Source organism: Pinus tabuliformis, chromosome 4_2 (genome assembly GCF_031772625.1).
Source record: "Pinus tabuliformis cultivar Carrire ecotype Pingquan chromosome 4_2, CPIR1, whole genome shotgun sequence".
NCBI lineage: Eukaryota > Viridiplantae > Streptophyta > Pinopsida > Pinales > Pinaceae > Pinus > Pinus tabuliformis.
In genome coordinates this window covers 818,997,520-819,069,608 of record NC_142304.1, presented here as the reverse complement: position 1 = coordinate 819,069,608, position 72,089 = coordinate 818,997,520, and positions in this window count along the sequence as shown.

Genomic DNA, 72,089 nt, shown 5'->3' with positions numbered 1-72,089 from the left:
ACGTTATTTGGTAATTTGATATGTTCTGTTAGTTTACATCACACACTCTATTATGTTTGATTTATTGAAGTTTTTAAAGACAGAACCATTGTATTAACTTTACAATGTATTACTATTCTTTTAAGTGTTGATATAATATCGCCGGTCTTTACAGAATACTGTCGCTGTTCAATTACAGAGTATCTGTGTGTACACTTATTTCATTGGTATTACTGAACTCATCTTAGGGATTATGTTCTTTGCGATTGTTGAATCTATAGACATTGCTGTTCCATTCTGAAATACAGTCATATTCTTTATAACTGAGATTGATAACCAGATTACCAAGATTAGATTACTATTAAGGTGTGCCGTGTGCATGTGTGAATGGTTTTCAAGCACTGTTCTATAATCCATCATTAATCAGTGCTGTTCCATTTTTGCATGTTGTTCAATTCGTCTTTAAAAAGTGAAGGATTGACATTTGATTCCTGTAGGTCACGATTATTTCATTTGATCTTGTAGACTAAGGTGTTACTGCTTGTTAGACTTAATTGCTATTATAGTTTCCTGTTTGCTGTTCCATTTCAAGTTTACTATTCTATGAACTAGAACTGAAATATGAAAGAGGATCAGCAAGTAAAAAGTATGAGGAGAAAATCTGGATGTAAACTCTACCATCAATGAATCCATGACCTAATGGAATGACTCAGTAGTATGTGACTCTTACCATGAGATGCAAAAGAGAAAATTTTGATCACTAATGGAAGTGTGAAGACACTGACACTAACATTGGCTCCAATGGGGATGTTAGCTCCTTGGAGGTGCTAAGAACACCATAGACCTAGTAGCCTTATCCATTGGGCATGGAGTCAAAAAATAAATCTAAAATACATGACTGAATATTGATGACTTGACGACTCAAACTGACTTTTACTCAACTAAAAACTGACTCTATACTAAAATGAAACTGAAAAACTGGAAAAGATGCTCAAAGTGGAGCTTATTCAATAAAACCTACTCTAACTATTCCATTCATCACCTGATTAAGTGAAATGAAACAACCAATGCAACCACATAAGCATTCTGGTTGTTGTTTTAATTCTCCTCAAGTGCTTGTTTATGAGCAGGAACAGAGAACTACTAAAATGCAACTCCCGTGAAAACTTGTAAACGGATCCATTGAATAATATGGATTCACTATCCGACTCCAAAAATACTGCATAAGTATTTTTAAATTCATGCGCACTGGGGCTTATCTCATCCAATGGATTACTTTGCTTCTTCTCATACCATGAATGCAAACTTTCATCTAATCTTTGTGACGAGACTCCTGCTGAAAATGATAAAGAAACCGGTTGTCGGATCAAGTTTGTATCAATACTTTTTTCAAGCTCACTGCTAGCTAATGGAGAAGGACTTTGACTGTAGACATAATCCAACACATCAGCTATTGGATCATGAAAAACTTGAAAATACTATTGCAACCCATTTTCTATTGGTTCCAATGAGATTGCATGATTTTCAACAGGCTGCTCATTTGAAGATATACTATGCAAATTTCCCTTCAAAAACTGAAATGGTACAAAATAGAATGGTACAAAATCATCTTACATCATTTGATCATATGTTCTAGCTTCCAAGTCTTCATCTGTAGCTTGACATTCAATGGCATTCGGTGGTTGCAAATCTAGATTTGGTGGCTGCAAATATAGATATGAGAAGTCTTGAACAAGGATTTCACTGACCTCTAGATGGTCAAGATCAAAACTTATCGATAGTTGATTTCTGATTACACGAAAGTTGTCTCCGATGAACTGAAACGAAGTAAAACAAAAAGGCAAAGATCCTTCACTTACTTCAAAATTTGATACACTTTCCTCCTCACTTCCATAGCTGATATGCATCGGTTGATCACTGTATTCTAGCCGCTGAAAGTGAACTTCCTCCTTCCACAAACCAGCTGTTGATTTGTCTGCAAGACTAACTTTTGTTTGGAGAACATAATCATCATCATACTAATCAAACTGAGGCAAATCATCAGTATAAAACACATCATCAAGCATACATGTCATATCAATAGATCTCTCTTCTCCAAAATGATATATAAAACAATTATTATCAGGTCTATGACAACTGGGATAAGAAAACAAATGTTTTGGATTAGCAACTTGTTCTTCTTCAATCAGCAAGACATGGTCTTGAACATCATACTCATTCCTTGTGGTGATTGTTTGCATCATATCTTCCACCACACTTACCAAAATGTCGAGCTTTACCTCTAAAGATGTCGATTTCTCTGGATCTATGTTCTTCATCTCTTCTTCCTTCAACTTTGCCCTTCTAATCAAAAAATTAGCCTCTACATCTACTACATTGTTCTGCATCTCTTCAAATGTTGTAAGGTTCCTTTCTCTCAGCTGAAACTCCATTTCCAGATCAAAGGCATCCAGGTAGTGCAAGAGAGCGAATCCAGGAGGAGGTCTTATAGTAATAAGCATCGAACAATAGACTTGGTTAAATCTGGCAGAAAACTGTTGTACTGTCTCCCCTGACAGTCTTTTCAGCTGGTTATATTCTTCTAGAAGCAAGAAAGGGTTTTGTCTTACCACCCACTTGTGGAGGAAAAATTTGACGAACTGTTGGAAATCTGAGATACTTGCATCAGGCAGGGTTTTGAACAACCTCTTGACTTTTCCTTGTAAAAAAAGAGCAAAAAGCCTAATACTGAAATCCTCCTCATCAACTTCAAAAAGGTAGAGAAAAGACTTAAAATTCAATACATGTCTCTCAGCAGTGATGTTGTCACAGTCACCATCAAATCTTGGTAGATATAGGTAATGATTTTTAAGGAAAGCATGGGATGTAGGAGGTAAAATCAGAGGCTTGTATCTATCTGGAATTTTACAAGGTATAGGAATATGTACAAAAGGTGTAGAATCAGTCTTTGTCTCTTGAGGATCATCATTTTGAAGATGGTTATCATAAGATTCAGAAGAAGGGTCTTGATCAAGATCAAAGGCATGCAAACATTTTGTATTCACAACCTTCAAAGGGAAAGAATCAAATGCAGGTAGCATGTTTTCTCGAATACTGTATACTTTGTCAAGCCTTCTTGACATTCTGGGGAAAAGAGAAGAAATAATTTATAACAAAGAACATAATGTCCTGGATGAAATTCCAACTTGAATACCTGATGTTTCCATATTGTCCTTTCATGTTTCTGCTGGTCGGGTTCATCCTCTAGTGGAGTCTTTGGATCTAATCTCGAAATTGATTTGGAGTCTCTAGGTGAATGATTTCAGCCTTCCGGTGTCTAATCATTGTCCACCATCAACAGTCAGATCTAAACTTGATACATTTTTCTGAGGAACATAACACTATGTTCCCCAGTATGGTTACCACTCTGTTAGAGCCTAGATTGACCTCAGGCTGAAGAAAGGCAATCCTAGGATAACCACAAACCAAGCTTAACCTGGTAGCTAGCCCTACCAGGTTAGGAGAGGGCTTTCTCCATTATAGATCTCAGTCAAAGTGAATGGATCAGATGGTATTTTAGGCTAGGTATAGTAACTCAGGGGATTTTGATTGAATTTGTTGGTTTTTGTGTTGGATCAGATGGAGCTAGGCAATTTGGGTCTGGGAAATTAGGTCAGAGTACAAGGTGTTCTATGGGGCAAGGTAGGTATAGGATTTTACACTTGAAACTGAGTTAGGTGAGAGGTATGAGACTAGTGGGGAGCTGAGGAGGGCATGTAAAGATCATGTATCCTTCTCAAACAGTAGAAAACATAGGATACTGAATGGCTTCCCAAGGTATAGCACTGTAAACAATGAATTCTACCTATATATCTTGATATCATTTAGCTAGAAGCAATGAATTAGATTGTGGCATACATAAAACATATGAAAAAATGATAACAAAAGAAGAAACTATGCAAAAGCACCATACCACAAATATCCCATAAAAATAGCTGCAACTCCATTAATTTCCTTGCCAAACTGCTTACAAATGATGTACAATATTGTTCAAAGCATCGAAGTGAATCCAACCCTTGCTAATGAGAAAGAAAATACATCACATAGACAAAAAAACCACTCCTTCTGACCATCAGGGGTCGAATCGATGAGAAGAGGAGCAGTTTCAACCATTTCCCAACTAAGAACTGGAATATAGGCAATCAAACAACTTGCCTCTATAAGTAGGGAATCTAATTCATTAGCCTCAAAACCACCTATAACTAATGAATCTACCCTATAGTATTATTTTACCATCACATTTAAATGCCATGTCATTAATTACATGAGTAAAATCATCCATGAGGAGAGAGAAAGTGAATTTACAGTAAAAACATGCAAAATTTTGATTTTTTGGGCAAACTAGTCAAAATCGCAACACCGCTTTCCACCTTCTTTTGGAGACCTTCCCCTTAACCCAATTGAGCCCAAGATAGCTCATTGGAAAGGTATTCAAGTTTGGTTTCTATAACAACTTGAATTTGTGAAGTTGGAGGTCATTTGCCCCCTCCAACTTGAATCTCCCAAGACAGCTTCTGTGTGTCCGAAAAGAGGGAGAGAGGTCATTGTTTGGTAGTTTTTGGACCTTTTGGTGACCCAAATTTGCTCCAAAACTTCTGAAACTTTCCAGGGTGTATGTTATCATCATGCTAAATCCAAAAATACAAACTTTTTCTCCATATGATGCTCCAGGAAAAAGCGCAGCGCCACTTTTGGGCCAGTTTTCTGGGTTGAAATTTTCAAAATTTGAAAAATGCAAAAAATCTTCAAAAGTTTCCCAAATTTGGCATGGGACACCACCATCAGCTACTTTGGTGGGCTAGTGAGGCTTCAGCCAATATCTTCAACCTATATTGCTCTTTCTTGCCCTCTAAATCTCTCCTTAAACTAGCTTTCGTCCTCTTCATTCTCATGTTGCAAATTTTGTTCTGTGTCCTGTAGTGATAGGCCATGTGCCTCATCATTTGGTTATCTCTATTGGCCCTCCGAAATAACAACTGGTGATATTGTGAAGGTCACTCCGGAAAATTTCACCTCATTGTTATATAATTGAGTCACAAAAAGTCTGGCCAACTCATGGTGAAACTGAATTCTTTCCACCAATTCACAAAATTCAAAACATGCTTGATGCTTGAAACAAGAAACTGCAAGTGGGCAGACCTGTAATTCCCTCAAGCTAGTGGGCTCCTCTCTGATGATTTTTCCTCCTCTATGGGGCTTCCTCTGTTGTCTATGTCTCTCCATGGAGCTGTCATTAAGTGTCTCTTCTTCATACTCATAATCACTGTCTTTTTCCATTGTTTTCCTTTGGCTTTGAACAATATGGTTATATATGGAATCATAATCACTGTCTTTTTCCTTTGTTTTCCTTTGGATTTGAATAATATGGTTATATATGGATATAATTATGGACAATGGTGTGGAGGAATGGAGTGGGAAAAATGTATGTGTTAGGGGGTTTTGGGAGAAATAAGAATTTGATAGGGTAGGAAAGCAATAGTAAATATGAGGGTTTTAGTTCATGAGATAAATTGTAGGAAAACTAGGGTTTGTCATAGAAACTGGGGTTTTGATTTTAGAGGTGAAAAACCACAAAAAACTTGAGAGAAAACCCTAAACAACAAGAGATATTAGGATACTTACTTGCAAAAGAGGGAAACTTGAAGAAATTTGGTGGAATTTGGTGATTTGAGGTGATTTGGGGCTTTGCTGGGAAAATCACAGCACCACCTACAGGAGTGCAGTGCTAGCCTCAAAGCGCAGCGCTTGTGTATTTTTACACTGCAAAAATTCTCCAAAAGCGTAGCGCCAGCTTCAAAGCGCATCGCCACCCCTCAGAAGCATAGCTCCATTTCATCACTTTTGACTGCCTTCCTGATGTCCAAATTGGGCATGTGATAGCTGATAGGAAAGCCTATCGAGTCTACTTTCTAGAAAATCTTTAATTTTTCAATTTGGAGTTCATTGTCCCTATCAAACGTCCAATCTCCCAAGACTGGTCAAAATGTGCAAAATGAGGCTGCTAAAATGCAGAGTGCTATTGCAGTCAACTTTTGAAGGTCTTCCTAAACTCAAAATTGAGCTCATGATAGCTCATTGGAAATATATTTTTGTCTAATGATCATTTGACTCATCAAGAAATTAATTTTGTCATTCCATATAGAAGAAAAATTGATTTTACCAAGGTCACTCCAGAGGTGCATTAACCCTCCTAAGGCAAATGATGTTTTCGACATTTCTCCCAAACCATGAAACCTGTGTAAAAAATGAACGAGGTTTTTCTTCTTGGGTCAATTATGGACAAAAATCTCTCTCAGTCTTGTCAAATTCATCTTTTCTTACTCAAAAACACAGTTTGAAGATAAATCATCCCTCATGTGTAGTGAATGGCTTGTTCCTTGGAATGACTTCTCGACAAATGATGGAGACCTGACGTTTGATGATACGAAATGGCCTCATACCTTCTGATATCTCTCATGCATCCTATGCTTAGATATCTCTGCTCCCATAGCCAACCCTAGATTAGTGGGAGAGGAAATTAGGGTTTAGTGCTTGTTTCTCTTTTGCTTTTGTAGGTGAATTGGTGCTCATGATGACTTGATATTTGCGGTGGCATGGCAACATCATTAGATGATTGGGAGTAGTAGTCATTATTGGCCACCTCATATCCTTGCTTATCATTATTGGCATGTAATCGTCAAATTTTGACCATGGTGGGACCTTAAAACCTAATGAGACCAAACTTTAAGACCTAATAAGATAAACTACAGAGTAAATCATGAACTAGGACTAAAATATGAAAGAGGATCAGCAAGTACAAAGTATGAGGAGAAAATCTGGATGTAAACTCTTCCATCAGTGAATCCATGACCTAATGGAATGACTCAGCAGTATGGGACTCTTACCATGAGATGCAAAAGAGAAAATTTTGATCACTGATGGTAGTGTGAAGACACTGACACTAACAAACTCCTCATCTTCAAATTTCTAGGAGTCGATAAGATAAATTGTTCAGAATAGTGTGTCATTTAACGGACTGTCTTAACTCGAGTCATTAACTGAAGAAGTTATTGATTCCTCATAATCCATTATGAATCATGAAATCATAACTGTTGGGACCTTATTACCTTCTTACTTTTCTTGCTCATCTTGTACTTGTTCATCCTGTACCTATTTTCCTTTCCAAATCTTCTTATTATTGTCGTCAAGATTTTTATTCATGGTTGATTCCATATTGTACATTTAGTTACGATCTATGTGTCCATATTTATGACATTTGTAACATTCCATGTTATTCATAGAATATTTCGTTTCGTATTTATCTCATGATCCTACAAATTTGCTTCTAGGGTTTTGCCGATAATAGTTATGCATGTCTGGAACTTCACAATCCCTAGCCATATGTCCAAAATTTTTACATTTGTAACATTCGACATCATCTTTCAAATGATCAAATTTGTTGATATTATGCCGAGTTCTGAAATATCCATTTCTAAAGGATCTCCTGGAATTATATTCATTCCAAACATACATGTGACATTCTGTAGCTCTATGTCCAAACCTTACCTATGAATAAAAATAACCATAAAAGATAGGTTGGTACCTGGGAGGAAATCTTCTTCGGAAAATTATTTTCCAAGGTTCTTCCTGCGAGTCTTGATCTCTTGATTTAGCTAGGGGATCTACCCTTTTTTCATATCCATATTATTTAGTTGTCATAGAAGGACTTGACTCCTTTTCGAATTTTTCTTTGTAACCAAGACTAGTCTTGTCGCAGCATGATCATTGGTTTCTAATGAGTTCATGCAAAGACTTTGAGCTGTTGGCATAGTTTTGAAATGTTTTTCCATTTTTTACTTCCTTTCATAAAGAAATGATTTTAGCTTCCAATGCTTCTCTTTCCTTATTGCTTTCCTTTAATTCTTTCTTGAGCGATTCTTCAATTCGTTTGTATTCTTCAACATTGATTTTAAGATTTAGGACATTTTCCCTTTCTGTCTTTAATTCATCTTCAAGAGTATTGACGTGCTTCTTCTCGGCCTTAAGCTCTTTGATAACCCTGATCACTTCATTTTGAAATTCAACCTCAGTAATTTCTTCTTCTTCGTCTCCTTCTTCATCAGGTGCCTCTTGCTTATTGTGCTTGGCCATAAACAATACTCTTCCATTGAATTCTTATTTTTTATCATGGTCTTCTTCAGATGAGGAGCTATCTTATTTGGAGAAGAAACTTTTCTTAAACCATTTCTTCTTTCCTTGCTTGTTGAACTTCTTGGGACTTTTATTTCCTTTCGTAATAGCCTCATTTTTGTGAGGACATTTGGCTGCAAAATGCCCAACCTCACCACAATCAAAACATATTAATAGAAGTTTACCTTTAAATTTTCCCGTACCTGTTCTCATTTTCCGTGAGAAATAGGAAAACTCTTTATCTAAGAATTCTTCTTCATCTTCTTCCTTTTTCCCATCCTTACAATTGCAAGTTTTTTCTTTCAGAGTCTACTTGACCTTACTATTCTTCTTGGATGCGGAAAATGTTTTTTCTAAGTCAGATGTGCCATCATCTTCTTCAATCCTCATTTCATATGCCATAAGAATTCAATACAATTCATCTATGCTGAGATTGGTCAGATTCGATCTATCTTCCAAGACAGATACCTTAGGGTTAACTATTTCTGGAAAGGTTCCGAGGATATTTCAAACAACAATTTTCGTTTCAATAGGTTCTCCCAAACCTTCCAATGTGTTATCACTCTAAAATTTCCCTAGGGTTGTCGTGAAAGAAATAATAGAGGTAACCACAAACCTACTTTTGAGATCAGGATCTAGCCTTCATAATGTTGAGAGAGGGCTCTCTCTTAATGATTTAACTTTGTTGAGTTAATTGATTTTGGGCTAGTTATTTAAGCTTGATTGGGTTTTGATTTGATTTGGTGGTGGAATCGCTGATTCAGATGGATAGCTAAGTGTCTTTTAACCATTGGGCCATGGATTCCAAATGTCAATAAAATAGGACTGAATCAATTTCTAAAGATAGTGTTCACAGGGCAAGGTAGTTGAGTAAATTTAGATCTTTTAAGCTGGATGGTGAAGTGTTTTTTCAATTAGGGTCAAGGAGAAGTTAAGGATTCCTCAAACCAGCTAATGAAGGAAATGAAAGAGGTCAATAGAAACTAGGGAGAAATGAAGAATTCCCTACTCTGGATATCAGAAGAAAACATTAAAATGAATAAATGTTCAAGATAGAGTGTACTTCAACAAATTCTGAAGTAAATTTCTAGTTATTTCATTCAAATTGGAAACACATGTATGTTTGTGAAATACTTAAGAATATAACAATTTGACAAATGAAAAATACTTCACTGAAGTGGCTCAACACATGAATCCTGTAATGCAATGTCTTTATTACTTAGTCCAGTCAGCTGACTTGAAAATTTTTACAATAAACCCTCATGTTTTCAGATCAATGTAACTATAGAAATGTTCAGCAATCCACACACTATACTTCAAATTATGAAGTATTTATACAAAAGATAGTTACAAAATATCCTAAACTATTTTAGGAATTATTAAAGGAAAATAAATATCTTCATGCAAGAAGATAGAGACACCTATGAAACTAAAAGGCTAGTTGTCCCTCCTTTTACTGATTTTTTTGTTTTATGCTTTGATATTTTGTTGCTTTCTCTCTTTTGTTGTTGATATACTCTCTCTGTCCTTTTACTTTGCCTTTGGACTGATACTCTTTCATCTGATACTCTTTGACGTAGCTGATTTGTTGTTTTACTTTGACTGCTTTGTATTCACTGTTTACCTTGCATTTTTATAGTAAGTCATTCAACTTTTCCCAAGCCTTTGTATCTGGTAATTTAATATTTACCATTCTCCTATAGACTTCATCAGCTTTTGTGTATTTTGCAAAGGTGGGCTTGTTTACAAAAAGATGTTTTACCTCACGCTGGAGGTAAAAAAGGTTCTCAAAAGCCTGGTAAAGGAATTTTCCTGTAGGCGTCCCTTTCATGGAGGAAATTTTGGCTTGTTCCTTTACAACTTCTATGATTCTCTTATCATAGTCTTCATGTGGCATTAATATGTCATTAATTACCAATTAATTAGGTATACCTTTCTGCCATAAAGCATCAAATTTCACCATGAACCTTCCTATTGCCAGCTCCATTGTTTGGCACTTGTCCTCAAGTTGTGTCATCAGGTTTCTCTTGGTGATTACCTTTTTAACCTCTAGTATGGTTCCAGTTCTGTCAGCTATTCCAAGTTCCTATAATTCATATTTATTATTTGAGTTAAGGGACTAGATTATTCTTGAGGTTTCTTCTGGCATATTTCCAAGTTCGGCTCTAACTCTTTGAATTGCCTCACCATACTCTTTGACCAAGTCATTTTTCTCAAATATCACCTATATAGATGGCCAAATATCATTGACTGAGTCAATGATATTGGCCCATAAAAGTTGTTTTTCTTGGGCTAGTGGCTCTTTCAGTGTTAATTCTTTCTCCAACTTCCCTATCTTTTCATTCAACCTGTTTGTCTTCCAAAATTCATTCTTATGCATAATTTGAGCCAGTTTCTTCTCATCCTCTAGAATTTTCATTTGTTCCTTAAGTCTATTTATTTCAGTGGTTTGGATGGACATATCCTCCATGGCCTTGACCAGTTTAGCTACTTCATCACTAGGATGAGCTGCTGTTGTTGTCGAACCTGTCACTGATGTAGTTGTTGTTGCAGTCGGAAGTGTTGTAGCTAGTGGATTTTTTGGGGCCAACGAAGCTGCCAAAGTAGAAGGAACTATTGTAGTAACTGTAGGAATAGAAGCAGCAGTAGATTTCTCAACGCTGGCCTGTTTCAGCTGTATTAAATTGTCCAATTCATTCTCCATTTATTTCAATTGAGAATTCAATTGAAAGATGAGGTCCATTATTTCATCTTTTTGGCTTTGGCTTTCTATAACCTCCTTGGTCTGTGGATGTTCAGAAGGAGGAAACTTCAGTTGCTTCTTCAGTGCATCAATGTCCTCATTTTTCTTCTTTATGAGCTCTTCTGTAGCCTTGATGTCATTTGGATTATATCCAATCTCAATAACTAAGTCTTCTAGTTACTTGATTATGTTATCTTTTTCCCGTGAAGGTGCTTTATCTAGCTTAAATTGTGTTGTGATGTTGTCTAGAGAATTTTGAAGTTTTTGAACACTCATGGCCTTGTTGATCATCGTTGAGTAGATAATTTCTCTTGCTTTCTTATGAAATTCAATATGATCAATATGGTGAACATCCCTAGCCAAAACTTCAAATTCTATTTTCCTGTAGCCTGCTAATGACTTAGGCTGCTGGACTGTTGGCTGCAGAAAGGTCATTTGCACCTTACCAGTTTTAATGTCAAAAGCTGACAGTAACCTATTCTGATTGCTAGGAGTTTGTTAAAATACTGGGAAAATGTTTAAGTTTTTAATGCCTCATTTCTTAATTTGATCTCTTTATACTTCTCCTTTATGTCTTTTTCATTATCCACTAGTTTTCTTGATGATGAGACCTCAATGCTAAGTTGTTTGTGAATGCTCATAGTATTAGAGGTGGAAGGTTGATGAGTTTCCTCTAAAATTAATGGAGTTGTATTTTCTCTGACCATTGTTTCTCTATCAATGATTTGAAGTGTCTCAACTATCCCAACTGTCTCTATTTGCTCTTCTTTCTCATTGACAGGATTTAGCTTGGGCTTCTTCCTGTACATGATTTCAAATCTATCATGTGTCGTATCTATGCTTGAGCAAGAACCTTCTTGCTTGGTACTTTTTGTATTTTTGTCCTACAGGGCTAGAGTATGCATAATGGAACTAGTATCCATCTGTTTCTCCATATCTATCAAGGTATTTTCCAACCACTCTGACTGGTTGGCATATTTTTCAATGTCTACCCCGGACTCATGCATAAAAGGACTCAATTTGAATTTGAGCCTTAGTTTTTTTGTGACTCCTAAAGGGTCATACTTCCATTTAAATCTGCTACTGAACTTGATTTCCTGTAAACACTTCTCTTCTTCTTCTCCATCCTCCCTATTATTATAGATAAAAGGACCAAGCTGATTTTTTATCTTGAGCTTTTCTTTCTTCCTAGCGGATAGGAAATTCACATCATTTGAGTTTATAATTTGCTTGATATAATCTAATTCAAATATCCTCATGGGAAGATATTTGGGCAGCTTATAGGGAGTGAGTTGGCATCCATATATTCTAATTTCAGTATGATCCTAGTATAGATACCAGTCTCCTATTCTAATGTTCTTTGACAACTGCAAAAATATCTTTATCTCATCGCTGATCTTGGGTTGACTGCTACTTCTTAGCATATTTACAGTTGGATGAACAAAGGAATCAATGAACTCTTTGTAACTGAAAATAGTGGAATACTTTTGGATTAAGGGTGTCCAAAAGATGACTGATTTGGGATGGCCCTTAGTGTCCAACTTCTGGATATTGAATGGAAACTTATCTGATTGGAAATATAAGAACATGCGGAACAACACTGAAGAGTATTTAAATACTCTTTCATTTGGAAATCTGATCAATTGATCATGGATTCTGTCTGCCAAGTACTGGGCAAAATTGAAAATTGTAGTTGGAGGCTTGCCTGGGCAAAAAATAGAGAGGAAAGCAAGTATTGTCTCATCTACATGCTCATCAGTGGTATATCCTAGGATACAGCATATCACGGTTACAATTTGTCTGGCCCTCTCAGAGAAAATGGTAGCAGAGTATGGGGGACTGTCTATAGGAGTATGATATTCTTCTAGGATGAAAGTGTCAAAGCTTTGAGTCCTCTTGGGAAGGTCCAGCTTCAAGTAGAGTTCAAGTAGGTTTTCAATGGAAAATGGAGTTTCATTTGGGTTTGGCTGGATCTGCAACATTTGGTTTATTGATTCTGCAGTGATTATAAACAAAATATGCTGGTTGGGAGAGACTACGGCTCTTTGGCTTGGGATATAATAGTTTTGGCATAGATGGATGATCTTAGGGAACTGGTATACCTGTTTGAAAAAGTATTTGGGAAAATTTGATTCCCATAGATGAATGTCATCTTTTTGGTTCAGGAATTTGTCTTTAATCTAGCAGTGGAGTTTCAATTCATGGTTGGGGGTAATTGTGTCTTTAATTTGGAAATCTTTGTCAACCAATGGGGGGTGGTCAACATCCAGGTGAGGGGTTTGCAAGGTTTTCTCATTTAGAATGCTTTGGAAAGCCATAAGTTGGTTTATTATATTGAATTACTCTTTCTCTGGCTTTAGGAGTAGGGTTAGGAGCTCTAGAATAGTGGGAAGGTTTAATACAGTGTGTAGAAAAGGGCTTTTGAATGTATAGTGGGTTTCTTCAATTTGGCAAGTTTTTTTTTAAATTTAATTCAATTAATTAACCTTTTATTAATTACTGTGTAGAGCTTAAGTAGAGGGTGGCTCTATTTCTTTCAAGAATACCTGTAAAAATGATGATTAGGTGTGAAGACAGGGTTCTGTGGTAGCAGTGGAGGTTACTAAAGGTTGAATGGTCTTTCTGTTGCTTCAAGTTAGAGTCTACAGTGTGTTTAGGTTGCAAATTGGCTAAATGGTTGAACAAAGTTCTCGGCGGTTAAAATTGGTTGACAGAGGCTCTTTGAAGCAAAATAACAATGAAAAGGGTAAAAAAGGGGGCTTTTTTGGCTTTTAACCAACAACGGTTAAATTTGGGTACAGGATTAATAAATGAATAGTGGGCAGTTTGCTTTTATGTGGGGAGGTGGTTTTATGGCATATCGCACCACTTTTGAGTGAAGGGCAGTATTTTCTAAGAGCACGCGATATAACGTGGGGCTGCCATGTAGAAAAAAATTCTTGGGAAAAACTGTGAATATCACATGCTTTTGAGATTTTAACTGTCGAACAATGGGAGCGCGCGATATGGATATGGGCCATCGGATTTGGGAGTGTTTTATCAGAGGGCTATCACGTGGAAAAGTTGTGAGGGGTGAGTGGGAAGTGATTTATGAGGCTCGGGGACAAATAATGCAGTGGTTTAAACATATTCAAAGGTTTAGTGAGGGTCAGGAATTTTAAAGAGGGGGGTTAAATACATAAAGCGAGACTATAGTTTACAAAATAACATAATGGTTGAGTTAAAAGGGTATCGGGGAGGGTTTTCAATGGGGCCCGATATATTTAACCTTTTAAACTTAGGATAAGGGGGTTTAGTGGGTTTTTAAGGGAAAAAGGGAAATTAATAAGGGGGAAAATGATTTTTAAAGGGTAATGTCTAGGGAAAAGTGTGAAATCAAGGGGAAAAGGGTTAAAATGAAGGGAAATTGTTATTTTTACAAGGGGAAATGAAGAGGGAAGGGTCCTTTGGAACCAAGAAGGGGAAATTAGTGAATGAAAAGTAATGAAGGGGTAATGGAGGAAATTTATACATGTAAGGGGTTGAGTGAAATGAGGGGAGATTAGTAAATGAGCTTCAATATTTAGGGCTAAAATAATATAGAAACTTTTGGGGTAAATACCCAAAGTAATACAAAATTTTTGTGAATTTCCCATTTTCTTTGATAGTTCCTCTTGCACATGAAACATAGGATTTAATCATGATGAAGGTGCATTTGAGCTAGCAACCTTGTGCATTTCAAAACCTCTGCTACCTACCCTTTATTTACCCTAGCATTTTCTCTTCATTCATTGGGTGTATTTGAGCTTGCTAACCCTCTATTTGTTTTTCTTTGATAAGAAACTATCTAATTCTAACCTTATAACTTCTAAGGGATCATATTAAATTGATGAGCTCCTTATTATTCTCTACCTAACTACTAATCTGCCAAGATTAAATAGTTTGGCTAGATCTTTATATCTCTATCTATCAGCATGAAATTTAAATCATGAATGAATTAAGAATAAACTATTTGATCATCATGGATTGTGGCATTTTTGACAAGCTACACACAATCTTATTTTTGCAAAACAAAGTAAAAGTAGTGGCATTTGAATTTGCATCACTTTCAGAATCTATCTTTTATCTCTTTTTGGTGGGGTTCATATTTTATATTTTTTTTATCCTTTTCTTTTGGTCCTTTGATTTTTCTCTTAGGACTTACCCTCTTTACATTTTTTATTTTTAACATGGGAAAACATTTTGCAGAAAGCAAAAGTATGTAGAATACTACAAGACTACTCATAGCCAATTCAAAATTATGAATCATATTATTCTAGGACCCTAACACAATGTATTTATTGTTTCATCAACACGCTGAAAGTATGCAACAATATCTTCATCTTCCATCATTTTGAGTTGCTCAAATTTTTCCCTGAAAATTTGAAGTTTTGCTTCTTTCACCTTTGAGTCACCTGCATATATATTTTCAAGCTTGCCCCATACCGCTTTAGTAGTTTTACAACTCAATACCTTAAGACAAACAGATTCGATAAGCCCACTGATGATAAGAACTTTAGCCTTTGCATCATATACCATATTTTTATTACCTTGTTCATCCTAGGTCGGCGTGAAGCCTTTGTCAACAATTTCCCATACTTCGTATCCTTGTGCCAACAAATGAACCTGCATTCTTCCAGTCCAAAGTGCATAGTTATTTCCATTGAACAAAGGAACTATATTCTAAGTATACTCCATAATATCCTTCTAGTTGTTAGACTACTATTGAAGGAACCAAGTTCTAATACCAATTGTTGGAAAATACTGAGGGGGGGTGAATCGGTATTCCTTAGAAATTAGAACTTTTAAATCTTTTCATAGAATTAGTTAATCCTAAATTATTATTAATGTTTATGTTGTAATAACAGTAAATAAAAGAACAGTAGGAAAAAAAAATAGGTGGAAAACCCCCTCTGGGTCAAAGACCATCGAACCTTTTTATAATAAATTATTTAATCTTTAGCCCCAACTGAAATTAAAGCAAAAACTTCCTAGAATTCTAGAAAATAATTCTTCTCCATATTCTATTGGAAGGATGCTCCAATGCTCTGGTTTCTTCAGTAATCAACTAAATGTATGCCCCAATACCTTATACCAACCTACCACCCTGAAGTGTTCACAGGCTCCAACCTGTAGGCGACTTCATGTAAAGCCTAGCACCTCACTGCCCCCCTATAATGACTAAAATGAGACAAGAGTTTGGATTCCCATACTAGGGACAATGATCCATGACCCAATATGATTTACAATGATTTTGACTGAACACCCAATCACACTATGACCTGCAACCCAACCATGACATCACCCCAACATAGACTCCTCTACCTCCCAACAATGCCTTTTGGACTCTGGGTAGGTTGATTCTTTAATAATGACTCTTCAAACGGTGACACTTTTACAGATGACTCTTTAACAAATTTACAATGATGGATCTTGGCCTTGACACTTTTGCACAATATACGGATGGCTGTCATGTCTTTAAAGGATGTTCCGCTGCAATGCTTCCTTTGATTTGATACCTTTTCTCTTGAATTCTTGCTTGAAGTTGTACTTGAATCTTCTTCTACCTAAAATGTTCTTGTCACTTTTGTTGTTGACTTTTTGCTACTGTATACAAAGACTCCCACTCTTGATATAGGTTTGGACTCTATGCAAGAGTATATCCAAAACGGACCTAAAGATATATACAATAGAAACTGATAACAGACCCTAGACTTGTGATGAACCAAGTTCTAAGTACAACAACAGAGACCATTCTATCAACTTTGAAAAGACAAGTAACATGAACTTACAACATCGTATAGATTTAGTGGACTTGGTGTAGCATCAAATGTGTAGTATAAAGAATAGGACAACTGAAATGTGGTATCAAAACTAACTATGACATATAGAGACATAGATATATAACTGAGATCCTATATATACTTATGTTGTCCTGCAAAAAAATATGTTAGAGATGATACTCAAAATTCAAATGCAAACGTTTAATCATACATACCTTGTTGTAGGAGACTTACCCTTGACTGTTGATGTGTGGTCCTTACTGCAGTGATCCTTTAATGCATGGTTTTCTTGCCTTCTAGAATCTCGATATTGAATCTGTTGTATCTATGTAATTTCGGATCTCCAATGTCTGAAATTCATCTCGTGGTAACCTTATGAGTCATCTTTGTAACTTGATAGTTATGATCAAGAGTGGATTCTTCAAGAAAGAGTTATGCCTAATCTCCTACAATGACTTGATTATAGCCTGGTTTAGTAGAGCAAATTTGTATGAAGTGAAACATGTCACTATTGCAACCTTCAGTCCTAAAAATTCTACTCAGCAAACTACAGTCCATCCTCTTTCTATGAATATTTATGAAATTTTAATTTAATGCTCACAGAGAAAGTTATGACATTTTTCCCAACATCACCTGTTTGACATGGAATTTGGGAGACTGCAAAAACCCTAAATTCCACAAATCATATCTATGAAAATATATCGAACCAAGTTCTGAAATTAGGTCACAAGGTGCATCAAGATTTCAAATCAAATTGGTTTTAATTTCTACTTTTAAATCTTCGCAGAAAAAATAGTATAACGAAAATTCCATGATGACCTGTTTTAAGCCACAAAATCCCTACAAGAGGAGGATATGAGGGTCATTATTTATATGAATGTCCTAAGTTGAGAGGGTCCTCAAGAAGTGAATGTTGGAGGGATTTTAGGATCAGTTTTATTTTATTAATTATTGACTATTCAATGACAACAACGAATTATGAGTGCCATTCCACAACCCCATAGCATTTTAGCCCACTAACTGGGGTTACTAACTTCAAACGCAAATAACTCTCAAACTGTGAAGAACTGGGAGGTGTACCATATATCAACAGAAACATATCAATGATTAGAATCCATCAAGAAGATATTTTACACAAAATAATATTATTTTTCAAGTCAAAATTCTCTTGCAAGATCGGGGTAGCCCCTGGTGCTGCTTGGGTTAACATCAATGACAACCACTGATCAACATATAGGGTATTTTTATGGCTACAACCATACAAACAAATGTCCCTCAAGCAAGCTAAGAAGGATAATAAATTATCACCTAAGTATTATGGTCCTTACAAGGTGTTGCAAAAGATTGGTACTATGGCATACAAATTGGATTTCAATTAACTCATAGCTCATCTTATCATCCTCAATCAGATGGGAAAACTAAGATAGTGAACAAATGTTTGGAAGGATATCTTAGTTGCTTTGTATATAATGAACAGACACAATGGGTCAAGTGGTTACCTTTGGCTTAATGGTGGTATAACACTTCCTTCCATACTACAGCAAAAATCACCCCATTTATGGCACTTTATGGATATCATCCATCGTCCATCACATCATATTTATGAGAAAATTCTAAGGTTCAAGCAGTGGAATATCAAACTAAGCATCAAAAACAAGTTCTCCAACTCTTAAAGGATAACCTCAATTTGGTGCATAATAGAATAAAATAGCATGCATATCAACATCATAGTGAAAGAAGTTTTGATGTAGGTGACTAGGTATTTTTACCGCTACTGTTACGCAGTAATTTGTCACTGTCTCCCTGTCAGTCTCCCTACTGTCCCATGAAATCAAATGCACCATGCTCATGCTCTCTAAACTGGCCAAAAGACCCACTTTGCCTAAGTTTATTGCATCAACGCGTCAGTTATTAAACTAACCGCGCTGACCGGTAGCTGATAGTGTAACTGGTGCCTTGCCAGTGCGGAAGCACACGGGTTTCCCGCGCTGGTCGAATTTTATGCGCCAGCACATCCTATGAAAGCATTAAGCCGCGCTGACGCAGTCTTCACTATTATTGTGATGCACTGTCAGCGTGTCAGTTCAGTGTTACACCCACGCTGATCCAGTTTGGGCGAATTTGTTCCAACAGCCAGCCTTCCAGATGGTTCCAGACTTGGTTGTTGGCCTTGTGAGTATCGCCCTCCCTTCTATGGCATGTTTGTTCGTCATTTGGAACCACCTTCCTTGAAGATAAGCTTGTCCTCCCACCATTCATGGAGACTCCTTCTCCTATTTAAACCTCCACCATTACCATGAGCAGCTAGTTTGGATAGTGTGGAATTCATAGTGCTTGGATTGCTGCTGTTAGTAGGTAGTTGGTGTGACAAGTGTGGTTTTGCTAGAGGAAGCTTAAGGAAGGTTGTGAGTATTGCTTGTGTGAGAGAGAGCTTTTGTGTTGGGAGAATTTACCTCCAAGGGTGAATGCTTAAGAGACTTGCTGGCTGGACCCTCAAGAGAAGGACTCAGCGTCAGAACATTGGTTGTACCTTTCTCTGTTATTGATTTAATAATAGATGACTACTGTTATGGTTCCATTCTCATTTGTCTTTGTAATGGTTAATGTGAATTACATCCTTTCTGACTGATGTATAATTGCTTTTATTAGATTTCACGCTTGTGTTTGTCTTTCTCTTCGTGTGTGCAGGTATCTATTCGTGGAGATCGCGGAAGATCGTGACCGGCCAGAGCGAAGGAGCGAGAGCGACATCTCTTCATCAAACGATAGCGTTGGAATCCAAGTAGGTGTTCTTACCTCTCTTTTACTTGCAATTAGGAACTTGCACAGTAGCATTGATCGATTGTTGCTAGACCCATTCTGGGCTAGTAGGGATCGCCTCTATCCGTAGAGGGGATTTACCTCTCCAACAATTTGGCGACTCCGCTGGGGAGTTGGCCTTTTGTCTCTTTTGTCCATCTTTGTGTTTGACTTTGATTGTTCTCTCTTTTTGAAATTGGGGATTAGTTCTCTGCTTTTAGCCCTCCTAGTTCAATCTGGGAAGTGTCTTAATTGTTTAAAGAGTTCTGGCCTTGGTTTGGGAGTTTTTGGCTTGATTTTGCCTCTTTTTTAGCCTCAGCGCGGTTTATATCAAAACAGTTGCGCTGACAGCGCATAGCTGTTTCTTTAAACCTGTTGTCATCGCGCTTGTACGTAAAATAGTCGCGACGGTTCTGAAATCGAACCAGCACGCTTAAGTCGTGTCCTTCCACGCTGACAGCGCCAAGTTGCTACGCGTGACCTCTTGTCAGCACACAGTTGCTGAGCTCTACCCGCGTTGATCCTGTAAAATTGAATTTGTTTCAATTTTGCCTCCTGAGCCTGTTGGTTTGACTATCTCCAGCTTTTTCTACTTGGTTTATGACTTGATATTTATTGTTTAAACTGTTACACACTTGCTTGCGAAGTCTTGTCGGACGAATTTCGTTTTTGTGCCTCGTGACCTAGTGCCATCATCCAGCCTTCACTGGATTGACCTTGTTTTATTCACTTGTTCGCAAAAGTTCGTTGCTGCTTGCCTTTGCTATTGTGGAAACCTTCCTTTTTGCTTTCTTTGCTTGTTTGCTTGAGGTGATTGTTGTTGAACCGATCCTCGGATTGTTTCACTACCCAGACACAGATCACGGTTGCTAGGGTTCAATAAGCTCTTTTCATGCTTGTTGTGCTTTTCATTGAGTGATTTTACTTCTCTTTGCTCGGTGTTGCTGTCTCTCAAAATTCATTTTTAAAAGTGCACAGTGCCATTGAAAAAGAAATCAAACTACCATCTTTTGCATTCAATAGTTAATGAAAAAGAAGAGCATCTCTGATTTGTGTTCTCAAAAGAAAATTTTTATTTCTTTGTCATTAGCTGCATTAGATTGTTTGATTGTTTGAGTTCATTTTGTTTGATTGAAAGCTCTTAACCTTCTCATAGTTAGAATTCATCGAACAAAATGGTATTCTTTGGCATGTAGTTTGCATCTAGGTAAATTTGAGAGATCATACGATAAGGCCTGAAACCGAAACTTAATTCAAGATCAACCATAAAATAAACTGAATAGATCTAAAAACGCATTGGAACTTAACGCTCATATTGTAGAGGTCTAGGCTAGAGACATGCTCCGGCGTCGTTAAACCTAGTCACTGTTGTTTCACATTACGGTTGGGTGATTCCTCCTCTTGTGACTCGATAGTGGTCTAGCACGGATTTGAGCTCCCACGTACCGTCGCGTATATAGGGGAGACCCCACTAGGTTATCGACCTTGATCCATAGGAAGCCGAGTCTGCCGCCCTGCGAGCCGTAACGCACCGAACACAACATTCGAGAAGATTCACTGCAGTACGGAAAGTCCTTGGTTCTCATACGATTGCCAAGGTGTATAAGCAGTTTTACGGATTGCTTGGTAAACCCTTTGCCTAGAATCTCCAGAGCAGTCACTTTTGATCCTTTTCGGACTCCCTAAATGAAAAGGTGCCAGTGAGCTTCTTGTCACTTCGTGCTCATTAAACATTCGAAGGAGACTAGAGTCATCTTTTTGTCCTTTTCTCGACTCTTGAAACATGAAAAGGTCAAGTTCAGTTCCTGTGTCTTAAAAATTTATTCGGCCACGTTAACGTTACCTGGTTAGATCTTGTGTGCGTTAGCTTGAGTAGGTTTCTTTTTGTTTCCCATGGCAACTTTTCCGGGGTTCACCAACCCAAGTTCCCCTCCTGACGGGAACCCTGGTCATTTCCCTCCTCTCGGGAATGTTGGTGCTCCTTATATGGCAACGTTATCCCTTCCGGGGTTAATTGTCGGGTTGCCTGTTTGGTTGTTTTCAACCTCTTTGGTCCCTGCCGTATCGACTGCTAGTCCATGGGTCCCTCCACCTGAACAACATCATGTTGATCCTAAGGTGGATCTATCCCCTTCGACGCCTACTTCTATGTCTTCCTCTTGTACTTCACTTGGTGAAAGTCTCGATTCAAATAACCAGGTGGCTAAGAAGAAGAAGAAGAAGACCAAGAAGAAGAAGTCTCCTAAGGGAGAGGCTACAAGTATAACTCTTGCTCCTTCGAGTCCCCCTGAAGTCGGGCCACCTTCTGCTCCTCCGCGGAAGGTCAAGTTTCCTTGTCGATTATGCAAGGAGGACCATCTTCTTCGCGATTGCCCTAGCATTCCCATGGTACTAGAAGTATGGTCTCGCGATCCGGCCCACCCCTCATCATCCACTGAGGCTCACGGCGATGTTCCCCTATTGACTCACAAAGGTAAGGGAAAAGGGAAGATTCAGATCCCCTGTAGACTTTGTGAAGGCAATCATCCCCTTCACTTTTGTCCACTAATGGATAAAGCCTCTGTTGTCTTGGAAAGTCTTACAGCTCCCTCACCCCAACTTCCCGTTGGATATCAACGTCTTTCTGCAGCTGCAGATCATCCACCTCCCGACAATGAGATTGGTTCACATTCTTCTCTTGTCCAGGCCCCTCTTCCCGAACCCGGTCGTGTCCCGCCTGTTCCAGACCAACCATTGGTCGGAAAGAGTGTCGACTCGAGTTCACAGCTCGCTCACTCTGTTTCGGAAGAGAATCATGCTCACGTTCTTCTCGTCTCTTCAGATTCTCCGGAGTCCCGAAATGACTCTCCTAACCCAGCTGCTCCCGAAGGTCCTCCTTCGTTCCCTTTAGCGCCTGGGGGCAATCATGCGATTCCCCCACCAAGTAGTCTGGTCGCTTCCTTTGATTGGAATCGCCTGATCGCCGGTCGCCTCCCATCCCATGTGCCCTTCCAGGTTACAGTACTTGCCTGTGATAAGGCAGTACCTGGCACTCTTTTGGATGAAGGTGCGTCGGTCAGTCTTATGCCGTACACTACCTGGCAAGCTTTAGGTTCCCCGCAGCTCGAGCTGGTCACGCAGAATCTGTTGGCCTTCGACGGAGGAGCCTGTCCATCTCTAGGAGTTCTTACGAAGTTCCCTATTACTTTGGGAGGAAAGACCATCTACATAGACGTCTTGGTTACATAGGGTGTTTTAGACTTTAGTCTTCTCCTTGGTCGCGACTATGTTTACGCCATGGGGGCACTTGTCTCTTCGCTTTTTCGTGTGGTTTGTTTTCCACACGATGGAAGAATTGTGACTATCGATCAATTGTCATTCGTTAGTCCCCCAATGCCTCCTGTGTCGTTGTCGTCTCCTCCAAGTTTTTATCCAGCAGTTGTATCTGCCCTACCGCGGATCAACTACGTGGCCACCTACCCTGTGCCCGTACCCAGTGATGACACCGTCGTTCATAGTGTCCTGGGGGCATTAGGTCCTGACTTCCATGATGTGGTCCTTTCACCAGGAATAACACTCTTGGAAGCGCCGACTTCCTATTCATTATGAGGCAGTCTGTTTGGAGCATAGTTCCTTTCCGGTGTCAAGCTCCTTAAAAAATGAAACAAGGGTTACGGAGCATAGGTCATTTTCCTATGTCAAGCTCCCTAAAAAATGAAACTGGGTCTAGTGGAGCATAGTTCCTGATCTTGTGTCAAGCTCGTTAAAAAATGAAACAAGGGTTATGAGGATAGTTCTTTTACTGTGTCAACCTCATTAAAAAATGAAACACCTCCCTTTCAAAATCGAGTCTTTTGATTAAGATCTCGTAAAATACAAGTCGAGTCTTTCATCGATCTCGAGAGTGAACCTTCATTCCATCCACTTTGTTGAATGCAATGAAGCTTGGGGGGCATGTACCTTGATTTGCGTCATTATGCTAGGGGCATGCGAACTCATAACAAGCATAGTTTTTCATTTCAAGCTTGTGTAAACATGAAACCGAATCCAAGCAAAGTTCTCCATGGTTCAAGCTTGTGTAAAAATGAACCCATACCTGATTTACATCTCGTGATTGCCTTTTTTATCCGCTGAATTCTGCTAGATGAGCCTTGGTTGTTTCATTCCATTGCTACCATCTCTTTGGCCGATCATATGCTCTCACTTGGTTGTTTATCCTTTCCTGAGGAACCGCAGCGATGAGTGGTTTTATTAGCCAGCCTCTTGACCATTACATGTTTTGAGCAGTTCCACCATTGCCAGAACCAGTTGCTACCATTTATACCACTCGTTCCTCTAGGACAAGTCTCCTTTAAGCTCTTTTCTGACTCGTAAAATATGAAAAGATTATCGAGTATTTTTCCCTTTTTGACTCGTTAAAGAGAATAAAAATGGAGGTCTGCTTTCAGCTCTTTTCTGACCATTTAAAGACGAAAAGATTGCCGAGTCCCCCTCTCGACTCGTTAAAGAAATGAGAGGCGGTCGCCTTTAAAGCTCTTTTTTCGACCGTTTAAACTCAAAAAGATTGCCGGGTGTTTGTCGTTTCGAACTCGTTATTGGCTCCAAAACGACGTGTTTTCGACCGCTTTTTTACTTTTTCGGGTCGAAGTCACTATTCACGAAAAGTACTCCTCGATCGTAATGGTCGGGCGGTTCTTTCAAGCATTGTTTTATACTTTTTCGGGCTCGAGAGACACAACTTTACGAAAAAGGACCCCCCTGGAGTTTTCTTTTCCGTTGTCTTTTCAGACTCTCTAAACAGGAAAAGATGCCGAGTTCTTCCTTTGTCAGACTCGTTAAAACTTAATGACATCGGACACCGTCGAAATGACGCTTTCCAAGCATATGCTATCCCCGTCAAGCTTGTCATCCAAAAATAACCGGGGTACCTACCAGAAATGGTGGGGAAAACGAAACTCTAATAATGGTCATGTTGGCAGTATGTCGCTCTTGAACATGGCACTAGTCTGCATTCGTGTCTGGGTGGGGATTTCTCATCGTGTTTTACACTAGCCTCCACGGGTTTGGGTTATCCTATTTGACCTCTCATCTACTCATTGCCATTGTCACCATGACCTCTGCTCCCTTGATGTCAGATACTGCCAAATCCGTTGTTGTGCCGCCGGTATGTTCAAGAGAAGTTGACCTCTACAAGATTACCACCTCCCTCTGATGTCTCACACAAAATATTTTATCCTTCTTTGTCTTGTGTCGATGATGTGGGAAACATCATGGCCCACCTTCGATCAAGGTTACTTCCTGTCGACTTCAGCTCATTATCCAGGAAAGAAACCTAGGGACTCCCTTCAGGTGCCTTAGAGCCTGCATGCCTCAATGGCAGGTTCTTCGTGTTCGACGTGAGGTTTTCATCATTGGCCTCCGATCGAATGATTCTATGGGTGTTCGACACCAGCTCATTGAATCACACACTGCGGATTGTACCTATAAGTACCTTGAGGGCCATTGTCATTATTGGTGGTACCTCTCACGTCTGTTAACGACTTTCATTATTGACCAGTAATCATACGATGTTCATGCATGTTCGACTTCAACTCATGTATTCACATGCTTGAACTTGTACTTTGATCGGATTCGGATGGAGCGCAAGACCCTGGTTTTTGTCTGTTACGAACCAGGCTGCGATTTTGTGGATTGTTATTACATGACTCATTGATGGATGGTTGCGCCCATACCTGAGTCTTTGGGATGGCTGCGACCATACCCTCTTATATTTATGGTCTCTTCAGCTGGGTGGCTGCGTCCATACCACAGACCTTCTTCGTATGTCTTTTGGATGGCTGCGCCCATGCCTAGACTACATGTGATCGAGATATCAGTTGTACATTCATGCAGGTCCTTCCTGGTGGTGTTCCAGTTCAGCAGTTTTGTAAAGCATTTCACCCCTCCCACTCTCTCGGGCTTCATGCTTTAGGGGGCATCTGTTACGCAGTAATTTGTCACTGTCTCCCTGTCAGTCTCCCTACTGTCCCATGAAATCAAATGCACCATGCTCATGCTCTCTAAACTGGCCAAAAGACCCACTTTGCCTAAGTTTATTGCATCAGCGCGTCTGTTATTAAACTAACCGCGCTGACCGGCGGCTGATAGTGTAACTGGTGCACTGCCAGCGCGGAAGCACACGGGTTTCCCGCGCTGGTCGAATTTTATGCGCCAACGCATCCTATGAAAGCATTAAGCCGCGCTGACGCAGTCTTCACTGTTATTGTGATGCGCTGTCAGCGCGTCAGTTCAGTGTTACACCTGCGCTGATCCAGTTTGGGCGAATTTGTTCCAACAGCCAGCCTTCCAGATGGTTCCAGACTTGGTTGTTGGCCTTGTGAGTATCGCCCTCCCTTCTATGGCATGTCTGTTCGTCATTTGGAACCACCTTCCTTGAAGATAAGCTTTTCCTCCCACCATTCATGGAGACTCCTTCTCCTATTTAAACCTCCACCATTACCATGAGCAGCTAGTTTGGATAGTGTGGAATTCATAGTGCTTGGATTGCTGCTGTTAGTAGGTAGTTGGTGTGACAAGTGTGGTTTTGCTAGAGGAAGCTTAAGGAAGGTTGTGATTATTGCTTGTGTGAGAGAGAGCTTTTGCGTTGGGAGAATTTACCTCCAAGGGTGAATGCTTAAGAGACTTGCTGGCTGGACCCTCAAGAGAAGGACTCAACGTCAGAACATTGGTTGTACCTTTCTCTGTTATTGATTTAATAATAGATGGCTATTGTTATGGTTCCATTCTCATTTGTCTTTGTAATGGTTAATGTGAATTACATCCTTTCTGACTGATGTATAATTGCTTTTATTAGATTTCATGCTTGTGTTTGTCTTTCTCTTCGTGTGTGCAGGTATCTATTCGTAGAGATTGCGGAAGATCGTGACTGGCCAGAGAGAAGGAGCGAGAGTGGCATCTCTTCATCAAACGATAGCGTTGGAATCCAAGTAGGTGTTCTTACCTCTCTTTTACTTGCAATTAGGAACTTGCACAGTAGCATTGATCGATTGTTGCTAGACCCATTCTGGGCTAGTAGGGATCACCTCTATCCGTAGAGGGGATTTACCTCTCCAACAGCTAAAACCATAAAATCAAATGTCCCTCAAGCAATCTAAGAAGGATAATAAATTATCACCAAAGTATTATTGTCCTTACAAGGTTTTGAAAAATATTGGTACTATGGAATACAAATTGGAGCTTCCTACATCTTCCCGAGTGCACCAAGTTTTCCATGTTTCATGCTTAAAGAAGGTTATAGGTGACAACGTCCTAGTTCAAACAATATTGCCAGAACTTGACAAGGAAGGAAAAATCATATTGGAACCTAAAGTAGTCATGGAAACAAGAAATTGAAAGCTATGAAATCGATCAACTTCAGAGTATCGCATCAAGTGGAAGAACTTACCCGTGAAAGATTCCACATGGGAGGATGATAATTTTATATAGAATCATCCAGAACTACTCAAGTGTTGAGGACAACATTTGTTTGAAGGAGAGGGGCATGTTAGGTCCCTATAACACTATTGTATTCCCTCATTATTATTAGTGTAGCCCCTTTATTTTTATTGTTGTGCCCATGTAGTCCCCATATTGTTATTGTTGTTCCCCACAGAATCCCACTATTGTTATTGTTGTGCCCATGTAGTCCCCATATTGTTATTGTTGTTCCCCATAGAATCCCACTATTGTTATTGTTGTGCCCTTAAATTATTATTGTTATGTCGGCTCTAATTGTATTGTGACCCCTTGGACTCATATATACAGAAAGGAGGTTTTGTCATTTGAATCATCTAATAATTTTTAATTTTTATAATGTAAAGGAGGTTTCCCCCTCGAAGAGGCTAATTTTGAAGTCGTTGATCTATCCTTTCTACCTTTTTTTGAGTAGGTTGCATAAAATTCTTTCTCGTTAATCAGAAAAACCTTGATTCTCCTTCTTCAGGCTCGTTAAACTACCACGAAGAAGATCGAGTGATGAGGATCTTCAATGGGTAAATTATATGGACCTTAATACACCTCCATCTTACTAAAATAAACTTTTCTCATCATTCTTTACATGTTTTAATTATGTTTTTCTTAATGAGGAGAGTGAAGATGACATGTCATGTCTAGTGATCTAATGTGCATTGATTGCAGGTTTTGGAGAAAATTTTAGCTAATTAAAGTGTAGGAACTCAAAGGGATACAAGTAAGATGGATTCTAGGAGATAGGATCTCCCTCCTTAACTCCTCACTTACTTGAAAATTCCTCAAATAAATCTCATCAGCCCGGAGTTGCAAGCAGTCAAGTCATGAAGTTCATTGGAACCCAAGCCAGTGACAGTTGAAGACCAGTTGATCTCGAGATTAGAGTCAAGCCTCCCTAAATTTAAGGAATTTGTTGGTAACTTCAGTTGTATAAATCAAGAGGCCTACAACCTCATTAGGATTCATATTTTTTGTTCAGGATAGCTAAGAAGTTTTCAAGTTGAAGCATTGTAACCAAGCACTCTTATGCATTTCTAAATTCTTTAATGAAAATGAGCAACATTCCCTTGATCCAACACTGAGTTGACTTAGAGAGTTGAAGATCTTGGGTTAGGTCCCAACCCTAGTAGTATAGGTTCCTCTTATTGTATATGTATGCTTAGGTTATCTCATAGTTAGTTTTTAAAATGATTTTGGTATTGTTAATTTGCAAGTATTGGTAGATTTCATTAGTTTGCTTCCATTTGTGAATAGTTCTAATAGTAGCATTGTAGTGATAAGAATATATTCCAAAAAGGCTGAAAGAAAGTGGGTTTCATCTCATTCCTCCCTTTTAGGGATCATGGTTTGAGGAACACTTCTCATGCAGCCCAAAAAGATAGAATTCTTGCTTTTTGTGTAATTTAGGTCATTATCTTGTAGTTTCATACATAAGTTGCAATTGGTATTTTTTGATCTCTTAAGTGTTGCAATGACCTCATCTCGCTTTCATATTTATTCTAATAATTTCCATGCATGAGCTTAGCAAATAAATGGTGATAACTCTGTTTTCTTTTACTTGAATACACGTTTCTTGTTTTTAATGAGTTTATATATGAATACCAAGCATGATGTTTGTTGTTGCAGGAGTTTATAAATTGCAGGGAGACCTCATCTCATCAGCCTCAGCCAATCCATATCCACCCATGATTGCCAAAAGTCACTAAGGTCTCAATTCGAATTCTTGCCTTATGAGGGAAACTTGTCATCTTCGTTGAGAGAATCCAATCATATTAAAGCTTTGGCTTGAGTTCTAGTAAGTGTCTATCACTCTCATGCCTTATTCCCTCCTTATTCACCTTTTCCAAGCTCCACCCCACCTTCTAGACCACTTCCTAAGCTTTTAGCCTGTTCCTGTAGCAAAACAAGGGATTCTATAGGTGAATTAGTACTTCCTGTAGACATCCTGTAGGAAAACCTGTAGTAGCCTGTTTTGAGCCCGAATTGAGAAAAATCATCACTAACAGCTTGGATTAGGTCCCTAATTTCCATCAAAGTCATATTAACCATTATACTCCTTTTCCTTCACACCTGTCTCCCCTACCAAAGAACCAAGCAAGATTAGCATTTACATTTTTCAAGCAAAAAGATAAAAAGAAAAAGAGTTAAGGAATTTAGACTTCTGTGATCCATAACATTGTTCAGAAACTCTTCAGCAAAATCACATAACCAATCTTTTGTCGACGCGTTTCGAACCAACCAGTGTGGTTCATCGTCAGGACAACTTGTCCTGACGATGAACCACACAGGTTGGTTCAAAACGCGTCGACAAAAGATTGGTTATGTGATTTTGCCGAAGAGTTTCTGAACAAGAAAAAGAGTTCTTTTACATTTGTTCTTGCACACAATAGTTAGCACTCTTTAGATCAGATTTCATGCTTAGACTAGTTAAAACCTCACATGTGCTAAAATAGGGTTCTTCTGTAAGAAAAGTAGGTTATCAAGTAGATCAATGATTTCATGTTGTTTTGCAAGAATTTCTTTCAGTCTTTCCTTCATGCAATAGACAACATTTCTTTTCTTCCAATTAGGGTAAATTTCCCTTCTCCAAATCGGTAATCAAACATCTTCTAGTCAATAGAAGGCTAGTTTTATAAACCCTAGCAGTTTATCACCCTAGCTCAGCAGTGATAAAGAGTAGATGAATTACATCTATTTGTGTATACAACATTGTCACCTCCAAGTTTGTACGAACCCCGGGTTAATGAAGTAAAGTTTGTAGCCCCAGGGGTTGTAGTATCCTTGCTACAATACTAGTGCTCACCACTTTTTGGCATCGTTGCTGAGGAGTTGTCTGAGTAGATGTGATTTCTTCTTTATTTTTCCATTTTCTTATCTCTTTCATTCTGTAATTAGTTCGAGTTAGTAAATAGTTTCAATTCAGTTTTTTTTTCTTTCAATTTTTCACGTAGTTTAAAACTCAAAAAGAAAGAAGAAACTCCTTCCATGCCTCATAGGAATAGGGATAACTTAGGAAAATTTCTACCAAATACCCCCACCACTTCAAAAAACCAACCTTTCCTCTTCTTCGGTGGTTATTAGTTAGAGGACCCCTTAGGCGAACAACCATATATTTTTGAAGAGCCTATTGGGGAAGAAGAAGAAACCATTCCAACTTACACAATGGCTAAAAATAGGAATGAAAGGGGAGACGGGGAAAGAATTTAGGGTTATTTTCCCATCAGAGAAACTAATGGGGATGCCAATATGAAAAAAATAAGCCCCTCTTCTCTTCCTCACTTCCATGGCCTAACCTCAGAAGATCCATATACCCTTTTGTTTGAATTTTCTGTCATATGAAAAACTTATGATTACACCTCTGATGATCAGAAGTTGAATTTTTTCCCATCCACTCTCAAGGATGCAGTGTTCCAATGGTTCATTGGTTTACTTGGGCATAGTATCACCACTTAGACTCAGATGCAATAAGATTTCAACAACAAGTATATGGACTACTGTAGGTCCAAAGATACCAAAGAGAAAATTTTTAGAATGACCTTGGGACATGATGAGTCCTTAGAATATTATGAGGAAAGATTTGATCTTAGCAATAAAAGGTTCACGTGCACACTTGATCGTTAGTCACTTAAGTTAGTCCTTCTCAGGGGGATTAGTGAAGACCTTCTAGAAACCCTCAACTTGCTGTCAGGATGGGACATCCACTAGTTACCCTATGATGATATCAAGAATTTTCAAGCATCATTGTAGGCCAACTAGAAAGAAGCATGGGCCTAGCCAAGCAGTTGTTAGTTCATCCTCTTCTAACACATCCATAAAAAATGAAGTTGGGAACATGTTGGAAGACTTTGAGTGAAATGCTACAAACCCTTTCTCTACAAATAGACACTATGCAAATCAAATCGAAGCATGAGGAAGTAGAGAGAGCATTAGCCATATTCTGCCCTAGATGCACAAGGAGGCACCATAGGAATGAATGTCCATTGAACATTATATAAATCTTCTCAATCTATGAGGAAAAACACTCCACAGAAAAATTCCCTTCTCTTCCTAGATTAAAGGTTGTGTATCAAGGAATCGAAGAGGTGATTGAACAGCTCTACTACATTAACCAAAGGGGGCCTCGTGGACCTCAACCATACTAGCAGGGCATGCAAGGGTCATCCTATTCATATTAAAACCCTAATCAAAACACATCTATTCCCCCTTGGTGCCCCCCAACTCATCCTTCCTGGTATACACCTTCTCCCTGGTCTTTTTCACCTAAATACCATTCCCAATCGGTCAACCAACCATTTCATCCATATACTCTTCTAAAACCTCAGTGAAATGCACCACCCCAGGGGTGGAGGCCCCCATACAACGAGGCTCCAGCTTTATAGCCTTCACCTCCATCTCAACCAAAGCTCCTACACCCTTCTCTACCGAAACAACCTCAGATGCCTGCTCAACCAAACTCGAACCCTAACAACAGAAAGGCACAATAGGTTTACAGTGTAGAAGCATCCTACCCTGCCTATGTTGTGGAAATTCATGAAATTAACCTTAGAATTGGGAGAGTGCTCTAGAATAACCAACCTCCATCTCCACCTAAGGAGAGTGAGGAGGAAAGAGAGGAAAGTGTGCCTGGAATGAATCCACCCCCCTTTCCTGAAAGGTTAACCAATCGACTCTAGCACACTCTAGAAGAAACTGAAATTCTGGGTGAGTTGAAAAATCTGTGTTAAAATCTTGCTTCTCCAAGCTATCAAAGATGTCCCCATTTACAACAAGTTGATCAAAGAGAAGTGTTTCAAACATCCAGGGAGGCGGAAAAGAGACACTCTGTTACACTAAAAAATGTCACCATGACTATTTGCAGTTAGTATGGCTCCATCCACTGTCATACTATCCTCCTTGGCAAGTCTCATGCCTCTGCTTCCCATGCCAAACTTCAAGAAAGAGAGAAAAGTCATTTAAAAGTCAACTATCTCTGGTACGCAGTTTCTCTTAGCCTTACCTGTGGGTACGCAACCCAAGTTCACAAAACTTGCGTACTTGTACGCTCTGTATGTAAAGGGATGGGTGCGTACTCCTGTAAAGGTCAAAAGGCACAAGTTTCACTCCAAAAAAGTTACTTGTGGTCATTTCTAGAGTCTTCTAGAAGTATGTTTGACGTGTATGAAGCGCCTCCAGATGGTTCATGTACCCCTACCAAAGAGGAACTTATCCCATCAATAAGGGAGCTATCCCATCCAAAGAGGGACTTATCCCATTGATGGTGGACCTGAATAACTTCCTCTAGAGCACTATAAATACAGGCATTGGGCCAAAGGGAGGGGAGGTTAAGAGCTGAACATTCCTAAGGGTAGATACTGCTGGAATTAGGACTTCCTCGTAGGAGCTTGTGAGGAGAGATTACCATCTTTACTTGTTTCCATTGGGAGGTGGGTGAGCTGATCAGAGTAAGGGAGAACTCTTGTGGACCCTGGGAGGAGCTTGCAAAACACCAAGGCTCAGGTTGTAATGGTTCCTTTTGTTACCTTTTAATACAAATTAGTCCATTCTTCTCAACAATTTGTTATTAATGAGTTGTTTCATATACTCCTTGGTCTATATGTTAAATATGTTTTATTTTATGTGATATTCAGGTGCTATTTAATCATTTGATTGTTGGTGAATGCAGGTTTCGAAGGGAAGGAGGAGCTCATCCGAATCAACGAAGCTGGACTACTACAACAGCGTTGGATTACAGGTAGGATCTAAACACTTGATTTCTCATATTGTAAAAGCATATTTAGGGAAGGATTGCTCTTATTTGTCTTGTTTGTCATTAGAGAGTCTTAGGCTTTCTAGGAAGGTCGGTTGTGTCCGCACTAACGACTCTTTCCGCGTGACAAAATGGTGACTCCACTGGGGACTCCATTAATGTGTTTGAGTTCTTTTTGATTTGATATTTTGATCTGAGAAAAATTGCTTGTTTTCTGATTTTTGGTTGTCTAGCTGTGTATTTGGGTGGGTTAGCTTAGAGTCAATTTAGTTTTTTATTTTTCTTAGATTTGCCAGCAGTATGCAGTCTCTGGGTTTAACACAGTGCGTACTTGTACGCACTGCGTATTTGCGCACAGTGCGTACCCGCGCATGTGTGAACAGATGACCTGCGTACCCCTATCAATTTTGAGAAAATTTCAATTTTTTCTTTTTGCTCTTTTAGATTTTGCTTTTACTTTGTTTTTACTGCCCAGATCCATCAGTTTACTGTCAAAGATTCTCACCTGAACTTGTCCCGTTAGTGTCGAGGGTTTTGGTGGAATTCATAGGGATTTTTCCTTAGGGTTTGATTTTTAACTGGTCCTGTAGTGACTTTGGCGTTAGGGGTTGTCAAACTTTGGATCTCCCTGGTTTTGATCAGTCCTCTTAGGAATCGGACCTGTCATAGAAGTCACCCTAGTGAGAGACCTACCTTTGTGTATTCTCTTTGCGAATCTCGAAAAGTTTGTTTGTTAAAGCTTTGAATTCCATTCTTGAGAAAAAAGAACAAAAAGATTTCGATTTTGTTTTTTGGTTAGTTTATGATTCTCCATGAACTGATCCTTAGTTGCATTTTGACTAAGTAAAACATCCGGGAATAATTCTTGTAGGATTTTGTCCTCATTATTTTTACTTTTAGGTAAATTTGCTTTTGATTTGCTTTTGAATGAATTTGATTTGATTGTATTAGATTTGTTAAATTTGATTTGATAAAATAATTTTACATGCTTTATTAACATAGAAAAAACACAAAAATTCTTTTGGAAAAAGTTTGCTTTGGTAGCATTTGTAGATTTTGGAAGAAAAGGAAATTTCGTAGAGTAATTAGTGGTCATGAGTTGTGTGTTTTGAAAAGATAAAGAGAATTGTTTCTTTGATTGTCTTTAATAAGAAAGTTGTTTTCTATAAAATTTGCATTTTCCAACTCTCTTAGTTAGGAAATTCATTGAAAAGGAAAAGTAGTGTAAATCATCTTAGGTGCATCTTTGTAGTGGTTGCGAGTCGAGTCTACACACCACCAGTTTCATCTCCATCACCTTTTGTCTTTAAGAAAAACCATAAAATTAACCCTTAAAGTAAAATCAACGTAGTAACTTTTATTTACTAGGGCTCTGAAACACCAATTTAGATCAGGCTAGTGTCTTGGAGTAGGAGAGTAATTAACTCTCCAAGACAACAAAACCAAACAAGTAGCTTATCTTGTGATAGAATAAATCCAATTGTCTCATTTGTACTCTGGGAAAGCTCCTCTTAAAGGAGAAGCACGAGCTCGTGTCCGAACCAGTGAGGGGATCAATCCTCCCTCGTTGGGAACGATGCCAGGCACACACGTATTACAAACGGTGAACCTCGGATTAACCATTGTTGAGGAGCCAGGGGTCACTTGTTGGTAAACCTTGGATTATTGTCAAGGAACCGGCAAGGGGATTGAGCTTGATACTCTGCCCTTGCGTGCTGTCAGAGTGTAGACTGTTCCCCTAGGTGCATTTGTTGCGGTTGGTAACCTTAGTGACCATTATCTTTAGGATTCTACCGAGGTGACGGTGGAGGGAAGATCCCATTGTACCTGGAGCAGATGTCGGCTAGACTCACTTGGATTTTCCGGGGGGTTCACTTCACTCGAGACGGTTAAAGTGGAGGAACTTGTGCCGGTCTATTCATTAAGCAGGTTACCGAGGCAACTGTTCCACCCGCCACTTCTGTACTGAATCCAGCGATGTTGGGTTTCATCTCCAACTAGCGTTTTCGGTCTGGAAGGCTACTGTTTGTGCTTGGTTTGACGCCCTAGATTCTTTAGGCGTATGATTCAAATTTGTTTGGTTCTTTAGAGACTTTAGGTGGTTTGATTTGAGATTTTACTTTGTTTTCGTGTGTAGTAGTTAAAAGTTTTTAACTGTGGCGGAATTACCGAGACAGTCCCGTAGACTTCGGGGCAAGTCACCTGAGATTGTTACCGGAACCGATTTGTTGAGGAAACTCCGTAGATCATGGGGTGGACCTCCTGAAGACGTCCCGGGTCATTACGAAGGTTTAAAGGTCCTTGTAACTCCTCCTAGCGGCAGTAGAGTAGGTTCACCAGAAGAAGGAGAGTCTTCGTTGGTAGTCCATCAAGATTACCAAAGTCTAGAGACAGGTTATAATGCTGAAGCAGTTGAAGTTTCTGAGCTTACTGGTAGTTTTTCATCTACTAGTGATATAGGCAAAGAACCTGAAATATCTGAACCTGTTACTCCAACTTCTAGTGTACCAGATTCACCTAGGGTAGAAAGAGTCATCACCGAAAATCTTCCTACTGGTTTGATAGCTATTGAAGAACTTGCTCCAGAGGAAGAATTAGGCATATCTACCCTTGAAGATCAACCTACTCTTGATCTAAGAGAGCGTGAATCTATCTTTTACAGTCCTCCTAGAAGTACTACTTGGTACCTTTCGTTAACCAATTATTTAGACAACTCAGGGGTAGGTTTTTCTCCACCTCGTACTCCTTTTCCACCTGGAGGTATTTATACTCCTGTAAATATGTCTGGTCAGTCGTCCGTGTTTACTCAATCTCCTGAATCTTTCTTGCACGACGGTCCTTCTGTTCCCACCGGGTATCAATCACTTTCTGGTACCTTTGCGGGGGCATCTCCTCAAACCATTGATCGTGGGTTATTAGCTGGAAACAATGGTAACAAACTGTTCGGTGTAGGGGACATTTACATGATGTCAGGTTCAGTTCCCGTTTCTCAACCTCAAGGTGGTCAATTACCGCCTGGGGGGTAGCCTCAATTAACGCCTGGGGGGCAACCTCAAGGTACACAAATTGTGTCTGCGGGGCAGCTTCAAGGTCAGTATGTACCTATGGTACAATACATGCCTCAAGGTCAACCCCAACCTCAATATGTACCCCAGGGTCAACCTCAGTATCAATATTTACCTCAAGGGTATCAACCCCAAGGGTATCAACCTCAAGGGTATCAACCTCAAGGTCAAGGTCAACCCCAGTATTAGTATTTACCCCAAGGTTATCAACCTCAAGGTCAATACTCGAGTCAAGGTTATCAACCACCTCAAGGTCAGTCATATGTTCAAGGTATGGGAACTATGCCTTTCAATTATCAATCCTATCCTCAATCCGGTTATGGATCTCAGTATCCTCAACCTGTTACGAGTCAATACCCCGAAATGATAGTGTGGGATCCATCACAGGGTCAACAGGTGTTGCAGCCAAGTATACAGTTAGTACCTCAAACTGGACAACCCGTAGTTTCTGGTTCACCCCAGCAACCACAACTTGTCCAGTCAAATGTTCAAACTTCTGTAACTTCGGTAGTTACTCAGCTGCCAATTGCACCTAGTACTCCATCTCAAACTGCTGCTGCAACTACCGCAACACCTACCACACTTACTTCTAGAGTATCGACAGCTCCGGTTTCTACTGTCTCTGCAACCACTCCTCAGACATCTTTACCATTGTCTGGATCTACGATTCAAACCACAGTCCAGATGCCTGTAGGGCAGCCTGGTTCAAGTACTGTTGTAACAACTCAACCTCAATTTACCCACCAACAGTACCAGGGACAGTACCAATTCGGTCCTGCTGTCCAACAACCGGTTTACCAGTATCAACCGTATCCTGGGTACACTTATCAACAACCTCAATAACCCCAGTACGGTCCGGTTAATCCTGGTTTTCCAGGAGGATATAATATCCCTAATGCAATTCTTGTTCCTAGTTATCCTGGATATCCTCCTCCTGGGACTGGTCTTGTGACCCAGAGTTTCAGAGATCCTAACCGGAAATTACCATTTATCACAACTTTGGATTTACCAGACTTGACGCACCTAACGAACGATCCAATTCAATATCTTCCGTTCTGGCCGCCAATGCCAAATAAGTTGCCCAGTGATATACCCAAGTTCGAAGGTAAGTATGGAGAGGATCCGTCCAATCACGTGATGACTTACCACTTCTGGCGTGCTTCCAATTCTATCTCGGATGATTCGATCCGCTTACGTCTTTTCCAGCGTACGCTCATTGGTCTCGCGGCCAAGTGGTACATTGAGTTACCGCGGGCCTCTTTTTACAATTTTAGCCAGTTAGCTACCTCGTTCCTAACTCATTTTCAGTTGCCGGTCAGATACGATAATGGCACGGAGCTATTAATTTCATTAAAACAGTCGACCTCCACTTATATTTCTGATCATATTCATGAATGGAGACGTCGAAGACGTTTAGTGAAAGTTTTTATCCCGGACCAAATCTTAGCTTAATGGTTTGTAAAATCATTATTACCGAAGATTACTGAAGATGTAGCTAAGGCTAGAGTAGTTACTGAGGAGCAAGTCATTGCTCAAGCTCAGTACCTTGACTTAGTTTACACTCAGTCGGGTACGTTGCACGAGAAGATCCCGGATCTTCCTAAGTCGAATCAAATTGTTGCTGCTCCTTCGGGGTCTCATGCTGCTGATGGCATGATTGGTACGGTGAATACTAAAAGTAAGAAGAAATCCTCAAAGAATTCTTCTCCAATAATAACCTTACCGGACTCCCCGACAGGAGAGTCTTCTCCTGAAATTACTGCCGATATTCATGCTGTAGAGTCATCTACGGCTAAATCAAAAAACGGTGGTAAGAAGAAAGGCAAGAAGAAGGATAATGCAGACAAGGCTCCAAAGGAGAAAAAAGAGAAGTCGGAATCTAACGACAAAAAGCGCAAACCTCGTTATCCTTGTTTAATTTATGAAGAAGATCATTTCACAAGAGATTGCCCTCATCGGGCAGAGGTTGTGAAAATCGTTAAGGGTTCCCCAACTCCTACTGTTTTGAAAGATCCATTTCCAAAGCAAGAGAGTAAAATGATAGGTTCTTCCTCGAGTGCCAGTGAAGAGCCCATATTGATGATGTCTCATGTACGGATTGCGACTCGATCGCAAGATTATGGTAGTAAGAATCCTGTTGATGGAAAAGAAGTAGAATATTCTCATTCTAATCCATCAACCTCAGCTCCCGGTTCCGATCCACTACAGATCGAGAAACCTAACCCGGACTTGATAATTAAACTGCCTGCCAAGGGTATACTTCGAAAGTCTGCTTTCAACCCACATGCGAGAGCAGCTCATAATTATAACATTGTTGAGGATTTAGCTGTTTCACCCTCAGCAATGTCGGCTTTGGAAGTGCTGCAATCATGCCCAGCACAACGAAAATTACTCTTGTCAGCTATAGGAGCTGTTGATATTCAGGACCCGAACCTGATAATATTTAATCTAGAAAATAGTACACCGTGTCTCCCTCATCAAATGGCTTTCCAGATTCCAGTGATAGTCAAAAAACAGGCCTATTCATCGGACTGTAATTGATGAAGGAGCTTCTACGTGTATTATGTCGATTCAGTGTTGGAGATCGCTTGGTTCTCCTTTACTGAACCAATCCCCGACGATTCTTAAGGCCTTTGATGGCCGTGGGTTCCATCCGTTTGGCATTCTACAGGATTTGCCTATAGGGGTTGAAGGAAAACCGTTAGTCTGGATGTGGAGGTGGTTGATGCCCCTCTAGACTACAACCTTCTTTTGGGTCGCAGTTGGTCTTATGCTATGACAGCAGTCGTGTCATTGGTCTTGAGAGTTATAAAGTTTCCACATAATGGTAAGATCGTGACAATAGACCAGCTGGCTTACTTTTCATCCGACCCAGCCTCTTCAGAGAGTATCCAGTATGTCGGTAAAACGACTATCCCTTATAGGGATGTTGGTGTAGGATTGGTTAAAGATTCCGGTTTACTGGGAACTTTTCCCTCTCCTTCCATCAATGCAGAGCCTTCATTCGCATCCATTCATATGATTACTTCAGACACTATTATTTACGATGATCCTTGGATTGTCCTATCTGAATCTGAAATAGAATCCTTCAGTAATGCAATGCCTTTGAGTCCATATGAAATTGCTTATGAGGCCGTGCAGTCTTTTTCCGACTCTAGTTCAACCCAATTCGACCAAATGAATGTGGTCCATGAGGAATCATTTTTCACATCAACCTCAGAACGGATAACGTTTCCTGAAGTCGTGTCATCTGACGAACAACTTCGCGAAATCCATCAACCTCAGAACGGATAATGTTTCCTGAAGTTGTGTCATCTGACGAACAACTTCGCGAAATCCTAAGTGTAGATGATCTACCATGGGAAGATCTTCATCATAGATCTTCGTTTTTATCTGAGGCTGATGACTTTGAAAATGATTTTTCATCAATTTTTACAGCTGAATATGTCAAGGACGCTTAGAATCCCATGAAACATCCTGATTCAGAGTTGAATTTGGGAAACATTTCCCAAACTATTGCCATCGACATTTCAGTCAAAACCGGAGTTATTGAAAACATTCATATAGGTGCCTAGTGTACAGATAACGAAATTCAAACATACAAGGTCCTATTTCAAGAATTCCACGACGTGTTTGCCTGGTCCTATGAGGAAATGCCAGGAATTGATCCCTCCATTGTTGTTCATGAAATCAAGACCTACCCGGATGCTAAACCCATTTCGGCAACGTCTGCGTCAGATACACCCTAGGAAATCGGCTGTGATTAAAGCAGAAGTCGAGAAGCTGTTGAAAGCAGGTTTCATTTATCTGATCCCGTTAACTGATTGGGTATCGAATATTGTTCCGGTTAATAAGAAACAAGGAACAATAAGAATATGTATCGACTATAGGGATATAAATCGTGCTTGTCCAAAAGACAATTATCCTACACCCTATATCGATCAAATAATTGATGATTGTGCCAGCAGTGAAATATTTTCCTTTATGGACGGTTTTTCCGGTTACAACCAAATCAATATTCTACCTGCTGATCAACCAAAAACGGCTTTCATTTGTCCTTGGGGGAAATTTGCTTACTGCAAATTACCTTTTGGACTTAAGAATGCCGGAGCCACTTTCCAACGGGCAATGTCTTACGCATTTCACGACATCAAGCACATTGTGCAACCGTATCTCGATGATTTGCCTGCTCATTCTTTACATCGAGCTGATCACCTTGTCCACTTACGCGCTATTTTTATGAGGTGTCGGCATTATTGAATTCGGTTGAACCCACACAAATGTGTCTTCTGCATAGAAGTGGGATGATTGCTAGGATTTGTCGTTTCAAAAGCCGATATCCGTTTCAATCCCTCGAAGGTCGAAGCCATCATCAAATTGTCTCCTCCTTCGAGTTTGCGCCAACTCCAAAGTTTGCACGGGAAAGAAAACTTTTTACGTCGATTCATTCCTAACTATGCCGAGGTTACAAAGGGTTTCACCCGGTTGTTGAAACAAACTGCTCAATTTTCTTGGGATGAGATAGCTCAAAAATCTTTTGATGCACTTAAGCACGCGTTGACCCATGCACCGTTGCTGCATCCTCCCAACTACAACCAGGACTACTTTTTGTACCTCGCCGCCTCCCACTCCACCATTGGAATGGTCTTAGTTCAGGAAGATGAATTCGGAATGGAACATGTAATATATTATCTTAGTAGGACGTTAAATCCCACTGAGCTAAAATATTCGCATGTGGAGAAATTGGCCCTGGTAGCTGTGCAGGCTGTCCAGTGTTTTCGTCATTACATTCTTCTCCGTAAAACTACAGTGATTTCGGATTGCAACCCTATGATCTATATTTTAACAAAACAATTGCTAGGTGGCAAGTACTCCAAATGGATTGTTATCCTGCAGGAGTTCGATTTGGAGTTTGAGAAGTCCAAGTCTAAGAAATCCTTAGTTTTTGCGGAATTGATGTGTGACTTCCCGCGTGCTGACACGGAAACTGTGGTAGAGGAACCCATTGCAGACGAATCTCTGTTTCTTATCAGCACTTTAGATCCGTGGTATGGGGATATAATCGTCTATCTCCAAACCCAATCCTTTCAGCCCGAAGCTTCAAATTCAGAACGCCAGAAAATTCGATTCCAGTCCCAACAATACAGAATTATTGGAGATACTCTTTATCGTCGTGGGGCGGATTTGGTTTTTTGTCGTTGCTTAACTCATGAAGAGGTAGAAAGGGTTTTGAATGACTGTCATTCTGGAGCATGTGGCGGTCATATGTCTGGGTATGCCACAGCTCAGAAGGTGTTGCGTGCTGGCTATTTCTGGCCGTCCATGTTTAAAGATTTTATCATTGCGGTCCGAAAATGCCACAACTGTCAAGTGTTTGATCACAAGATGCGCGCACCACCTGCTCCTCTCCACCCTATAATTGTCGTTGGTCCTTTTGCTAAATGGGGTATCGATTTTATTACTTGTAACCCTCACTCGGCCGGGGGGCATGCGTATACCATCCTTGCGGTTGATTATTTTACTAAATGGGCCGAGGCGATGCCTACATTCGAGGCAAGCGGAAAAACAACAACGATTTTCGTATTCAATCATATTATTGCTAGGTTTGGTGTCCCACAAGCGATAATCACTGACCATGGGCGCCATTTTTGAAACATTATGATGACAGAACTTATAAGCCAGCTTGGTTTACGCCATGATAGTTCTACTCCTTATTATCCTCAAGCAAACAGTTTGGTTGAATCCATCAACAAAGTTCTAGTTATCATGATCCGACGAATCATTGGTATTCATCGGTCAAATTGGCACAACATGTTACTCTCAGCACTTTGGGCATATCGAACCTCAGTAAAAACATCAACAGGGTTCACTCCTTTCCAACTAGTTTATGGTTTGGAAGCAGTGTTGCCCATTGAATGCGAAATCCCATCACTTCAAATGGCTATCGAATTACTCCCAGCTACTTCTGAAGAGGAGAAGCGTCTGTTATACTTAGCTAAATTAGATGAGAATCGACGTGACGCTGCTTTGGCAATCAAGACTCACATAAAAAGAATGAAAGCTCAGTATGATCGTAACGTGACCCCTCGTAATTTTTCGGAAGGAGACCTAGTGTTATTATATGATCAAGCTAACGATAAATTAGGTGCTGGAAAATTTGTTCCCATGTGGCATGGACCCTACATTGTCAAGCGAAAGGTGGCAAAAGGGGCCTATGAGCTGGTAGATTTTGATGGGGACTCTTTGGGTAAGCCCATAAATGGACTTTACCTAAAGAGGTATTATGCTTAAATGGTGGGTATGGAGATTTAGTTAGTCCTAGTTAGGTTAATTTTCTTTTTAACTAGTATGTTTGCTTAGTTTAGGCTGTGTGCTTAGTTTAAAGAGTGTGTTTTGTCGTTATTCTAGCTTATCTTGGTTTTACTCTTGATATTGCAGATGTCGACGCCTCTCCAAACGTACATTGGATTTGCTGATGGTGCTTGTCGTAGTACACGGAATATCTCTTCCGCAGCTTGGGTTATCTATTCGCCCTCTGACGAGTTAGTTTCTATGCATGGGGTGAGCCTCGGTCAAACAACAAACAACATTGCAGAATACAGTGCAGTGATTGAGTTATTATCTGAATCTATTTCATTTGGGATTCGGAGTTTGATAGTGAGGTTAGATTCTGAACTTGTTGTATTACAGCTTAATAGAATCTATGCCATTAGAAATCCAGTGTTATTAAGATTGTTTTTGAGGGTGCATCTCTTGGAACGTGAATTTGATTACATTGAATATCAGCATATTCCAAGGTCTTTAAATACATTAGCAGATGCAATGGAATCTCGAATGTCAAAATAGACATTTGTAACAATCATAAATATAAATTTATAAACATTTCATCACACATGTTTAACAAAATAAGCCGGTAATAATGATATATAGATAGGAGTGTGTCAAAAATATACATCGTCTTCGATCATAGGTTGAAAAACACCTTATGATCGGCAAAAATGATAAGTAGAAAAAACCAAAAATGTCATATGTGTCTACAGAAGTGACTAGCCAATCACTGGTGGTGCTCTCTATACGAGACCACTGCCCGTGCTACCCTACACAGGAACCTCCTGACAGGTCCTGGGACTGCGACCACGTAGCGCTGAAGTCGGATAGGAATGTCATCTATAGTGGTCTCTGGTATATCCGCCGTCAAATGCTCTAGATCCTATTCCAGCTCGGCTAAGGTCTCTGCGGCCACATCCTGTGGGGCTGGCGCTGGTACAGCTGGTACTCTCCTCTCAAAAGCCCGGAGGTTGGCTGGATGCCGTGGACCTACATCTGCATTTTGAAAATTTGTGCTGTCAGCTTTGAGACGATATATAAAAAACAAAAAAAAAATACATAATTTAAAAACTTGTGAAGAATGAAATACCTCTGTCGTCCCATTGTTCTCCCTGTGGTAGAACCATGTCTGGATCATTGCGAAAATCCATTCTGGCATACGGAAAATCCTGAATCGCAAAGACCTGGCCCTCTAGCCAGTGAAAGTAACCATCAGGAAATCGAACAACTCCTGCTCCCTCATCAGGATGCCGGGCCATTACCGCGACCCATCTCATCAACTTAGGCTCCCGAGGAGGCCCAACTGGAACTGTAAGATGCTGGGGAATCAGCATTGGAACTCTCTCTAGGGCAAAGCTCACAACTAAAGGCCCATATCCAAAGGTCTTCAGTTGTCCTCTCTTTGCCCTGGTTAGTTGGCCCTTCATATTGGCCAACACAGCATCGCACCAGTTGAAAATGGTGCCTTGGAAGCAATCTATAGCCATCCGCATTTGGGACCCGGTGGCATGGTGCAAAGCGGCCGCACCGTAAAGTCTGGTAACAGTAAAGGCTATCACCATAAGTTCAGGTCGGGATATATATTTGATTTCTATCCCCTTCTCCTGGTTTTGATTGTTGCACCACTCTAACCGGAGACTAGCAAGGGATTGGCCACCTGGCCTAGTCCTGAATAGAGAGAGTTGCTCGCCCCTGTTAGGCAAGCCGGTGAGAAAGTATATGTCGGAGGACTCTATCTCGAGCTGGTTTTCTCTGATGTAAAAACATTGATCCTGAATGTTCCACCTTTCAACCAGCCACTCAAGGAATGGCACCTGGGCCCTCATGCCAGGTATGGCCCAGTACTTGTAGAGTCTGCATGCCTTTAACGCATCAATAGAAGGTTGCTGACCTATTGCGGCCAAATCAACGTCCTCGTGTTCTCTTTCACGCCAATCAAGCATGGTGTGCACCATGCACATCATAAAACATCTGTTAGAGTCCATAAAATTTTAAAATTTTGGTCCATTTTGGAGAAATGAGGGTTTCAAAATGCGTTTTGCGGGGTACGCACCCCGGATTTTAGGAACAGAGCGTCCGGATGCAGCTTCCCTTAAGGCCAGGTGCGTACGCCTGGTATTTTCCCCATTGAGAAAATATCGGGGTACGCAGGTCAGCAGTGCATGACCTGTGTACCCCAAAGGGCGCATCTTGAAACCCCAAGACCTCCAAAAAATCAAATAAAAACCTAAAAATGAATTCTAAACAGATGGAAATTAAGAGAAGGATGTTGTAGAATAACTGATGAGACGACGTTCGATTCTGACGGTCGGATTCTCCGCAATGTCCACGGGAAGTTTTCTGCCAAAAGCCCTTTTCTCAACCTCAACAGTAAAATGGTAAAATGACATGGTAAAAAGTCTTTTTATAGGTTTTTTGGATGAATGAATGCTAATTTTGTTTATTTTTCACCATGAAAGGATATTTTTCAATGTATTTTTGCCCATCTTAAACAGGTATGAGTAATGTGTTGTTTTTGTGCAGGACAAAGGGACTTTAGGGTAAATCATCATTTTTCACAAACCAAAACATCAGAGTCATCTTTTAAGCTCTTTTCTGACTCCTAAAACATGAAAAGATTGCCGAGCGTTTCTTTTACACTCGTTAAAATGGAACTAAAAGACGGTCCCCTTATAGCTCTTTTCTGATCGTAAAAACAGGAAAAGATTGCCGGGTTTTTGTCGTTTCAAACTCGATACGGAAATAAAACGACGTGTCCTTGATCGCTTTTTACTTTTCAGGTCAGAGACACTAATCATGAAAGTACTCCTTGGTCGTGAGATCAAGCGGTTCTCTCAGGTATTATTTTATACTTTTTCGGGCTTGGGAGACACAAATTTACGAAAAAGTTCACCGTGGAGTCTTCTTTAGTTTTTTCAGACTCTCTAAAAATGAAAAACGCCGAGTTTCTCCTATACTGGACTCGTTAAAATTTCACAGTAAAGGACCTGTTCGATTACAAACAGGAACGGACCACTCCTTCTTAGGGTCTGAATCTAAACTAAGTTGGACTCATCCGAAGGATGAGCTTATAATAAAGCATATGTTATCCTCCTCAAGCTTGTAAAAAATAAAGAGGTACTTGCCAGAAATGGTGGGGGAAAAGAGAGAAGAATGAACCAATTTGTCATCCTTTGTTACAGAAGAACCTTATCACCACTCTTGAACACGACACTTTCCGTTCACCTGGGTTGGGAAATCCTTTGCCTTAAAATTTGATCAAACCACTTTGAAAGTCTTCAACCATTTCCGGGTATTAACTTTGGGTCAATCGTCACCAAACCATCTGTCGTGTTGTTATGTTTTCAAGAGGTCTCTGCAAATAAACCATTCATATGCAACATTTATTCAACTTGAACGATGATTTCGTGTTGTGGGCTTGCCTGAAACGAGTCACTTTCTATCAACATCAGCACATTATCTAGAAAGATGACTTAGAAATCGACAGTACCTTGAAGTCTGCATGCATCAATGGCAGGTTTCTTGCCTTTGACGACAGTTTACATCATTGACTTTCGATCAAAGGATTCCGTGACGTGTTCGACATCAGCTTATCTATTCACATTTCATGGATTGTACTGGGTACTTTGAGAACCATTGACATCACTGGTGGTCTCTCTCACACTTGTTAACGGTTTACATCATTGACTGGTAATCAAGTGGTTTCTACCATGCTCGACATCAACTCATTCATTCGCATGGATAGAATCGTACCAATTCGGGAGGTAGAAATGAAGACCTTGGATCTAGTTTCCACCATCCAGGCTGCGAGGAGTTTTGTATTCATTATACAGTAGACTAATCATAAACAGATGGCTGCATCCATACTGTGTTTACAAAAGTCTATGATTATGATGTACTGCAAAATCATTCTTGTATCAGAGTAGTAGTTAGATTGTTAGTTAAAGTTTTCAATCTGAGTATGGGAATGCCTACCTCAGCGATGATATCATCTTATATATATATTTTGTGTTGAATATTTGCAGGTTTTGACCAGGTCCTCCGCAAGATACTCCTTGAAATGATAAAGTACTTCACCCTTCCTAGATCATAAAAACGCTAATCTACTATAGGCTTCGCACTTTAGGGGGCAATCTGTTACACTAAAAAATGTCACCATGACTATTTGCAGTTAGTATGGCTCCATCCACTGTCATACTATCCTCCTTGGCAAGTCTCATGCCTCTACTTCCCATGTCAAACTTCAAGAAAGAGAGAAAAGTCATTTAAAAGTCAATTATCTCTGGTACGCAGTTTCTCTTAGCCTTACCTGCGGGTACGCAACCCAAGTTCACAAAACCTGCGTACTTGTACGCTCTGTATGTAAAGGGATGGGTGTGTACTCCTGTAAAGGTCAAAAGGCGCAAGTTTCACTCCAAAAAAGTTACTTGTGGTCATTTCTAGAGTCTTCTAGAAGTATGTTTGACGTGTATGAAGCGCCTCCAGATGGTTCATGTACCCCTACCAAAGAGGAACTTATCCCATCAATAAGGGAGCTATCCCATCCAAAGAGGGACTTATCCCATTGATGGTGGACCTGAATAACTTCCTCTAGAGCACTATAAATACAGGCATTGGGCCAAAGGGAGGGGAGGTTAAGAGCTGAACATTCCTAAGGGTAGATGCTGCTGGAATTAGGACTTCCTTGTAGAAGCTTGTGAGGAGAGATTACCATCTTTACTTGTTTCCATTGGGAGGTGGGTGAGCTGATCAGAGTAAGGGAGAACTCTTGTGGACCCTGGGAGGAGACTGCACAACACCAAGGCTTAGGTTGTAATGGTTCCTTTTGTTACCTTTTAATACAAATTAGTCCATTCTTCTCAACAATTTGTTATTAATGAGTTGTTTCATATACTCCTTGGTCTATATGTTAAATATGTTTTATTTTATGTGATATTCAGGTGCTATTTTATCGTTTGATTGTTGGTGAATGTAGGTTTCAAAGGGAAGGAGGAGCTCATTCGGATCAACGAAGCTCGAATACTACAACAGCGTTGGATTACAGGTAGGATCTAAACACTTGATTTCTCATATTGTAAAAGCATATTTAGGGAAGGATTGCTCTTATTTGTCTTGTTTGTCATTAGAGAGTCTTAGGCTTTCTAGGAAGGTCGGTTGTGTCCGCACTAACGGCTCTTTCCGCGTGACAAAATGCCTTCACCTCCATCTCAACCAAAGCTCCTACACCCTTCTCTACCGAAACAACCTCAAATGCCTGCTCAACCAAACTCGAACCCTAACAACAGAAAGGCACAATAGGTTTACAGTGTAGAAGCATCCTACCCTGCCTATGTTGTGGAAATTCATGAAATTAACCTTAGAACTGGGAGAGTGCTCTAGAATAACCAACCTCCATCTCCACCTAAGGAGAGTGAGGAGGAAAAAGAGGAAAGTGTGCCTAGAATGAATCCACCCCCCTTTCCTGAAAGGTTAACCAATCGACTCTAGCACACTCCAGAAGAAACTGAAATTCTGGGTGAGTTGAAAAATCTGTGTTAAAATCTTGCTTCTCCAAGCTATCAAAGATGTCCCCATTTACAACAAGTTGATCAAAGAGAAGTGTTTCAAACATCCAGGGAGGCGGAAAAGAGACACCCCTACCATTAATGTCATTGGACAACTGTCTGACTTAATGTTGGGGTAGGTAATTTGCCCGAAGTATTTAGATCCTAAGAGCCCTTTAGTAGATGTACACATCGATGGTATCATTTTCCCCTATACCTTGATTAATCTTGGGGATTACATCAATGTAATGACTAAGGACACTATGCTCAAGCTTAATCTCCAGGGATCATTAAGGAATACCACAACAGTATTATAGCTTGCAGACCGATCCACAGTAGCCCCTGAGGGGATCGTTGAGGGTGTGATGGTCTCCATTGATTCCTGGGAATACCCTATGGACTTCTTAGTTCTCCATCTTAAGACAAAATTCAATGGTTATCCTCTCACCTTTGGGAGGCCTTGGTTAGCCACTGCTAATGCCTACATAAGCTGCAAGGCTGGAAATATGACTATGAAAAATGGGCATCTATCCAAGTAGCTAGTCCTGTACTCTCCTGCTCAGCCATCTTGAGAACATGACTTACCTTTATGGCTAGAAGAGGAGGAATAAAATGAAGTCTACTCCTCCCAAATCTTCACCCTGATGAAGATTATTTGATTGAACACATCCTCCAAAATCAAACCCCCAACACTATGTCTCTGGAGGAATTAGTGAAGGAAACCAAGGAAAAACATCGGATTGATCTTAGTCTTAGCTGACTCAAACCCTAATCATGTGAAGAAAATAGAATTTGGCCCTGAAAGAGCATTGAAAATCAACCCCTTTCTCTTTGTACACCAAGAAGAAGAGTTATGTCACATGCTAAGAGAGATTTTGGATGCCTTTGCTTGTAATTACAAATAAATGAAAGGATTGCACCCCTCATTGTGTACTCACCATGTTTACGTCAAGGAAGGTTGTAAACTAGTCCAACAACCCTAAAGGAGAATGAATCTAGCTCTCAAGGATATAGTCAAAGAAGAGCTACAGAAGTTGCTGGATGTAGAATTCATTTACCCTATTTAAGACAGTGAGTGGGTGTCTCCTCTAGTTCTCGTTCCAAAGAAAAATGGAATGTTGAGGATTTGTGTCAATTACTGAGAGCTAAACAAAGCCACAAAGAAGGACCATTTTCCTCTACCTTTCATTGACCAAGTGTTAGATGGTCTAGAATGAAAGAAGTTCTTCTCTTTCCTGGATGGATTCATTGGGTACAATCAAATCCATATCATCTGAGAGGACCAAGATAAAACCACATTCACCTGTCCTTGGGGTAATTTTGCTTATAGTGTCCTTCTTTTTGGTATATGCAATGCCCCTTCCACTTTATAGAGAGAAATCCTGAGTATCTTTGTAGAGCTATTCCATGATGTAGTAGAAATTTATATGGATGATTTCATACCCTATGGGTGTGATTTCCAGGAGGCTCTCTCTAACTTGGGAAAGGTGTTAAACAAATGCATTGAAATGAACTTATCCCTTAGTCTTGAAAAATGTGAATTTCTTATGATTGTAGGGACTGTTCTAGGTCACTCAATATCCCGGGAAGGACTGCAAGTAGACCCAATTAAGACAACCATCATCAAAAGGGTCCCAACTCCATAGAAGCAGAGGGATGTCATAATTTTCTTAGGGTTATCTGGATACTATATGAGATTTATAAAAGATTTCAGCAAGTTATCCTCTCCCTTATTTGGTTTATTAGCCAAAGAATCCAAATTTTTATGGTCAGAAAGCTCCCAAGAAGCCCTGGACACCCTAAAGGACAAGTTGACTACTGCACTGATTCTTCGAGGCCCAAATTGGGCTCTTCCTTTTCATATTCATGATGATGCCTCTCAAAAGGATATAAGAGTAGCTCTAGGCCAGATAGATGACAAGCTACCATATGCCATTTACTTCATCAGTAAGAATCTGTCAGAAGTCGAGTTAAACCACATAGTAACTGAAAAAGAGCTCCTAGTTGTTGTACACTCATTGAATAACTTTAGACATTACATTACTAGTTACCAGACATTTGTACATACCAACCATGCTGCAATTAAATACTTAATGAAAAAACCTGATGTAAACTCCTGAATTATTAGATGGTTACTTTTATTGCAACAATTTGATTTAACTATTATTGATAAGCCTAGCAAGGATAATTTAGTTATAGATTTTTTTTATCCAGATTGACTTTGATTGTAGGGGAGGAAAGAATGGTTGATGATTAGCTACTATATGAGCATTTATTCACCATTTTAGTTCTCTCTCCATGGTTTGCTGACATAGAAAACTACTTGGTATTTGCATAGTTCCCTCCAAATTTCTCCCCCAAGGAAAAGAACATAATCATCAGAAAAAGTGCCCCATTCACTTGGGTTGGGGGCAATCTCTTCAAGCTAGGTCCGAATCAAATTCTAAGAAGATGTGTCAGGGAAGAGAAAGTCTTTGACATCCTTCTAGCCTATCATGATGGGCCTTGTGGAGGTCACTTTGTAGCTAAAAGAACAACATTCAAGGTACTACAAGGTGGATATTACTGGTCCACTCTTCACCAAGATGTAAAAAGGTATACCAGCCAGTGTGATCGGTTCCAAAGGATGGGGAATCCTACCCCCAGGGATGAAATTCCCCTAAAAACTCAAGTGACTTTAAAGCTTGTTGACGGTGTTGGACTTGCCAACATGTCAAGGGGATCTCCCCTGTAAGAAGTCCCAATCAGACCTCAAACCATTTGGTGTAGGAGTTCCAATAGTGGGTCGTAATGTAATTCCTTAACCGTGATGCCGCATAGAGGCAAGTAGAATAACTATGTCAGCAGCAAGGTTGTGATTGATGCAGTGAGTCAAGGAAGGTGTATGAGAGGTTTCAACACTTTAAAGGGGGAAGGAGGTGAAGGTGAGTTCTAAGATGAAAGGGATTAGTTCCAACATGGCTAGGAACACACAACACAAAGGACATTCACAACTTTTGGTGGAGTAGTCCACTCAAATGTGGAAGTCACATCATACAACATAAGATAACATGTACAACACTCACGGATCAGTCTGAGACGAGTGTGATGGTTGTTATGGCAAGGTTCAAGTGAAAGGTCTGTCTAATTTCTGGCAGAGTAGTCAACACAAACAGCGAAAACATTAACAACATATGCAACACATTAACAAAAAGATTCATATAATTGCATGTGAATCACTTCATACAGAAGTACGTAAGTTAAACAACATATATCATTAAAGCAACCAGATTAGTCCAACTACAATAACAAAATATGCATGAAAAAGTGTTGGCTCTTATTATATAAAGAAGTGTATGCCACAATCATACAATACATCCACGTAAACCTACTAGCCTCAACAGTGGAACGTTACAACCACATCCACCTTCTCCTCCAAAGAGATGTACTAGCTTCGTGCATTAGAGAAGCCAAGGCATGTTATAATACTGTCCAAGCCTTCTTCAAGATAGTCTTAGTAGAAGCTTGGCTGACCAAAATCCTATACAATGAGTTGTGAGGGACTATTTATAGCAAAGGGTGGGGTGACCCTTGACATTCCCCTTTGTGACCATTCAACTACCCTCATGACTCTTCACCTACACTGACTGTTATATCCACTCTTGACACTTGACTTACACTTGACATGACTCAACATTAAAATGCACATGTACCCATGTGAACAATGACATGGACAAACCAAACTAGACATCATTTTGACTTAGACAACCATAGAAGTCCAACTGCTCGACATCCTCATGCTAATCAATAGTGACATATTGATGCCAAGATTGGTTGTCCTTGAGAGTGTCCGTGTGTTCTGCTATGACATCCGTCTGAAACCTGAACCTTGCCTCCATGTAATCTGGGTACACTACTCGGGCTCCTCAATCGAACTCATTCATGAGCATGCACATCATTATCTTCAGTGTGGCTAGACTAGCAACGTACTTGTGCATGATGTATGCACTGATAGGCAAGTCTAGGTTGGTGGCGGTGCACATCAACTCGTCAAAGCACGAGTCAAGCTCTTGTTGGACCTTCTTCTTGGTCTTCACCTAGGTGAGAGTCCCAAGTGATGGGATCGCATGAGTGTGCACTATAACCTCCATGATTTTGAATACTTGTGCACGGGAAACCTGTATGCTAGTGATGAGTTGCGGTAGGTCTTCATATTTCTGGATCTAACTCCAGATATGTGCTTGCATCTCAACCACATTGGCCTTCATCATCTTTGGCAAGTGAAGCAGGGCTCCCTTGTACCTCATCGTCCATGCTTGCATGTTATCAACAACAATATTTATGTTCTTCAATATGCATGCTCTTCTCACTCATCATTGCTGCCACCCATGAACGACTGCTTGATGCACAGTACCAAACTTGGAGTACAATGCTCACATAACTGTGTCTAAGGACAATACTTCATCTAGTATTTCCTTCTTCAGTTCAGCTTGGATGGAAATTGTCACCAAGTCTCCTCCCTGCTTGGCCACCTGTAGTTCCTTCTCCATTCACTTATTCTCAGCTATGAGAAAAAGAGCACTTGAGCTAGTGGCTTTAGCATACACTCTAGTTGCATTGGCCAAAGCAACTGGATGCTTGTGCACATTAGTCATGATCACTTGCTCTTCAAATTGCACCGGGGATGTTTGGTCCTCCACAGTCCATACTCTCTGAGACTGCACATCTCTATGATGAGATTTGTCAAAGGAGATGTTGTGCATCTCTGCTTCCAGTCGACCACAAAGGATCTCAGTGCCTCCTTGGTCATTCAAGACTTTCTCATCATTGGGATGCAATGAAGCAGGTGAGTCGACCTCTTTGTGGTGAGGCATGAGGTCGGTATCCTGTTCCAACTCTTACTGCTCCATGTCTGCATCCAACTATTAAAGCACCTGTTATATCTCATGAGCAAAGTCTTGCCCCTCTGATGGTTCACCTTGTTCACTTGACGCCAGCTGTTCAGATGAATCGACTACTTGTATGGGCGTTGCTTCGTCTATCTACATGTGATGCACCCCATATTGAATCTGTTGTTGTTGTGCTTCTTGCTTCTATTGGTGTGGCTCTTGTTCTTTCCGGAGTTTCTCCCTCAGCTCATGCAACTCCTTCTTTGCTTCTTCCATTCTCTACTTATCCCTCTACCTTCACATGATTCTTTTGTCGCATTGCTGCTTCTTTGCCTAAACAACAATAGCTGCTTGTTTTACAAGTGGATCTGCTTGAAACTTGTAGCTTTTCGCCTCCTCCATGCAGTCAAAAATCTTCCTCTTCCCTTTGTCGTGCATAGGTATGCTTGGCTCTACTGCCTCTGCTACTGCTGCTACCTCTTCTACTATTGGTGCTCTCTGAGACGCTGCTTCACGATGCTTTGCTAACCACTCTATGTCGAAGCTAACCTATTCATTAGGTCAGGAGGAATTGTAGCAGTACCTCCATGAGTCCTTCTCGACCCAATGACATGCCCCATGGATCTAGTTGAACTAAACTCTCATGTAGTGATTCTTCACAATGCAATGTGGGTCATACGGGTTGAAGTTTTGGAGGTTGAAAGGATACTTCCTTACCTATTCTACCTCGACATCCACTTGCTTAACACTCTGAATCTCATATAACCCAATCCGCAATGGAAGTGTGGGCCAAGGTGTCTTCTTCTTCTGCTGTAGTCTAGCTTTCAATCCTATCGAGATGTGGTACACTACTTCCTACATGATAAGCATGTCCAAGGAAAACTTTGATAAAACATGCAGAGACTTCTCCACACTAAACACTTGGATGAACATGTCGGATGATGAGGCATACCAATCTGCAATGAATTCATTGCTTCGTCTGACATGCAGGGTGGATCTTGTTCGAATATCAACCTGTATATTGGGGTGACAAAATGATCAGACAACCGTATGATCACTCCTCTGAAGCTGCATTTGGACACCAACTTGAAATACGTGTTCACAATAGTCTCCACTAGTGACCACGCCCACTCGAAGCCAGGGAACTCATGCTAGGCACAGCCTGCATCTAGAATGTAAGAGAACATATAAATATGTGCATGCATACCAACGGGTGATTATCAAACCTTCGTGACTTGCTCCTTCAATTGGTGAGCCAGTATGCTAGACCAATTGCATGGTCTTCCTTCTCTAGCCAACTGGTCCAATGTGATCACCCAACTCTGATGAAAGGTTTTAGTGCTTTCTTTGCAACTCATTCGACATGCAAATATGACCAAGAATTGGTATGCCTTCCTTAATATCTTTGTCTTGTAGATCTGGTTGGGTTTCATTCTGAAGTGAGCTGGCTCCTTCACCCAATCCTTTAGAATGTATCTAGAGTGAGCTCTGCTATTGGCAAGTTGAATAGAGGAGTCATGACAGTCATGGGCTCGGTCATCTGATACATCTCATCGTAATCTCGCGCCCAAAAGGTTGCAAGCTTCGTTCCATTGACACTTCTCAAGGTCATCATCTCGGGGTCAGTGTGAGAAGTGATCCAGTGAATCATGTCCACACATTGGAACGTGGAGTATTTGTATGCAATCTGGTATAAGCCGGAATTATGAATGTTCACGTACACCTGACAATCTTCAAGTTCTTCCCCAAAAGTACTTGCGAATGTTTCATTCACCTCTTGCCACTTCAGTTTGATGTCATTTTATAGATATAGCTTTGTATCTTCGTAGATCGACAGATTAGAGGACACCAACTCAACTGTTGCTCCACCTGCAATACCATCAGTGTCTTGAGATCATGTCCTCTTGGAAGCCAGTGAGATAGATGAACACCTAAAAGATCTAGAAATAAGCAACATGCATGGCAAGAAATATGTCAATGAAAACAAGGCAAATCCGGGGAAGGACACAACACATACTGTTGGGCATGGAATCCCCCCAAGGAATTTTTTGGGGCTCAAAGCCCAAGTTTTGATCAAATTTTGTTGTAAATCTCCGTGAATTATGGGTGTGGGGCGCAAAAGTATAATAGAGTCAGAAGGTTTTCTGCCCTAGTTTTGTAATGTAATGTTGGTTGGATAGACCTACCCATGGTTCGCGGACCATGGATTATATAAATAGAGTGAGGCTCTAAGCGTAAAAGAAGATAGATAATGATAGAGAAGAGTAACAAGTCTAAGTGATTGAGTCGCAAGTTGAAGTGTGCCTTTGGGTCGTAGAGTAGGAGAAGGCTTTGTAGTTGAGTGCACAGAGGCCTAGTAGTCCACAGCTGAGTGTGCGGACCCCTGCAGCTAAGTGTGCAGGGCAGAGTCGAGTCTGTAACCAAGGAAGGAATTAATAAAGAGAAGTTTTGTCATAATTTTGTGTATCTGTTCTCGGATTAATGCATGTTTGTTATGATTTGAAAATATATTGTTTATTTATTGCGCACACCTGTATGAATGATTTATATTGTTAAGTATAACTTAAAGCACACAAGTAGGCTAAGATAATAAACTAACATTGGAATATCAGTAAGGTCTTGGGTAATAATGTAGAAGCGCGACGTTCAACCCCTAGGTAGGGCTACGTGAAGGTGGTATATCAAACTACGAGGTATGGGAAAGTGTGCGAAGCAACCTGCATGTAGGGTCAAACTATAGACCACTTGAACTCATCAGTCATCTCCAGGGTGCAGAAACCTAGTTCTAGCACCCTCCCATACTACTTCGGGTGAGACCTCAGTCTGCGCTCTACAGATTGTTTCCGAAAGGGCCAATAGTACCGGGATTTGGTTGGCTAACTTAACTCTGAACCTGGGTCAGGCCCCAAGAAGCCAACAAATGGTTTCGTTGCCAGGACCATGATCTACATAGAGATGTTTGATTTCATATCACTGGAATCCGACAAAGAAAGGAATTGAAGAGTGGTTGGAAAGAAATATTCATGAGTTGGCAGCACAGGAAAACTAGAATCTGCAATTATCAAAGAAAGAGAGGTTAGATTACTACTTATATACAAAGATCCACAAAATTTTCTTTGCATCCTTCCCCTCTGAGTTGTACGAGTGGATCATGAAGCTAGCAAACAGTCAAGGAAGGTGTAGGCTTGACAAACCTATTGTGTGGACTCCAGAGTTGGTGCACAGACTGAAAGCATTAGAAGATAAGATCTGCACACTATGGATCACTGGCTCGATCGAATTATAGAAGGATTTATCACCGAGTTCGCGGTAGATACTTCAGTCACCTATAGCGAGGTGGAACAATGTTCCCTAAAAGGACCACGAGGTAAGTACATTAAATATTTGAATTCTTGGATTAAAATTCTACTGTGTGAAAAGTGTATTATGCAAATAAATTGATGTTTGGGGCTACATGAAGTGGGAGGATCTACAGAAACGAAGGTAGCGCAAAACTAGAAACTAGCCCCTTGATTTCACCTTCGTGAGAATGCGAGGAACAGCTCGCGAAGGTTTAACCAAGAAAGTGCAATCAGTTTGATAAAGCAGCAAATCCCATGCATACCACTTCCACCTACACCACCACCAGTTTCACCATCTTCACCCCTATCTTCTCCCACACCACCTCCGCCACCACCACAGTTCAATATGGCAAGCAAAATAAAATTGTCAGTATTCAAAGGAGTAGGGAATGAAGATCCAGATGAATTTTGGTTCGTGGTAAGTGTTGTATGGGAAGCATAGGGAGTCATAGATGACAATATAAAGAAGGCAACACTAGTCAATGCTCTCTAGGATCACACACTGACTTGGTACATTAAGCATTCCAATGACAATCCGAACACAGGGATCACGGATATCCAAGCTGCGCTAAACAAGGAATTTAGTAAACTAAAATCATAGGCATAGTTTATCATTGGATTTAAGGAAATTGTGATGCTTCCAAGTGAGACCCCCTGGGAGCTGGATCAGAGACTGAAGTGTACAATTCATGAAGCCAATATGACCTTGACAGATGGACAACACTACACATGGTTTGTAGCATCGCTAATGCTGCATCTAAGGAACGCGTTGTCATAGCAGAAGCTAACCACTCAGGCTGAGGCCTTGGAGATTGCAATGAGACTGCATGCAACCTACATACAAGATCATAACCTGGGAGTTCAACAAATCCACGCACAATTGAAAAACTTGTGCCTTGAGATGTAGAGTTTGAAACAAGATAGAACAGCTCGCCCAGAAGCACGCGAGGAGGTATGGTGCGTAAAGTGAAAAGGCCAGGGACATGACAAGGACCATTGTCCAGTCTTCATGAACTACCTGGTGGGAGGAGGACCAATGCCATTGAGACTGGAGGCACAAGCAAGACTGAGCGTGGCACCTGCGTAATTTGTCAGATAGGGGGAAGCATGCTACAAGTAACCGCCATCTATTACAGAAGTATATGCAGAATTCCCAACAATTGTTGTGTAATTTATATAGGTCAGTAGGCCACGATGAGTGCACCTGTAGAAGTTATGAGCTGGTGATGGATCAGACTACTACCTACAGAGTTTAGACCGAAACATGGGCCCTTGATCAAAATGCAGGGATGGCGCGCACAAGATTTCAGGGGCGTGGACGAGGTCAAGGTGGAATGGGACCAGGAAGAGGTTGTGGACAACTGATATGTTACAATTACAGAGGACTAGGGCATTATGCCCGTGATTGTACAAATCTGACGAGACCATCATGCTTATATTGTACCCAGTTTGATCATGAGATAGAGGACTGTCCCACGCTAATAGCAAGGTTGCATGATAAGGGAGCACTCCAACCTCCCCCGACTTAGAACCTGTAAATGATGAGGTCTGAGTAGTGCGAGGAAGACCCGAATGTAGATATCATGCTCCTAAGTGGTATTACAATGGGGGATGACAAGGGCAAGCAACCTAAAGAGAGTGCTTGGGTTCACAAGTCTCCAACAAAGGAACCAGAATTTGATTTAGAGCACTATAAGGAGACATTCATGGAAGCTAAGAAGAGCTTCGCGGAGTCCTCCACTTCAGAAAGTAAAGACAAACTAGATCTGGAAATGGACCCATCAATGCTCACTACATTTTTAGAGACATGCATGAAGTTGTTGTGCGATAGCAAGGCTGTGAAGGGACTGCAAGAACTCATCACTAGATGTGCTGAGACCACGCCATGAGAACCATGTGTAGTACAGAAACTCGAGAAGCACACAATGCGAACAGGAAGAGAAATGAGATTGACCATGTAGATCGGAGAATATGATATGGATCACCTACGGGCACCCTGCGCCTTGTGATACTGCCTTCGCGCAGTTCTAGTCATTGTGCGACCCGTGTTGTTTACTCATGTCTTCCTTCATTATTCTCTGTTAGCTGATTACTTAGATTAAATTTACATACAAGCATTCATACGAGTATTCATCCAGTGCGTGCAGTAAATAAATAGAGTAACAACAATGTATAATGTCAAAATAAGGATTCAAGAACAGATGCACAGAATAGCCTTCTTTATTAACTTTCAGTTCCAATACAGACCCAACTCCACCTTGCACACTCAGCTGTAGGGGTCCACACACTCAGCTGCAGACTCTACTAGGCCTCTGCGCACTCAGCTGCAGAGCCTCTTCCTACTACTACGACCCAATACACTTCAACTTTCCCCCTATGCTCTAACCATGCCTTCGCATCTATCTATTACTTGCTTGCCCAAAAAAACTATCTTTACACTTAGAGCCTCGCTCTATTTATACAATCCCATGGTCCACAGACCATGGATAGGTCAACACAACTTTACATTATTTTACCATTCTTAGGGCGGACAACCCTATGACTCATCCTGGACTTTTTCACTTCGTGCCTGCACTTCGCGGAGTCTTACAATACAATTGACCAAAACATAGGCTTTAAGCCCCAAAACCTGTTGTGGGGGATCCCATGCCTAATAGGCCCCCAACACAATCATCGTGACTCATGCTGAGTCACTTTGTTGGTATGTTGATCTTTGTGTGGAGTCCATCCAGTAGGTCTCGCGCAGCTTGGGTGTTCGTGGCACACTGTTCCGTTGTCTACTGTACTTGCTGCACACGTATCTCTGAGCCTTCATGAGCAAGGTCACATTCTTGTCTAACCGCATAAAGTTCCTGCATTTGTGCCAACTTTCCTTCAATGGTAGTTGTACTTGTGAAAGCTTCATCGATCCATGGTTAGATGCATGCTTTAAGCAATGATTCTTTTTTTCGCACGACATGTAATTTGTCCTTTAGTGCCCTTTCCTGCTGTATTTTGGCAAGTCATTGAGTAAGGACAACCATTTGCATGGTCCCCTGGACATTATCATACTCTTGTTGCAACTTGAGCACCTCTGTCTCTAGTCGCTGTAGGTTTGGATCTTCCTGCAGGTATGTAAGCATGGTTAGTGCTTGATCCAACATCCCGATGCAATCCTGTACCGCTTGGCCAATTTACTATAACGCAGACGTGTTACTCTCTAACCTTTGGAGGTGTGGAAGGTTGTGCCTTCAACTATAGCTTGACGATCTGCAGGTTCAGCTCCAACTGAACCTTCGTTGTTTCCTCCCTGGCCTCGCGGACTCCGGCTGCCAATCTGTGGACCCGCTCTACTGCTGGTAGCTCTGCCGACACGGCCAACTCTAGGATGCTCCTACATGCATCCTCTACCGCCTGCTCCAGTCCGTGAGCCTGCACAACCAGCTCATCATGCTGGTAGCTGAGCTGATCCATGTTTATTTTCTGATCATTCAAGGCCGGATCACGTGGCCTTCCCTAGGACGGAGCTCTGCGATGACCCCATCCTGTAATTGGTACAGGGTTTCACCCGGTAGGGCTACCAAGTTTAAGCTAACACCTTTCATGCTGCTCATCACAACCTGGTCAACCTCACTTGTTGCTACTAGGGGGCCTTCGGGCAACATGAAAGGGTTGTCCCTATAGGTGTGCAACACCTGTTTAGCTTCTGTGGTTCCTGCTATGACGTATGGAGCCATTGTACCTAATTGGGGGGGCTGTACCTGTAAGCCTTGTAGCTACATGCTGAGTGCCCCCAACATAGTGTTCTGCTCCATCCTCATTTCCTGGAATGCGTCCTTGCTGACCTCGCGAATCGTTTCACCGGTGTCAAACAGATAACCTTCTGTGAGCGTTATCGGGTCAACGGACGTCTTTTTCACCTTTACCTTCTTCCTGGGAGCTATTTTCTCAGTGACACATGGCCGCTTGAGTTGGGTCGATGCTGAACTAGGGTTCGTGCGCTCTATTGTCCTATGCACTTCCCTGGTCTGCTGCCCTGTGGACATCTCTTGGCCCTTCTTGGGCTCTTCTGTTGGCACTGTTGTGGTTTCTGTCATCTATTTCATTGCTGCTAGATCGGTCATCTTTTGTTGTGCAGCTTCTTCTTGTTCCTAGTGACTCTTTTCAACTAGCTGTGCGATGCGCAGCTTGGTGTCCTTCTTTCTTTGTTGGGTTGCAGCCTTCTCTATTCCTACCAAGTCTGGGGCATGCCACTCTGGAGGCCATGACTCCATTACTACGAAGATCACATCATCCATTGTGATGAATGGAAGCTTCACCCATTTCTGCATTGGATCCTTGCGCGCCCGGATATATAGGTTATGCATATCCACCTTGAACTCTACTGAGATTTGCAAGCTGTTATAAATCATGGGAGATAGGCACGACCTTCGGTTGATCCACATTTGGATGCTCACCTCCATGAACACCCAGAACACCTTCGTCTCGTGAATCCTCTTCGCGTCTTTTGTAGCCCAGAGCGAGGTGTACCTTGCGGCTTCGGGCAGATCATCCTCAATACTAGGAAACTGGTTGTCCTCCGGTAGTTCCCCTGCAACCAACAAGATGGATAAGAGCAACCACGCATAGTGGAAGGTCTTACCTTACTCCTAGGCCTCCTTGTAGTTCGTCAGAAACTCCTCGCAAAGGAACTGCGCCCAGTTGAACTATACCCCCTCCGTGCACTACTCTGCCAGTGCAATCACAGATGCTGGTACTTCGTCGGCGCGACATTTCCTCATCATCTTGCCAACCAATAGCTGGGTGGCTACATGTGCCCCTATGTTCTTAATGCTTGCTATTGTGTACCCCCAATTTTTCTTCTCTAGTTTATACTTGGCCTTCATGGCTTCTGCAAGGGCCAAGTCGCTGCTTTTTCCCGCTATGGCAACAGGGTCGTGTCCTTTGAAGGGCAATCAAGAAATTCTATGAATTAGGTCGGCCGTGATGGGAATAGGCTCCTCTAGCCAAAGATACCCATCATGCACTAGGCACAGCAGCTACCTGATGACAAAAATGGTGATGGGTGCATGGTGGTAGTGGGGTATCCATTGCAGATGGAGTAACCGAGCCTTCTCCACATCGCGCAACCATTTCTACTTCATTAAACTCTCCGTGGCCAGGTGTGGGAACTTCTCACTGTCCGCGAGGTCCCAATCCTTGAACTTCATGGTAGGTATTTTTCCCAAAGGTGGACCTTCAAACATTATATTGTTGGGGAGGATCAAGGTTTAGAGCGCACTCTTCGTGGCCTCCAGGTCTTTTGGTATCTTGGCTTTCCCTTTCCACAGGGGGATGTATGTAGCTAGCTTTGTTGTGGAAGGCATTGGTGAGACATCCTCTGCCACATCATCTTACACCTCAATTTGAGTGATTAGAGCTTTCAAGTCTTCCTCCTCTTCGTATGATTCAATGGTGACAACTTTTCCCTTTTTTTCCATTAACAATATTCCAAACCGTGGCTTTCTTGGGGATACACGGACTGGGCCCATAGTCTACTTATCTTTCTTTGGCCATGGTGTTCGTGGTGATTTTGGAACTTTTCACGCAACTACCACTTCTATGGGCTCCTCATGGGCCATATGGGGCTTCGCGGTATCTTCAGCGAATCGTACTCTTGTTCTGGCAGTAGTTGTCGAGTCTATAGTCAAAGGTGGTAAGAGTACACAATGCTCATTGCTTTGTAACTTCTCCATGTTCACACAACCAAGTGTTGCCTCATGGCTAGCGCTAGGGATTTTATAGCATATTTTGAATTTTAATTCGACCATTCCCCCCACTTCTGAGTCATTAATGCCTTCTTGGTAGCATACAATGCCAAATCTAGCTCTTAATTTGTGTCTTAATTGCATGCCACCCACTCCTCTTTGCCGTAAATTGGACATCTTGTCATGAACAGTGACACCAACAGTCACCTCCTAGCCTACCCACACGGTAGCGTAGCCCCCTATGCGCGGGTGCGAGCCCTATGACATACTGATCCTGCGCATACCCTCCTGATCGCACAACTCCCTCACAAACTCTTTTATAGTCCCACGCTCTTTCAACTACTTGGAGCGCTAATACTGTGCTCCCTATGGATAGTCAGGTGGTCGCACCACCTATGCGAGGCTTCAATTCACCTTCTAGCTCAGTCCGCGAGTACCCCTCAGTTACCCTTGCAACAGTCATCATCGTGCCTTCCTCCTTACGCGGTGTACTCCCCCAGTAACTCTGTTTGGTAAGGTGTGGTCGCAGACATGGTAGCAGAGTCATAAATACTCGGCGACAATCTTCTAATGCACTAGTATGGATGCCCTTATCTTGTCCTATCATTTTATCGATGTGACATGCTTGCGCGATTTCGGTTTCCAGTATTTTGATTTCCGCATCCATTAACATGCTTTTTTGCCTCAGTGGTACCTGATTTTCTTCGAGTTCGTGAAGTTTAGGGTTCCCTCGCTGAATGGCTTTTTGAATCTGCATATGTTCGTCCTCGTGCGGCTGCATAATTCCTTCATCCTGGTCCTCACGTACTATCCCAACTGTGGGAGTTATTGCATGAGGATTCCTTTCCTGCAAAACTATGGTCTTGACTCTGCTCTTCAGCTTCGGAATCATTTCCACGCTCAGGTTTTTGCACATGGCCCTATAGGCCCATCGAACCACTTGTAAGCGCAAGTCCCAATCAGTGCATCTCGCTTGGTGAACCCTGTTCAGGATTCTGCATACCTTCTTGAATGCTTCTATGTGGAACATTTATGGTGCAAGTTTCTTTTCCTGCTACCGCATCCTGTTCCGATTTTCGATCCTTAGTTTGGGGTGTTCTTGTGTGGACTGCATAGCACATGTCTGTACCCATCGACATAGGTGGGCACACAAGCTGCTCTATCCTAGCTAGCCGACTCTCATTCAAAGCTGGGGGCTTCCAAACTGTAGGAACATCATCCTTCACATCCATGCTAGTTCTCAAATTTTTCTTGGTGTGTACCGCACCATTTTGCGGGTGTTGCATGTAGTGCCCATTTCAATGTATCAAACTGTTGTTGTTTTGGTACTGTTCTTTCAAATTTTCTCAAGAACCCATCCACCGTTGTCAATCCATCATATGTTGGCAGCTCTCATGCCTCTGTTATCACTCAACGTAGTGATCTAATCATCATGTTGCAATTCAGCATTATCACTTCGTGCAATTGATTCTGCCATTATTCTACTTCTTTGTCTGAATCTGAAGCGCAGGAGCTTTCACGGTCCCACGAGATCCTCCCATCTATAGTAGAATTCACCCAATCCTGGTCTCACGCAGTTATCTTGTAAATACAATCAAGATCATCATCACTTTCATCGTCACTCACTAGTTCAATGTAGTGTGCTCCTTTGGTTGGGTCTAGTGGGACTACGATGCGTAGGGACTTTTTCTCAAAGATCTTTTTGCACTTCTTCAGATTGATGACTTGATTCATATCGGTGGCCCAGAATATTCCTAACAACGTGGGATAGGGATTGCTGTCATTGACAATCTCTATCACTTCAAAATCCGCCTACGCGTTCACGCCTTCAATATCAACTGTTACCCCTTGCAACCTTCCCATGGGAAAATTCTCCTGTTGGTTCGCCATTCGTCATTAAATAGGGGACCACTATAACATGGGCTTGCCCATACATTCCTATGTTTTCTTTGGTAATACATTCGCGTCTGAACCCAGATCTAGGATTACCTGATCCATTTCATATTCCCCAATCTATGTAGTCAACCTCATTTCTCTTCTAGTGCACAATGCATGCTTTCCCAATTTTCGGATGATGCGCGATTCCCCTGACCCCACACACCTAGTGCTCAGTTCCTGTAGTCCTTTAACCGCCTTTTTGTCACGCAGTAGTTTCATGCATGTCTCCAGAAAGGTAGTAAGCATTGAAGGATCCATTCCTAGCTCTGGTTGATCATTACTCTCTGAAGTGGAGGCCTCCTCGAAGCTCTTCTTAGCATCCATGAATGTCTTCGTTACGCGTTCTAAATCAAACTCGGGTTCCTTTGCAAGAGCCTTGAAAACCCACGTAATTTCCTCTGGCTACTTTCCCTTATCCTCTCCCGTGGTCGCACAACTTCTAAGCATCATGTTTACGTTCGGGTCCTCTTCACGTGGTTCAAACCTCATCACTGGTATATTATGAGTCGGGGGAGGCTAGAATACCCCTTTTTCGCTCATCTTTGTGATCAACATAGGATAGTCTATTGTTTCATGATAAAATTGAGCATAATACTTACATGATATCCTCATCAGGTTGGTACAGTCACAAGCATAGTGCCCTGGTCCTCCACAATTGTAACAAATTAATTGTCTGCGGCCCCTTCCTAGTCCCATTCCTCCTCATCCTCAACCTTTCCCCTAAAATCTAGTGCACGCCATCTCCACATCCGGGTCGAGGGTTCACGTTTCGATCTGCATTCTATAGGCTGGGGTCCAATCCATCATTAGCTCATAACTACAACAAGTGCACTCATCGTGGCCTACCGACCTACAGAAATTACAAAACAATTGTTAGGGTGTTTGTGTATATTTTTGTAGAAAATGACAGTTGTTCATCGTGTGTTTCCCTCCTATCTGACAGATCAAACACCATAAAGCGGGTGTCATGCTTGGCCCTACCTACGCCTTCGGTCTCAACGACATTGGTCCTCCTCCTACCAAGTAGTTCGCGAACACTGGATAGTGATCCTTGTCATGACCCTGGCCTTTACATTTTATGAACCATACTTCCTTGCGCATCTCTGGCTATAGTGCCCTATCCTGCTTCAAGCTTTGCATTTCCAAACATAGTTCTGTAGTTGCTTGTGGATTTACTGAAATCCCAACCCAGGGTCTTATATCGAGGTTTCATGTAATCGCATCGCCACCTCCAACGCTTTGGCCTGGGTAGAAAGTTTCTGCTGTGACAGCGCCATCCTCAAGTGTGGTGTCAGAGATGCTACAAACCATGCATGATGTTGTGCATCTATTAGTGTCATATTGGCCTCACAGATCATACTCTTCAGCCTTTGGTCCAAATCCGAGGGGGTCTCACCCAAAAGCATCGTGATCTCTTTAAACCCGATGATTGACTGTGTCTCTGATTTTGGCCTACTAAATTCTCTATTCAACGCATTTTGGATCTTTGCTATCCCTACATTTGGGTGGTCGTTAGAGTGCTTGATGTACCATGTTAATGTGCAATCCTGCAGCGCGCTCACCAATGTAGCCCTCTTAATGTTGTTGTCTGTGACACCTTGTGCTTCCCATACTGCTCTTACCACGAACCAGAATTGGTCCAGATCCTCATTCCCTACTCCTCTGAATATTGGTAGTTTGATCGCGCTCGCCATACTGAACCGTGGAGGTGGTGGAGGTGGAGTGGGTGGAGATGGAGGTGAAGGAGGTGAAGTGGGTGGCAGTGTGGGTGGTAACCGCAGAATCCGCTGCCTTATCAAATTGACCATACTTCTTGGAGAAACTTTCACGATCTTGTTCATGCTCTCCCATGAGGGTGAAATTAAGGAAATATTTTCTAATTCTTCACTACTTCCGCTTCTGTATATTTTTCCACTCCAAGTAGTCCCAAACATTAATTTATTCACATAACCTGCTTTTCACATAACAACATCTTAATCCAGGTATTCAAAGATTTAATATACTTACCTCATGGTCCCTTGAGAAAACGTCGCTCTGCCTCGCTGTAACTGACAATCGTGTCCACCATGAACTCAGTGACAAATCCTCCTATTATTCGGTTGAGCCAATAGTCTGCAACTTGCGCTATCTTATCTTCTAAGGCTTCTACTTTGCGCACTAATTTTGGAGTCCACACTATCAGTTGGTCGAGCCTACACCTTCCCTAGCTATCAGCTAACCTTTCAATCCACTCATACAATTTAGAAGGAAAGGATGCAAAGAAAATCTCGTGGATTTTCGTATACACGTAGCAATCCAACCACTTTTTCTCAGATACTTGTGGAGTTTTGTTTTCCTGTATCGCAAACTCGTGAATCTTCTTGTCCAACCACTCTTCAATTTCCTTCTTTGTTGGGTTCCAATGGCACGATATTAGACATCCCTTATGCGGATCCTGATCCTAGCAATGGAACCATTTTTTGGATTAATGGGGCCTGACCCAGGTTTGTAAGTGATTTAGCAAAGCAAATCCCGGTACTACTGGCCCTTGCAACAACAGTCCACGGAGCGAGGACTAAGGTCTCACCCAAAGTAGTATGGGAGGGTGCTAGAACCAAGTTTCTACACCTTGGGGATGTCTAATATGTGGTGATTGGTACACGGTCCAACCTTCACACTTACTGTGCTACGCGCACCTGTGGGCCCCCTGCTCCCTTTGATACTGTCTTTGTGTACTTCTAGTCGCTGCGCGACCCGTGCTATTTACCGAAGCCTTTCTTAATTAGTCTCTATTAGCTGATTACTTAGATTAAATTTACATATAAGCATTCATATGAGTATTCATCCAATTCACGCAGTAAATAAATAGAGTAACAACAACATATAACATCAAAATAAGGATTGAAGAATAGGTGCACATAATAGTATTGTTTATTAACTTTTAGTTCCAAATATAGACCTAACTCTGTCTTGTGCACTCAGCTGTAGGGGTCCCCGCACTTAGCTGCGGACACTACTAGGCCTCTGTGCACTCAGCTGCAGAGCCTCTTCCTATTACTATGACCCAATACACTTCAACTTTCCCCCTATGCTCTAACCATGCCTTTGCATCTATCTATTACTTGCTTGCCCAAAAGAACTATCTTTACCCTTAGAGCCTCACTCTATTTATACAATCCTATGGTCTGCGGACCATGGGTAGGCCGACACAACTTTACACTATTTTACCATTCTTAGGGCACTCATCCTGGACTTTCATGCTCCACGCCAGCACTTCGCGGAGTCTTACAATACATTTGACCAAAACTCGGGCTTTAAGCCCCAAAACCTGTTGTAGGGGATCCCATGCCCAACAGGGAGTAGGACTAGGTGAATCCAATAGCGGATGACAGACTCTCATGGGAGCACGAAAGCTCCTACACCTCGGATTCAGACGAGGAAATAGAACAATGGCAGAACCAGTTACACGAGGTAACCACACTCAACTGTAAGACGATGACAAGGTCGCTGCAGTGTGTGGAAATAGAGGTAAGATATCTGCCTATGTATGACAGGTTGAGCGAGGTGGATGCTTTCCTAAATAAATTTGAAAGAGAAGTACCATAACAATAGCGTTTCGATGCTCTGAAATGGGTACTGCGTGCTATGCATGCAAGATGGTGGGGTACACATTAAAGAAGTTTCGAGGACTTGCACAAATGCAGAAGGATGATGATCATTCGGTTTGGGATGCCTCAGATGCGGCTAATAGACAAGTATGATGGACGGGATGATCCACGTGCACACCTCGTGAAATGGGCCAAGGTAAATGGGGAAGAGCCACAATTTGAGTGGGTGCACCTGTTCTGTCATACCCTGAATATCATACCCATGAATTGGTATACTGAGATGGAGCTCTGCCATGGCACGAGCGAATGGGATATCTTGCGTGAAGGATTCCTCTCAACCTTCACATTTGAGGATCGTTTGTGGGAGACTGTTGATGATGTGCTACAAGTAGTAAAAGCAGTTATCTTTAGAATACCCCAAGAGCCAATGGAAGTGCTTCAGCGAGAATGGGTGACCCAGTTGAGCTATGCGCTGAAGTGTTATAATGTAAATATTGAAGAGGATGATGAGGATCCATGAAAAATTAACATTCCATAAACTAAAGGCTATTGCAAGGTTCAAGGACCATTGATTGAAGATCTTGACATCACCACGCTACTAAAAACGAAGCAGGTAAACATTGGGATGAAGGCTGAACCAAAGTATGCAATGCTCGGTGACTATTGGGATGATGCCACGGTGGATAAGGTCACTGAGGTACTTCGCAAGTACCAAGAATTATTCCCGACCAACATTACAGACTTGAAGGGGATCATTGGTGATTTAGGGATGATGGATATCACCCTAAAACCCAACAAAAATTCAATTAAGTAGACGCCTTACTGCTTGAATCCGAAGTACAAGGAAAAGGTCCGCATACAACTAGACAAATTGTTTCTAGCTGGAATTATTGAGCCGGTGGAAGAATCCAACTGGGTGAGCCCTATGGTAGTGCAGGAGAAAAAGGAGAAGGGCGAGATAATAATATGCGTGGACCTAAGGAAGTTGAATGAAACCTGTGTACATGACCCATTCTTGACCCCATTCGCAGATGAAGTATTAGAAAATGTTGGCGGGCAAGAAGCATATTCTTTCACAGATGGGTTCTCAAGGTACCACCAGATCAAAATCACACCAGAAGGCAGGAGCAAGACCACCTTCACCATTTAATGGGGTTACTTTCAATACTCTGTCATGCCATTTGGGTTAAAAAACACGCCAGCCATCTTTTTGCGCATAGTTGTTGCTGGCTTCAAAGAATATATCCAAAAATTCCTGGAGGTCTATCTAGATGATTAGACTATCTTTGGATTGATTAAGCACCACGTAGCAAGCTTACGCTTGATGTTGGATAATTTCCGATGACACCATATTGCGTTGAACCTTAAGAAGTGTATGTTCCCCATTCCCTTTGGGAGCCTACTAGGAAATGTGGTCTACAAACAGGGACTAATAGTCGACCCCATGAAGATTGTAGTAATTCTGAATTTGGAAGCACCGTGAAGTGTTAAACAGTGGCGTGCTATGTTGGGACAGACAGGGTACTACAGGAATTTCATCAAAAGCTATGCCCAATTCATCGTGCCGATGGAGAAACTATTGAAAAAGGATGTCACATTCTACTGGAATGATGATTGCATGGCTCTTAATCGTGCATCATAGTCTTTAAAGGGATACAATATAGCGCTACTAGATGCATTAAGCAAAATGAGATTGCGGATATCGCAATATCACATTTCGTAAATTTCTAATGGTCATTCTAATGGCATGGTTATTTTCTTGCGAACAATGTGAAGTGAAAAATGCGATTGCGAAATGACAAGGTGATGTTATCACACCGTGAGACTTAATCGCATATCGCAATTTTCTGAAGGTGTTTTAAAATAGTCATGTGGAAAAGTGTGATTTGCGATTTGCGATGTGGATTTCATCCTTAGTTCATTTTGTAAGGTTTTGCTAGGTCTTTTCTTAGAATTAGGTATTATTATCCCTAACCTTAGCTGTTATTCTTTATAATTGGGGGAGTTGTTTCATAGTACAACAATCAGTGATTCACTTGGGAGAACCAGTTATCTCTGAGTAGTTTTATGAAATTTCTAAAAAATTTCAAAGTAATTAGAGTTATAAGAATATTGATTACATGAGTTATAAGGTAAACAAAATTTCTCTGGAATCATCATTACTTGCTCAGCTTATTTACTTAATTACTTTACCCTTATAATGATAGAATTATAAATGTTTGCATCAGCCAATAATAAGGTTTAAAGTAATATAGCAGGTGCCTTTTGCAGATTAGTTTTTTGGTGTTTACTCACTTATAACAGATAGGGCCTTTGTTGTCAGCAGACTTTCATAGCCTCGACAGGGTTATCTTTTAACCAACAATGATTCATTATCCCATCTGTGTGAATTTTCAAATTTAAAAATGATATTCACGTGGATTGAATCTCACTTGGACCTTGTCCCTTTTTTCCCTTTTGAATGTAATCCTTTTCTTTTTTGGTTTCTTAAACGACATTGTCTAGGTGTGGTAACCTACTAATGACAATTCCATTCACTGGTTGTAACTAAACTGAAGAAGATGGCTCTTAATGAGACCCCTTGTCTTCTGATTGAGATCATTAGCTATTACCCTGTTTGATATGAAGTATTGGTAGTATCAGTTTTAATCACTTCCCTATGAACATGGTAAACAAGCTCGTAATGAGACTTTTTATCTTTTAAGTTTATATATTTTAGAATTACACTCTGAAAAAGGAAAATTTTAACAGATGGGGTGGATCATTGGCTCTTTTGAGAGTTTTGGGTGATAATGATAGAGTTTTTAAGATACTGATCCGCAGAAAGTCCTTACTTGGTTAAATATTCTTTTCTTAACTAACAAAAAAAACCTTCATATTCTTTGAAGATAAGAGTTTATTCGTAAAATAAATGTTTTAAGAAAGATTACGTTTTTCCAAAGAAATCAAGTTTACTTTAGTACTCAAATGTCCTAATTATTCCTTTTAACTCTTAGTTTCTTATAAAAGCATAAAAACATAAATGTTATCAAAGATTTTACTTTGAAAAGCCAAAAATAAATACTAGTTAACCATTATTTTCCTAAAAAGAAATATGTTACAAAATTGGAAGAGGTTATCTCCTAGGAAAAGTATTTTTTCAAAATTTTCCCATTAATGGGCAAAGAATCCTTCTTACCTGACAAGTCTTGTAAAAGAATCATTGATTGTCCAATTTTTTCAATGATTTGAAAAGGGATAAGCCATAGTCTTTGGAATTTGGTATGCCTACCCTTTTCCTTGTGTGCTTTGTCCCATTTTAGAACCAAGTCACCTACTTCAAGATTTTTTTGATTGGAAAAAGTTATGTCAAAAGAAGATTTGACTAATTGCTGATGATGGAAGTGGGTTTCTTTAGCCCTTTCTCTTTCTTCTTCAAGCTTGAGAATTTGAAATTGTCTAGCTTGGAGAGAAGATGAAGGGTTTTCATTGATGAATTGTACTAGGGAAAAAGATGTGATTACTACGTTTATGGGAAGAACAACTTCTTTTCCATAAATTAAAGCAAAAGGAGAAGAACCAGTAGAGGCTTTTTGAGTAATCCTATCTTCCCATAGAGAAAATGTTAATGTTTAGTGCCAATTCCTTTGATTTTGATCAGTAGTCCTTTTGATAATTCTCATGAGGTTCTTGTTTGTTGATTCTGCTAATCCATTACCTTGAGGATAATAATTGGTTGAATATTTCAACTTAAAACCTTGCTTAAGAGTGAATTCTACCATTTTATTTCCAGAAAAGTAAGATGCATTATCAAAGATTAAAGCTGAGGGTAAGCCAAACCTAGTAATTATGTACTGATAAATGAAGTCTGTGATGTTTTTTGTATTAGCTATCTTTAATGGGAAAACTTCTACCCACTTAATAAAGTAATCAGTAGTTGTAAGGATGTACCTATGCTTCTTGGAAGAGTTAGGAACAATCTCACCAATTATGTCTAATCCCCATTGTTCAAATGGTTGTTGGATGCTAACTGGTTGTAAAGGGAATGTTGTCTTTCTTTCTCTTCCTATTGTGGTTTTACAAGTTTTGCACTTCCTTTCATATTCATGTGCATATTTGAATATCATTGGCCAATAATGTCTTGCATGTAGCATTTTGTGAGGAGTGGTATTTCCTCCAAAATGTCCTCTAGCTAGTCCATCATGTAATTCCTACATGATCTTTTCGGCTTCATGTTTATCTAGGAATCTTAGCAATACTGAACCATAATTATTCCTAAACAATACATCATTGACCAGCTCATACTAATTTGATTTCAATCTTAAAGCTTGCTTTGTTTTATAATTAATATGCATAGGAGCATATCTGTTTTTTAGATAAAATTTCAAATCAGCATATTGTGATTGTGTATCATTGAGGCTTACCTCTGATATTTGCACTTCATTACCTTGATCTTCTTCTGGTGGTAACTGGGAAGCTCCTGTTAACATCCTGCAAAAACCTTGGCCCCTGACAATTTTAGCTGGCCAGATTTCTACATCATATTCTTGGAGTGCAGTTACCCAATTAGCTCTTTTCTCCCCTACTTCTCTTTGGATCAATAGTTTTCCTACTGTAGGGTAGGGTACAACTATCTTTGTATGGGTTTTAAGAAGAAAAGGTCTAAAATTTTCCAAAGTTTTAAAAACAGAAAATGCTTGTTTCTTGACAGCTGAATAATTTAATTCAGTGCCTTGCAAGTTAGAACTGAAAAAGGAGATGGGTGCCTTGATATTTTCATCGTTCAGCTGTGTCAAAACTGCTACATATGATGTATCAGATGAAAAATTATATAATACAAAAGGTTTGAGAAAGTTAGGGGTTGTTGATGAAGGAGCATTAATAAAGGATTTTTTTATCAACTCAAAAGACTCTCTTTCATCTTTGTTCCTTCTGAAAACTATATTTTTTCTTA